The 72,089-nt window shown below is 36.3% G+C and overlaps 3 protein-coding genes, 1 long non-coding RNA gene and 1 other non-coding gene across 6 annotated transcripts; 4 read left to right on the top strand and 1 right to left on the bottom strand.

Annotated features, from left to right (window-relative positions):
- Window positions 1-18,548: 18,548 nt before the first annotated feature.
- LOC130718528 (uncharacterized) lies at window positions 18,549-18,922 on the bottom strand. The gene is made up of 3 exons (XR_009012706.1): window positions 18,850-18,922; window positions 18,698-18,761; window positions 18,549-18,611 (listed from the first exon to the last, which is right to left on the bottom strand). It is a non-coding gene; the product is annotated as an uncharacterized LOC130718528 (long non-coding RNA).
- Window positions 18,923-24,310: 5,388 nt separating this feature from the next.
- On the top strand, window positions 24,311-24,417 carry LOC130721724 (small nucleolar RNA R71). The gene has a single exon (XR_009013644.1). It is a non-coding gene; the product is annotated as a small nucleolar RNA R71 (small nucleolar RNA).
- Window positions 24,418-43,558: 19,141 nt separating this feature from the next.
- Window positions 43,559-44,361, top strand: LOC130719211 (homeobox-leucine zipper protein ROC1-like). Its single transcript, XM_057569843.1, has 2 exons — window positions 43,559-44,118; window positions 44,235-44,361. The coding sequence occupies exons 1-2, from the start codon at window positions 43,559-43,561 to the stop codon at window positions 44,359-44,361; spliced, it is 687 nt and encodes a 228-aa protein (XP_057425826.1).
- A 763-nt stretch (window positions 44,362-45,124) lies between these two features.
- On the top strand, window positions 45,125-48,412 carry LOC130719102 (homeobox-leucine zipper protein PROTODERMAL FACTOR 2-like). The gene is made up of 9 exons (XM_057569745.1): window positions 45,125-45,318; window positions 45,421-45,867; window positions 45,952-46,053; window positions 46,208-46,408; window positions 46,510-46,684; window positions 46,781-47,061; window positions 47,412-47,507; window positions 47,602-47,973; window positions 48,137-48,412. Exons 1-8 carry the CDS (start codon window positions 45,136-45,138, stop codon window positions 47,962-47,964), a joined length of 1,848 nt encoding a protein of 615 aa, XP_057425728.1. The 5' UTR covers window positions 45,125-45,135; the 3' UTR covers window positions 47,965-47,973; window positions 48,137-48,412.
- A 2,853-nt stretch (window positions 48,413-51,265) lies between these two features.
- Window positions 51,266-55,596, top strand: LOC130721561 (uncharacterized). Of its 2 annotated transcripts, XM_057572363.1 has the most exons (6): window positions 51,266-51,422; window positions 52,722-52,827; window positions 53,749-54,387; window positions 54,496-54,630; window positions 54,735-55,028; window positions 55,126-55,596. In XM_057572363.1, the coding sequence occupies exons 2-5, from the start codon at window positions 52,825-52,827 to the stop codon at window positions 54,870-54,872; spliced, it is 915 nt and encodes a 304-aa protein (XP_057428346.1). In that variant the 5' UTR covers window positions 51,266-51,422; window positions 52,722-52,824; the 3' UTR covers window positions 54,873-55,028; window positions 55,126-55,596. The 2 variants fall into 2 exon arrangements, with proteins under 2 accessions (XP_057428346.1, XP_057428345.1); XM_057572362.1 differs by lacking the exons at window positions 51,266-51,422; window positions 52,722-52,827 and having other exon boundaries at window positions 52,834-54,387.
- Window positions 55,597-72,089: the final 16,493 nt, after the last annotated feature.

Below are 72,089 nucleotides of genomic sequence, written 5' to 3'. Positions count from 1 at the left end.
ATTTATTTTAGATATAAGAAATCATAAATTTGTAAGTTTTTTTTTACTGATTGTTAGTTTTTGTCTTTTTTTAGTTGCTTTTTTTTTTATCCTTGGTCTTTTTTTTATAAATGTTTGATTGATGGTTTTTTAATATTTATTGAATACTTTATTACAGAGAGTTGAAGTAACATATAAGTGCTAAAAATAAACACTGAAAGTTTTTTGTTCAATTGGAATAATTACATTGAGAATAAAACTGAGAACGTATCGTTCACATTTCCTATAAAAATATTTTATTCATATAACATTGCTAAAAACTTCTTTAGAATTTGCATTTGAAGTACTATGAGAATTGTTGCCATCACTATCGCAAATGAGGATTTTTAATCCTTTACTATGTGTGATGTTGGTAAATCCGCAAGTGTACGAAATCCATCCGGTTTTAAATTATCGAACCACAGAGATTGTGAGTGACTAAATTCAGTTTAAGCTTTGAGTTTGAAGGTTGGTTTTATTGAGGCAAACATATGTCGAAGTAGTAATAAGGAAAAAGAAAATATAAATTCAGAAATGAAACAGAAAATGAAAAGAAAGAGTGATTTACTTTGGGTTCTTGCTCAACTAATCAATTCAAGCACATCATTCTAAGCACATGTTCTCATAAATCTCTCCTTGATGTTATAGCCTAAGCAACTACCTATCGATGCCTCGCATAGATAATTCTTTCAAACCAAAAGATAAGCCCAATTCCTTGTGTACTTAAACATTTGTTTGAAGCATAAAGATTATAAAGTTTAGGCCAACAAACTCCAACCCTTCCTCTATTCCTAGTAGCAAGTATAGAAGAGGTAATCCCATAACAAGTCCCTAATCTATAACAAACTTCCGTTCTATTATAGAAAATCATAAAGCTAGCACATGTTCTAACTTGAAACATAAAGCATGGATATGGGATTCAAGGAAAGAAGAAGAACATGTGGGAAAGAACTTAAGATTATAACTCAAATATGAAAAGTCTTACAAAGAAAACCAAAGTAAAAGAAGAGAGATTCTAAGAACCTTGAACACAAGCTTGGAAGCCTTCTCTCACTCTCCTAGATGATCCTCTCCCTCTGAATTTTACAAAGTATCCAAGATTCCAAAAGAAAATGACTAAAATCCTATTTATAGGCAAAAATCACGAGTTTGGGCTGTTCCGGGCGCTCAGGCGCCAATTTAGAGCGCCTGATCGCCAATTCATGCTGAAAATATGGCCCCTGGAAGGTAATTGGCGCCTAGGCGCCAATTCCAATTTCTGGAACAGGGCAACTGGCGCCTAGGCGCTAATGGAGCATGCCTAGGCGCTCAGACTCGTTGGAAAGTCCCTTGATCTTCATTTTAACTCCTCTTTATGCCTCTTTAAGCCTCCCTTCAATTCACCAAGCTTCTTGACCTTCCTTCTTCTTCAGTTTCAGACCTGATTACTCTCATCAAAGCTCAAGGAAAAATATCAAGAATACCAACCATTTAATTGCACAAGAGACTCAAAACTAATGACAATTAACAAAAGACTCAAAACTATACTAAAAAGCAACTAAAACCCTTATAAAACTACAAAATTACTAAACTAATGCAAATGCACAAATAAAAGTTAAAATGCATGAGAATGCATGAAACACTACATGAGACATAAGAAAAAGACTCAAAACTAACAAAGAAAAACCCTAAAAACATCATATAAACCCGGGTCATCATGTGACTCTTGAGAATGCTACATATAGTTGGTCATGTAAAAACACTGATTTTGGCAAATATAACCCCCACCTTATTTAATGATTGTCCTTGATTTTTGTTTAATGTCAATGATAACTTATAACCCATGAATTTAAATGATTCACATTTTATAGCCACACTATATTTATTGAAGGCATTTTATTTTTATAACTCATGTCTCTTTACTATCGCTTATCCACTTGTAAGCGTGAATCAAATTTCCATTTTTGTTTGGGATTCCATGACTCATAAAGACTTATCAATTTATGATTTGATTAATGAGTTCATTACCTTTTTTATTTTTTTCTACGATTACCTTTTGCAATATTAACATTATAGAATCATCTATTTGTTTCGTTTATGACTGCTCATTGTTGCCACACATCGTGGTTTAATTATGGGAATGAGAGCTAAAGCTGTAGAAGCTATGACTTCTGGTTCATGAAGGTTTTCGTGTGGTTCATGTTGAGTCTGATTGTCTCTCCATTATCAAGAAAGTGCTTAATACTGAGAGCCCAAACATCTACTTGAGGATAGTAGTGTGGGAGATCATTCGCCTTGCATCTCTATTCTCGTCTATTTCCTTTGCACATGTGTTAAGGGATGCAAATAAAGTTTCACATAATGTGGGCAAATTTATTTAAGAATTGTAAAAATAATATATGTAATTTAATATTATATAATCTCTAAAATTATATTAAACTTCATTTCTAAAAAATAACTAAAATCTTAATTTACTCAAGTGCAAAATGTTTATTCCTGTGGAACATATTTCCACTCCTAAGTTATTATTATTTTTTAAATAAATATTGATAAGTGTTTTAAAATAACAATATAAAATTACATATAATAATATTTTTTATTATAACAATTCAAATGTTAAAACTATTTTCATAGTATGTTTTTAATATGAAAGAACAATGGAGCAAATTGAAAATACATGAATATAATTTTGAACAGTTAATGTATGTAGGTGAAGGTAATGTGACTACCACATTTGACTCTTACTATGAGAATGAACCTCCTCCTTTTTCAATATATCGAGATAGGAGCCATAAAGAAGCTTCGGTGTTACATTGATCCAGAAATTTCTGATTCACAATTTTAATTGATATCTAAACACTAAAAAATATTTATACTAGAAAAGGGAAGAAAGTAGCACTTTAATGTTACAGAAAAAGACTCTAAATGTAAAATTGGAACACACAATTTCATTACACCCCTTGAGATTTCTATAAATTGGTAAACAGATTGTATAAATTGGGCAATGCAAAAAACTAACTCTTGTGAAACATGAGTATAGAGTAGTGATTGAAAACAACCCACTGCTCGTAACCCACCACCAAACATTCCCATTGCGTTCTTAGTTGATCTTATTTGTTTCATCATACTCTTCAATCCACACATGCCACCTATTTGCTTTAGCATCTATGGAGGGAGGACTTTGCTCATGTGCTACCAAAAAAGAAGGTTAACTACCAAGTTAAAGCTTGACCTATCTATCAAAAGCATATGACCTGCACCTATCTATCAAAAGCATATGATATGCACCAGATTCACGTCATCATATATAATGTTGTTAGAAATGAGGGTTGTTTCCAATAACTTTGATGAAATTTTTTTAAGGGAACGACAAAAGTAGACATTTCAATGCCTACCTATGATTGACCACTCTTTTGTTTAATGTACATACTCTTTAGTGGACTTCTCAATTACCCTGTAAAGACTGCATAAAAAATATTACAATACCATTTAGAATCCTCGTCAAATATATAACACAGAATTTGAGGACATGAACACAGGAGTCTGAAACCCATAAAATTATTCAAAGTCTGAATGCTAATGCCTAGTGATTGCATAACAAATAATGATGACCCTTAAACACAGTTAATGCTTCTTAATGCATAATAACTCATGAGTCATGACCATTCATTTTTGTAACTTGAAACCTTTATTTTCTAATTTAAAGTGACTTTATGATTTTTCTCTAGGAAGATGAATCACAACTAAAACTTTTGTTATGCTTTCCCAAAAGTTTGAAACTTGGTTCGAACAACAATATCCTTATGAACACATAACACATAAATTAGAGAAAACTGAAATAAGAGAATAAAGCACTCTCAAAGAATTTGTATTTTCCACTATTGCTGGAGAAATATGACAAAAAGAGTCAATCTCCCTTCATAATCAATGGCTACAATGCAAAAACTGTAACCAAGATATATGTTCTCAGAAATATGACAAAAATAGTCAATCTCCCTTCATAATGAATGGCTATAATGCAAAAACCGTAACCAAGATATATGTTCTCAGTTGTAAGAAATATGATTCCACTCCTAAGAATAACACTGATTAATTGGAAACATACAGAAAGTGAACCAAATCAGAAACCTATGTTCTCATTATTCCCTATTGTTTTTAATCCCAATCACAATAATCCAAGCTGGTTTTGTTTTTCAATCAAGGAAGAAAAACTAATTATTCACATGCAAATCATTCTCCAAAACCACGGACTAAAAAGTAATTCTGAGAACAATTTCCTCAAGCGCATATATGAAGAATGAAGCAAATTGATGAACTGAGTGAGGGGTTGAAGCACTCACCTACGGGATAGACAGAATAAAGGAGCAAGGGAAAGAACCAAAGTCTTTAACTAATATACCAAATTCAGCAAAATTCATAACAACAATAAAAGGTGCACCGCACACTACTAAAATCATCATTCTTAATGTTTTAATTTGCCTAGGAAAGCATAAAGAAAACCCCAAGTCCCAATGTCTACTACATACATGGATTACAGGTAAAATGGGGATTATTAAGGCCCCAACGGAAGAGAATATAGCAGGTATAAGCTAACACACAAAGGCTGATACATCAACTTATGAGTAGTTCAAGAAAAAGCTGAAAATGGTTATCCTATATATATCTAAGAACCTTTTTAATTGAGTCCACAAAAGCTAAAAAAGTAACCGAAGAATAGTAGCTCTTGAAAACCAAGTTAAAGTTTCATGAGTCTATATTCCTGATCATATGCCATTAACAATGGGAAGCTTGCAAATCCTTATTCCAAAGTCAATCATGCAATGCAGATAAAGAAATGCAAGACGAAAATACAAATGCAGAAGAGGAGGGTGGTTAGTAGGGAGGGATTTGCAAGTCATTTTAAAAACATAATACCATACAATTTCTCATGTATATTAATAACAAATCAACAATAAGTCCACAAACTGTCATCTATAAGAATAGTTGAGAAGAGAATGAGAAAGAGAGATGAGTGGCTAAACTCCAATTTCTCGCAAGTCCTTTGGCCAATTATGTAACAATTTTCCACCCAATTTCTTTTATCAGATATAATTATAAAAAATAGGAGCAAATGAGAGTTAGAATCTCCAGCAAGGTCATAAAATACACTATTGAAGAGCTTACATCTGGGCTTGGACCTCAAACTCATTTTAAACCCCAAAAACTGTGACCAAAGACAAAAACCAAAGAGAAACATTAATGGTGTTGAATATCAAAAGTGAAGAAACAAAAGGCTGAATGAAAAGGCAAAAAAGACAAAAACAAAAAATATAGAATCAAAATTTGCAAACAATGAAAAAGTAACATACAATCTGTTTCTAATTCAAAGTCCATTGAATGCATGCCTCTTGTCCAAGTCAAAGCCCAACGTGTCCCAAGTGCTTCTGCAATCTTTGGCTCATAAACACATTGTTGCAGCTAAGTCGCTGCTGCAATAAAATGCCCTCCTGGTCTCTATGTATCGCACCATAGCCAGTTCCAACCCCATCACAAATAGATGCATAAAAAATAAATCTCTTGCATCCATAACCATCTTATCCATCCCGTCTTCACTCTTGTGGTGTGCTCAATCTTGATCCACCATCAGGGACATCCAGATATCAACATTGGAGGTGAAGTTCCAGTTCTCCTTCCCTCATTTTCTGGATATCAGCATCGTAGTTGCTCCAACTATTGCTCCCCTCTTCCTCAATTTTTTCATAAGTATGGCTTCTAAGAAAGTTTCTTTTGACCAGAGTCAGAGCCTGTCATTTAAACACTTAGAAAACAACGTTAGAGTACCATAGTTTTTCATACACAATAGTTAACATGTAATCATCAAAACATAGAGTTGTACTACATGACCAAATCTTGGTCTTAGAGTAAGCGAAAGAGGAACATAAGAAGATGAGGAGATATAGAGACCCCAAACCCTAAAAGGGTGTAAAATGGAACTCACTGATAAAGAAGATGAAAGCCAAGATGTGAAGGGTGGATGAATCATTCGATTTAAGATTGAGGAAGTCATAAACAGAAGCGAAAGAAACGGAACGCATGTGACTAATGAGCGAATGCGAACGTAAATTTTAGAGAGTCGAAATGATACTTTTAGGGAGTGTAGCAGCCGATCATATGAAAACAAAGGTAATGGAAGGATAGCTTGCAATGGAATCAATGGTTTAGATTGAATCTGGGTGAAATAAATTACACATTTACTAAAATATCCATGCCCAACTTTCATTGGTTTTGAAATTAATTGTTGAATGACAGGTTTGCCCCCAAGGCTGCACAAACTCTTCATTTATTATTATTATTATTATTATTATTAGTATTATTATAGATATATAACATATAACAAATTGATAAGTCAAACAATTTAATAACTAATACAATTAATAATACAAAGAGTCATTCATTAGTAATTAGTATTATCATTAATGTTTGTTACACCAAATTGAATGCAAATACAATGCTAGCAGGTATTTAAAGATGAGGCAGATGAGGAGTGAAGATACTAACATTTACTTCAACACTTGTCTTTGAGAAGAAAGTGAATGTGATGGTGTTCTTAACCTATGTAACTTTCATGCAATTGTCTCTGCTGATAAATCACATAACCCCAAAACAACTCATCTTGTCCCATAATTCTTAGTACCTCACGTCTAATTACCCGGATTTCCCTTGGAAGGTCTTTGGGTTTGTGGAGGACTGCTTGTCTGATTCTCCCTTGGAAGGTCTTTTCTTCTCTCTTCCTTTGTGTTTGTTTTGCTGGATGAGTTTTTTGGCTTCTCCCCTTTGGTGCTTTGCCTTCTTCTAGAGAAGGTTTCTGTAGCCTTGAATTTCTCTTTAATATAATTTTTCTATTTTTTTTAAAGAATAATTACCTTGTATCCCACAAACTGTTTTAACCTAGGTTCTACCTTCGAAAACCTCATATCTTGTTATTTTGTCTAAGAAATTTATTTTCTTAAAGGTCATTTTCTATTTTTTCTTTGTATGTTGCATTTGTGTAATTTTAGTAAACTCTTTATATCTTTGGATTAATGCATACCTTTATATTTAACACACTTTTCAGTTACTTGATTTCATTATAAGAAAAATATTGGTCTGCTTGGTAGTATGGCCTTGAACTCAAACACTTAGTATTACATTGAACGTTAAACTACATTTTGTTAGCCCAATATCAATGGTTTTGATTACTAAGCCTATCTGTGTATTGGCTTTTTCTAAATCATCATTTGTTATTTTGTCAACGAAGAAATAAAAACGTTAACCCTTTACGCAATCCAATGTAATAAATAAGTTTATTGTTATATGCACAATTTAAGGGGATGTATTAATATTTTGGACCCCCACGCAAAATTCAAGGGGACCCTTATTGTTATCAATATTGGTTAGTTTGATTGAAGAATTTCACAACAACAAAAATTTTACAGCAGTGTTGCTCTGATCAATTATGCGCTTTTGAAGGGGAGTCGGCGATTTAAGAAGGAATTCAGGTGAAATCTTCATTTCTTTAATGCCTTCATGTTTTCTTCTTCTTATAAACATTTGTATACAAGATTTTGAATGATAAGAACAAGAATTTTAATAGACTAAGAAAACTAACACTTTATTAAAAAAAATTGAAATTCTGGAACAACGGTTATTACCTTCACTTTAATCTTATTTTCACCCACAATTTTTTCTTATCTCTTACTTCTTTTCATATCACTTTACATATTATTTCTCTCTGTTCGCTCTTTTATTCTTATATTTCTTAACTATGTGGGTGGAATTGAGAAGTTAACAATTTTTTTTAAATAATCTATAAGATGTGAGAGAACTTTTCTTTCTTTCTTTCTTGTTCTAAAACATTATGTATATGTAACTTTTTTCTTGTTCTTATGTTAGAAATGGTGTAGTAGTCTCCTCGAATTAATGTCTGCTACAAATCATGAATGGAACTAATAATTATAGAAGTCAGTTTATTTATTTCAAATTTGGAAAATAAATGATTTTAAATGAGTACTTTTTCAATTATATAAGTTTTTACATTCACGTATATGTCTAGCCATTTAATAAAAATAAAAATAAAATAATTTTCAAACTGCTTACCCATCAACCTATACTAATTTTCATTTTATGTTGTTTAAGTTTTTGCTCCATCTGATTGATTATAGTATTTTATTTTGTTTAAATATTTGAATATGAGAAATTGAGAAGTATAATAGTCAAATAATTACTTCAATCAATAATATAAAGAGTCATTAATTAGTAATAAGTATTGTCAATAATATTTGTTACAACAAAATGAAATGCAAAGTCAATGCTTGCAAGTAATGAAAGATGAGGCTGATGATGAGTTAAGGAACTAAGATTCATTTCAAAACTTGTCTATGAGAAGAAAGTGGGTATGATTGTGTTCTCGCTCTCTGTAGCATTCATACAATCGCCTCTGCTCATAAATCACAAAACCCTAGAACAATTCATCTTGTTCCATAATCCTTCGTACTCTTAAGTTTAATTATTTGGTGCACCACAAATGGTTTTAACTCAAGTCTAACCTTCTTCAATCCTCAAATACTGTGACTTTGTCTGGGAAATTGCTTGTTCCAATGGATACTTTCCTTTGTGTTAATACGTACATACATTTTTAATACACCCTCTTTTACTTACAATTAATGCATATATTTAATTTTAAAACACTCTTTAGTTACTTGAAGCCATGGTCTGGCCTTGAACTTACTCACTTATTGTCGAGTAAATGTTACAATCCTTTTTGTTAGATCAATTTTAAAGTTTCTAATTAGTAAGCCAATATGTGTGTTGTCTTTTTCTAAATTATTATTTGTCATTTTGTCAAAGAAACTATAACAAGAATGAGCTAAAGTTAGAAGTTTACTCAGCTCCACGCTACCCTGTGTATTAAATATTTTTATTGTTATTCGTATCATTTAAGGAAATGCATTAATATTTTAAACCACCACATATAATTTAAGAGACCCTTATAGTTATAAATATTGGTGAGTGTGACTGTAGAATTTCACACAACAAGAATTTACAACAGTATTGTTCTGATCAGTTCAGTGTTTTTGAAGTGGAGACAGCGGTCTGAGAAGGAATTCAGGTGAGTTTTTTTTTCTTCATGTTTTGTCTTCTTATAAACATTTACATACAAGATTGAAACTTGAAAAAACAGAAACATGAATTTGAATGGACTGAGAAACTAACTCTTTTATAAAAGATTTCAAATTAGTTCATTTTCACTTATTTAATTTTCTGCCTTCACGTATCATGTCACCATTTAATATAAATATAAAATAAAATAAATTAAGAGATTGCGCACCCTTATGTCTTGGTATGTGTTTTCACTTCCGTTGAGGTTTTTCTACTACATGTTTTGGCAGATTAGAGAATAAACTATTTTCTTAAAGCACAAGGGCACAATGGAAAGAATGTTGAACTTTGAAACTCAACAAGTCAATCATAACGTGTCATCATCCCAGCAAAAACCATTGACCTCATCATATGGTGACAATAATAAAGATGGTGAACAATCTGCAGTGGTAGCTATCCAGAATGTGGGAGAAGCTCCCCCTACTTCCGGTGAAAACGCCACCCAAGTCCAAGGCCAAAATCATAACGTGTCATCATCCCAGCAAAAACCATTGACATCATCATATGGTGACAATAATAAAGATGGTGAACAATCTGCAGCGGTAGCTATCCAGAATGTGGAAGAAGCTCCTCCTACTTCCGGTGAAAACGCCACCCAAGTCCAAGGCCAAAATCATAACGTGTCATCATCCCAGCAAAAACCATTGACCTCATCATATGGTGACAATAATAAAGATGGTGAACAATCTGCAGCGGTAGCTATCCAGAATGTGGAAGAAGCTCCTCCTACTTCCGGTGATAACGCCACCCAAGTCCAAGGCCCAAATCATAACGTGTCATCATCCCAGCAAAAACCATTGACCTCAATATATGGTGACAATAATAAAGATGGTGAACAATCTGCAGCGGTAGCTATCCAGAATGTGGAAGAAGCTCCTCCTACTTCCGGTGATAACGCCACCCAAGTCCAAGGCCCAAATCAACGGCTCAAAATAAATCATCATACCCGCCATACACAACACCAGATAGAAGTGATGGAAAAGTGGGGCTCCAATGCATCCATTTTTTTTCTTCTTCTTATCTAATAGGACATACATGTTTTCTTACTTCTCTTTGCTAATAACTCAACATATTGTTTTTGAACTCTGGTCTTATTAGCTTCTTCAAGGAGTACCATCACCCAAATGAAGAGCAGAGAAGAGAGCTTGGCAATTCGCTCGGGTTAAATTCCACACAAGTAAAATTTTGGTTCCAAAATAAGCGCAGCCAGATGAAGGTAAAGTAATAACCTCTATAATCTTCTACAATAGTTGCATTAAACTTTAAATCAATGTCAATGTGGGTTTTTATCCCTAATTCACTTTCTTTTCCATATTGTTTTCACTCAATTTTCTTTTATCTTTTTCCTTATCTTACTAGTCATCCATAATATTTCACTTCTATTTCCTTTATTTTTATATGTGATTTTTTATACATTAACACTCAATTTATTTTTCATATCATTTACAATCATTTTGCTTTCTTATATCTCTTTTTTTTCAATCAAACACTTATCATTTCTTCTCATTTTTTCTCTTATGCTTTTGTCCTTCTCTAAGTATAGCAAGATTTGTTGTGTGAATAGATGTTTTCCAAAAATTTGCTTGACTTTTCTTAAGTAAACAATGTTTATTTTTACAATCGTGATTCATAAACTACCAATAGTAACAACACCCTACATACTTCAAATTCTCTCTCACTCTATCTCCCCCCATCACATTAAATTATATATCATATATTTATTTTATCTTCATTTCCCACTCTTTTCTATTTAGATGTCCACATGAAAAGTGTGTGTTCACAAAACATAATAATAATAATAATTTTTAAAGACCCTAATTATACTTCCTCATTCCATTCATATCGTTTTTTAGTATAAATTTATAACCCCTCCTAGATCATTTCATCTATTTTTCTTTATTTTCTTTTCTACGAGTGAAAACATCCAATGATGTTGTATATCCTTATATTTTTTCCAAAAGGACCATTAAGTTGCCTTATCATGTAGGCTATGTTGGAACGTCATAATAATACTATTTTGATTGCTGAGAATGACAAGCTTCGCATTGAGACTCTAAAGTACAAAGAGGCATTGAATAATCCGAAGTGCGCTAGTCATAGAGGCCAACCTTATGTTGGTACAATGTCCTTTGAAAAGCAGCAGTTGATGATCGAGAATGCTAGACTGAAAGAAGATGTATGCACCACAACTTTTATCTCTAATAAATTTTTTTTTTATCTCATTTCTTCTTCTTTTTTGAACTAATCTAAAGTCATTTTTTTTCTTTATTTTACATTTAGCTTGAAAAGATAGCAAAAATTGCAGAAAATCTTGCCAAGTCGTCCTTCTCTAACCTGCCACCATCGTCGCCGCCTCAAACATCAATGCCTTTGCACTCTCTTGATGTTGTTAGCTATATTCCGCAATCAAGCATGGTAGAACAAGTTCATGGTGGTAGCAGTGAGCCTCAAATGTCAACTATCAACTCTACTTTTACAGAATCTGAGAAAACTTGCATTGTTAAGCTTGCGGTTGGAGCAATGGAGGAATTTACCAAGATGGCTCATGTTGGAGCGCCTTTATGGATCCCTACATTCCACACTGAGATTCTAAATCAACAAGAATATGTTAGGGCTTTCCCTGCGTTACTTGGTCCAAAACCCTTAGGGTTTAGATCTGAAGCTTCAAGGGAAACTATGATTGTTATCATGAATCCAAGTACCCTCATTGAGATACTTATGAATGTGGTGAGTGATGTTAATATAATGTTCCCAAAGATTAATTTTCACATTTAAATATATATTTACCATTTTGTTGACAATTATTTTCAGAATCAATGGTCAGCTATGTTTCACAGTATTGTTACAAGTGCAACAACAACTGAAATCCTATCAATTGGAGTTCCAGGAAACTATGATGGAGCCTTGATAGCGGTATGCAAAGTTCTTCCATTTTTCCCCATCCTCACATATCATGAGAACTGATTAATAGCGTGTTTCAATGTATTTATCTTTTTTCATCATCAATTTCAATTGATTCTGAATTATGAACTTTTTAAACATGGTGGCATTTCACATATGTTTTTAGATCTCAGCAAAGTTTCAAGTGTTGTCACATCTTGTGCCAACTCGTGACAACTATTTCTTAAGATATTGTAAGCTTCACCCTGATGGGGCATGGGCGGTGGTTGATATTTCGTTGGACTATATGCGACCTGTTGCTACCTCAAAATGCAGAAGGCGACCCTCTGGTTGTATGATTCAAGAATTGACAAATGGTTTCTCAAAGGTGTTATTTAAAATGGAACTAATTCATCAATTAATTGTCCACCACATTCATGGTTCATAATTGATATTCAAGTATTGAAGCCTATTATTTTTTTCTTCAGGTTACATGGATTGAGCATGTAGAAGTTGAAGACAACGTGGTGCATGATCTCTTCAAAAATCTAGTAAATTCTGGTTTTGCCTTTGGAGCTAGACGGTGGATAGAAACTTTAGAAAGACAGTGCAAACGTATTGCTTGCACAATAACATCAAACATACCACCAGATAACCATAGCGGTATATATCTTTCACTATTAAAATCTTGTTAGATCAAAGTTTTATAAAGTCTTTCACCTAATTGTGAATTACATTACTTTTATGCATATGATATAGGTATAACTCCTGAAGGAAGAAAAAGCTTGATGAAATTTGCAGAGAAAATTATGCAAAGCTATTGCAACTATGTTGGTGCTTCCCCACCACCACCATATATTTGGACAGTCCACACAACACCACCAACTGCTGCTAATAATGTGAGAGTCATGACCAGAAACCACACTGACGCATTAGGGGCAATTATCGGTCTCTTTATTAGTGTTGCAACTTCTTTCTTGCTTCCGGTTCCTTCCAAGAGCCTCTTTGATTTTCTTCAAAATGTGAACTCAAGAAACCAGGTATATACAATATTTCAACTAATTCTTACCTAATAGCAGTAGTAATATAAATATATATTTGCTATGAATTCACACATTAGAGTGTGGAGTCTCACCTTGATTAAAAATGAGTAAAGTGAAAACATTATGTGACATGTATATCCAACATTTAAAATTTTGGGTAAAAATGTAATGTCTTGTTTGTTATATTGATGATGGTTTCCATGGCCCATTAAAACTTTTGGGGCTCTCACTATCCACTTAGCCAGCTTAGAAAGTTGCAGTAATTGTTGATTCCATAGTGGTTGATTATTGACCTTAAATTTGTTACTACACTTTATCAATTAAAGTTTTTTTTTTTTGAATTTGCAGTGGGATATCCAGACCAACGGTTTTGTAGTTCAAGAACTGGCACACATAACGTATGGCCATGCTCCTAGTGACTTCGTCTCTTTACTTCAGGCCAATGTAAGTTGGTGATTTCGTTTAGAATTTGGTACATCTAAGATATATCTTATAAAAATAGATAACCTAACAACATTTTTGGTAAATGATATTGTAGTGTGCAAATTCCAGCAAAAAAACCAAGACCATAGTTCAAGAGGTTTGCACTGACTCTACAGGATCATACTTGGTGTATGCTCCTATTGAAATTGATACCTTGAATTTAATCTTGAGTGGCTGCAATCCAGATTATGGTACCATACAACCCTCTGGCTTTGCCATTCTTCCTGATGGGCTTGGGCTGAGTGGTGGGTCTGTAACTGATGTTGCATCTGGAGGGTGTTTATGCACATTTGCATATCACACATTGATTGAAGGAAATATAACAGAGCTGCCTCCTGACATGGTAACCTATTTGTGCAATTTTATGAAGTGCACAATTGAAAGAATCCAAGCTGCAATGATGCGTGTGAGCACCTGATTGCAAAAAGTAAGCAAATTAAACATTTTATATTAATTAGAATTAATTTACACAATACTTAAGGAGCAATTAATGATATGTACTGGCTTGAAGTTTAACTAAAAATTATTTTTATGCTAAATTGAATCTTCAGAGGAATATTTTTTAATAAAGGGTCTTAAACTTTATGTAGTTAGTAGACAAAGATGTGAAGAATTCACAACATGAATGGTGTCACCTGCATTAGTGTTCAGAAGTAGAGAAGAAAGTCAATGAACTCACATAAGGAAGCATCATAGATTCGAGCATTAACTTTTTCCAATGAAGAAGACAAGAGTTGGAACATGCTTGATTTATACATCAATGTTTTAGCTTCTACTTAATTGTTGAATAGATATTATATTGGTTTTTGAGGCTTGAAGAAACTTTCTCCAAGTTCCTTTTAATGTTGAGTTCAGAAGTTGTAAACTTTGAGCATTTGGGTTTTCTTTTTAAACTTTATTAAATTTGGTGTGTTTTACTAATTTTCCTTTTTAACTTCTCAAATTTTTTAGTACTCCTTTTGTGTTGAGTTTATCGTTTACAACATCAATTGTACACATAGATATCTTTACCTACACGTAATTTTTTTAAGAAAGATAATTTTAATGAAATTTGAATTTGGAAAACAATGTGAATCTACTATAGATTTTATACTAATTTTTTGTTTTATTGATGGTGATGATAGGAATATAAAAATGGAAAGTTTTTATAAAGAAATAGTATTAACTTTTTATATGTGATCATAATTATCTCTTCCAATGCATTACACGACAACTTTAGATAGATTCAGTTACTGTTTACAATGCATACAAGTGTTTTGTGATGATTCAACTTTGTGATGGCTTCTTAATGTTTCTTTGGCTATCTAAAGGTGATGTATGTGAAGATGCAGTTTTAAGAGTGATGGAAAATAATTAAAAGATATGGCTCTATTTCTATTAAGTATAGATAAAAACTTACTTTGAGTTGTTATGTAACTGAACATCTTGTAATAGGTGAAATATCTCTCATCTATCAATATAAATGAATTTTTATTAGGTTTATAAATTTTTTAATTTAATAAAAGTATATCATCTTAAACTAAAAAAATACTTACATGTAATTGAAATTTGAAACACAAACTATTTTGTATGATAAAATATTTTTTTTTTTGAAAATGAAATGTATATTATTAATATAGGCACTTGAGCCAATAGCAACTCACAGCGAGAATCAAGTACAATCTGAACTGAACTCGAACGACCTATGAACAAGCTGGTCCGAGCAAAATAACTCTCCACCATCCTACAGAATGACATCAAACGAAATCCCAAGATAGAGCCTCATTAAAACCTTACTAGGCAAAACCCAGTGGGAAAAAGCCTAACAAGGAAAAAGAGTACTACAATCCTGCGATAGTCATTCTGTACCGGAATTCAATTATATTACATCCATTAGCTCACTGTGTAAAATCAAAGACTCAAAACATAAACGTCCACCAGCAGCGGAAACACCAACAGGTTAATCTCCAGGTATCCATTATGACATCAACCTTATTAACCAGCAACAACAGCGGTAAAAACCTTCCATTTTCGCACCTGCAGCAACCAGCAGTAGCTCTTTATTTTAACAGCAACAACACCTGTATTATGACAGCAGCATCATATTTAAAATGACAGCAACAGCAAGCATCAACACCAGCACTCAATAACAGCTTCAGCAACAGCATATCAGTACAACAGCAAACACAGGCACATCAACAGCAACCAAAGTCTCTGTTTGTACATAACAACACTCGCAACAGGCACCAGCAACCATAACAGACATACCTCAGCACATTAAAATTCCACAACAGTAACAGCAGCAGCTATGCACAGCAACATTCACCCCTAACTTTCAACCAGACCACCATAAATTAAAAGGCACCAAAACCCCAATCAGCACAACAAGGCCTGGATTTAATTCACCAATGCAAATGCAAAGCCACAGCAGCTCAACAAAACAACGCCAACAACTTAAACTCATAATAGAAACAGCAGCAAAACTCCATTGCACTAAATCCACAGCAAGCGAGGCAGTCACAGTAGCTTTTAAGCATTAAAACATCATCCAACAGCAGAACAATATATATAGACAAGGCTATCGGTTATATATAATTGTAAGCATCTTGTCAAGCATCCTTCCCTTGACCAAAAATAGTTATAGTCCACGCACAGCAAGCAACCTTTGCAAGACAAAATACCTATCCATACTCCTCAACTCAAAATTCAATAAAATTTCACGAGTAGCCTAGATGGTCATTCAATATAGACCTGCAAAACCCTCAACAGATTAGTCACAAAAACACCAGAAAATCAATCAAATTCAGATATCCTTCCACCACAAAGTCATCATTTCTCCCGCTGCATGAACAGCTGGAACACTACGTAGGAATGATATTAAAGATTGTTTTAGTTAAAAGTTATAAATATTATTTTACTCATTTTTTTAACTTGCTTGCCATTAGTGGGGGGATTGTAGGATATAATGACATGCAATTTTAAATATCAGTTTCAAATTTATCGAACAAAATTAAGGGAGTTAAGTAAATCCAACTTCTTTTGTGGTTAATGTGCATTATTGTGTATTTGGTTTTTATAATTTTAATGCCTTAAACTACAATGGACTATCCTTTGATGGTAAAGACCAGACGTTGGAGGAGTAAAAAACAGATTCCAACAATTTCTATAAGTATAAAATGGCAGTAGAACAGATGGGCTTAATAGGAATAGAATGTGGATGCGAGAAAACAAACAAATATCCTCCTCTCTTTGTTAATTCTGAGCATTGTTGCAGAGACTCCAACACATTTAGGTGCTGAGTGCACAATACCTTGCGTGTGGCTGTGTTAACCTTGGGTAGCAAACCTGGTAATGAATTGCACCAGAGGTCTGCCAGAATTTTTGCTTTCAAGGCAGTAGTTCGTACAAGGCGCAACTATCTTCCTAATATTTCCAACAATATTAGGAATCGCTTGGTACTCTCTGTGTGATGTTTGGGGTGCCAGAGGATGTGCTGGTCATTTATTTCTTGAGCGCTGACAGTAGGTGCGGTCTATTTTGCTCTCATTTTGGCGGTGGCTGCGGTCGTTTGGGGTGGTCTGGCTTCTTCTTTTGAAGTGTGTTCCTCAGTTCTAGCAGTGTAGGTTGTAGGGGTTTTCGTGGGTGTGGCTAGTCTTTCTTCTCCGAGCCACTTTTCTAGGGGTGGTGGCTGCTTCAGTGCCTTGGTGTGGCAGTGAGGATCCATGGGGTGGTTTTCACTGGATCCCGCTGGGTTTGAGGCGCTTGGTGTTTTTGCGGTTGCTCGTTGGTTTCCAATCCAATTTCACTTTGTATTATCTTCTAGTAGTATAAAAAGATGAGAAAAAAAACATTAAAAGACAGAAGAAAAAAGGGAAGCAGGTCACATGTGATCAGGAGGGGAATTAAAGTAAAGGAAAGGAACAAAGTAAGCCACTTGCAGTGGCGGTTTGCAGAACAGAGAGGCAGAGGATAGGGAGCCGAAATTTTTGAACGAAAATTGCAGACAGTACTGATTTTGCAGACTTTGATTAAATGCTCAGCAAATTGCCCATCACCATGACTAAGCAGCTTGCAAGCAGTACTTTGAGTCTATAAAAGGTGAATCAAAACAGAGGAGGGGGTGGGGGAAGAAAAAGGAAAAAGAGAAAACTGGTGAAAAAACACAGAGGACATACACATTGGATTGATGATCACACCTTTTGATCATTGATCCCCAGTAGTGTGAAAATAGCAAGGACACAAGAGAGAGCAAAATTCTGGAATAAAGTAGAGAGAAAGGGCATGAATTCAAAATTATATTTCTTCAATCAAGTAAGTTTCCTCATTCTTCTTCTCTGCCTCTGTGTTCATTTTCTGCTGTCATAAATAAGTTCAATACAAAACAGAAATAGAAAGATGAATCAGCCTTCTCTGGAACCACACTTTCACCTCACGGTTCTTCCCTCTTCTTCTCCCTGCCTCGATCTTTTTCTCTGCATCTCTCCCCTGTTTCTTCTTTTCTTTCTCCTCTGCGGTTCCCCTCTTTCCTGAGTTGTGTACGTATGCGTGAGTTAAGTGTGTGTATGTAACGTGTTGTTGTGTGTGTGTGGAGATTAGAATTAGGTTAACATGTTATGTGTTGGGCATGTTAGTGTCTGAGTTAATTGTACGGTGTGTTGGGTTGATATGTTTAGTATAGTAGTGTTCTTTACCCGTGCGTTGCACGGCGATTAAATTTATTGTAAAGATAAATTAGTAGTAATGTATTTTAACTTAGTTTAGACTTTTTTCAGTATGTATAAAAGATATGGAACCGAACATATGTTACAAACATGTAGATGAATTGACCACAGTAAATATATTTATTTGATGAGGTTGTAGATACCTCACAGTGTCAACACTTGAATAGTAATAAAACCACGTTTTTAAGTAATGCATTACATGGAAATTGAAATAAGATAAACATAACAATGACAGCAACATGAACCCTTATTCGATATTGTAGTTCATGATTAATGATAAAGACTTCATAACCGAGCTTGTTGTCAATCAAGCATATTTGTGCTATAGAACCTAGAAAGGAAGAAAAAATTATTAGTGTAATAATCAGTAACTAATACAAATATAAACTGTGTATAATTTGAAAGTGGTAAACTAACCTTATAGAAAAGTCATTACACCTTCAAATTAGATGATCAATAAATTGCTTGATATCTTTTTATGCTGTAAAACAATAAAGAGAATAACCATATCAGTTTTCCTATTTCAACCATTTAAATTGAAATTAATTGTAAGATAAATAAACACTTACATGTCAAATATTATCGAAGACTTCTTGATACACTACATTGTGTGTAGTGTTAGATACAACTCCTTCATCATCTATGATGAGCATCTTCAACCCTTTTCTAGATTTAACTCTAGAAAGTGCGACATATAGCTGCCCGTGAGCAAAGACAGGCCTTGCCAAATACAGTCCAACATGAGATAAAGAAAATTTCAAAATTATGAATTTATGAAAATTTAGGGTATGGTAAACATGGAAATTCCTTAAGTGACCTTCCATTGCCTTGCAATATTTTTTCAATCTCAATCATACATAAGTTCTGTAATTCTTCATCCTCTATACGAAGATCTGAAGGAAATTAAATGAAATAAGGCAAATAAATAAAATTATAAAATTAAATTAAATGAGAAATATTGATTTTTTTTTTCATTTTGAGAAAGAAAATACATTTACATAACTTTAATTTTTCCTTCTAATCACACTCACCATATTTTGATAATGTCAAATTATGATTATTTTTATAAAATGGTAGTAGTTTTAATGCGATACTCATGTGAAAAAGTATTTTTATAAAAACTTGACACATTTATTTAGATAATAGAAGCTCTGATATAGTTTTTTTTGATATTTTTTTTAACGTGCAACAAATAATAGTGAGTTTGGTAGGGAAATCTTTGTTTTTTTTTATTGGGAAAACTAATTATAGGTTAATTTGAGTATAAGAAAAAAGTATCTCCATAAAAATTAGAAAATAGATATGGTATGTAATTTCTACATTTTAGCATGTGTAAAAATTATGATAGTACATTTCTTAGATTGCTGCATAATTTTCTAAATACGGTAAATACTATTTGGTTTACTTAACATATGGAAAGAAATAGTAATAGCAGTGGACTATTATACATGTCAAAAAATAAATGCATACTAATTCTTAAGGGATAAAAAAGAAAATATTACTAATTATGGCCAAAAAATTAATATTGATGAAATACCTGGAATGTTGAGTGCTTTTTTTTGTCATATAAAATCTCATCACTTAAAAGAGTCCAAGACTTTCTCCAAACTTCTTGTGGCCTGGAAATCAAGTTTGTCATCAACATTCTGGTAAATAATTTCCTTAGCTGAGATCCGGAACCAAGTTCACTTGCAATTGAAATTCCATCAACATACTCCCGGTCATCCTCCAGTAATCCCATCGCTTCGCATGCATCGCGGAATGTGGGATAAACAACACCCTTTACAGTTCTTATGCTTTTTAAACTGTCACAACCTTTTTGCCTATTTAATAAAACACGCACGTAGTAATTTTCTCCCATTCCAGGAGCAATAAATTGCAATCGACCAAGAGAAATGCCTCTTTTCCTAGGAAGCCATATTGTTGATTTTTTGTTGTACACAAACTTGGAAGGAAATTCTGCATATGTGAGATTTCTCCCCTCTTGGTACTTCTTGTTGGCATCCATCCATGCCAAGAATTGAGTGCCCTTTTTAGTTGAGTTTTCCTTCACAACTTCCAAATCGTCATTCTCTTTGAATAAAACACTTTGTTGGTTTGGAAGATGAAATCCTAATCTCAACATTGGAGGCCATCTATCATGAATATCATATTCGAATGTTCTCCACGCGGCTTCACATGGAGTAAGGTACCTGCATTTAATTTCAGGAGTTAAAAAATTCAAATGATATTAATCATAAACTCATTATATGGTAGCTGCATTTTGTAAGATCAAGTTTTGATCGAGTAGTACAACTCTATGTTTTGATGATTACAAGTTAACATTTTAGTATGAACAATTATGGTACTCTAACGTGTTTTTCTGAGTGTGCTATTTACAGGCTCTGACCTCAATATTATCTCACACAAATCAGAAGCACTGTGCTTAAAGAGTGACCCAAGCAACGCTTTCGCAATATCTATGTTCAATCTGAACAGTAGAAATGCTTTAGAAGATCTGAAGCCAAACAAGCTCTGATATGGACTCACTCACTTAAAGTTCTGAAGATCCAGACGTTCTGACAACCCAGACACTCTGAAGGTTCAGATGTTCTGATGGTGTAGAAGACTCTGAAGATCCAGAAGCTGAAAAGTGGAGACTCTGAAGTCCAGAAGCAAAATGGCTCTGAAGACCAAGTACTTCGCTCTGAGTTCAGAATCAGAAGATACAATGGTCAGAGGATCCATGCTTCCCTCTGACTTTGATCAACGAGCTTCACAAGTTCCAACACGAAGCAATCTTCTGATCAGAAGTCAAACAAGGTTTAAGGTCAAGTCACTATCCAAAGTACAAAAGCAGATGTACTATCCTGACGACCTAACCTAACATTCTCAGCCACAGCAGAAGCTGGAAATTCCAGACCTGCCCTCCAACGGTGGCATTCCCATGCAGCGTTCAAACCCTAATCCTTGGAGTATAAATAGAGGCTGAAGATTGAAAGACGCGGTTGGAAGAATCTCATACGCGCAAGCTATATTCAAACTTTCTAAGCATTCTTTCATCTTGAATTCATTGTGTTTACTATAAGCTTTTTAGAAGCAATCTCTTTGTAAACATTCTTTCTTAAACAGTTGTTTAGTTACCTTTAGGAGATCAAGGTTGATCGGATCCTAGAGAAGACTAAGAGAGTGAATCTTAGTGTGAGCTAAGTCAGTGTATTGTTAGTCACTTGTAGGTTTCAAGTGCAGTTGTAACAATTACCTGATTAGTGGATTGCCTTCATTCTAAGAAGGAAAAAATCACCTTAACGGGTGGACTGGACTAGCTTGAGTGATTCATCAAGTGAACCAGGATAAAATCCTTGTGTGCTTTTCTATCTCTTATCTTAAGCACTTTATTTGTTCTCGAAAGATTTGCCAAAATCTTTAAGGTGGAAGTTTTATTCTGAAAACGTTATTCAAACCCCCCATTTCTACCGTTTTTCATACCTTCACATTTTAGGTACCTGCTAATAATGTACTTGTTTTCAAAAAAATTTACCGTTTTAAACTTAAATATTCACTCCTTAGTTGACGTGTTCCTTTTATTTTTAAATTATGTTTTTTTATCAAGTAAAACCAACCACACATATTTCTACTAATGGAAAAAAATCAATACTGTTCGTTTTCATTCTTAAAATAGGAATTTACATTTGACAAACATTTAAGACATCACCATAAATGGAATGATTTTTTGATATTAAAGTGAAAATAAATTGACTCCTTAAAATCCACAAATTAAGGAACTAGTCTGTATAAATTCTTCTTAGACATTAAATTATTATTCTTTCTTAATGACTAAATATAAGAAAGGAAAAATCAGAGTCTTAATGAATAAAATGAAATTACCATTTTTTTCCAGTACATTAGCTTACGAAATTTAATGTTTTCATCTTAAAATGGTTTTAAACACTGACTTAATTTTTTTCACGCACACTTATTGGAGGAACTTATGCATTCAATGCAAGAATAAACAAAAAATACCTCAATTAATTTCTAGAGTAAAACATATTTGTGACTCGGAAAATTACCTGCAATCATAATATTGTTTGATTTCATCTTGTTGTTAAGATTTGTCAGCACTGGTACCACCATCGGATATCTGAACATTGACTCTATCAGGCCCTTTGTTATATTTTATAGCATTCGACTTATTGCAGTACTCAACATTGATGTGTCCTTGATAGCGCATAAGCAAGACCGGGTTATAAGAAACAACAAAACCATTATCGAGAGGAACTCCTTTCTTCAAAATTGTAATCCCAGTTCTTCTTATTTTATAAATTGAATAACCATTATCATCAACTGTTGTGAAATTTTGAAATTTTTTTGAAAAGTGTTTAGAACACTTTCCATCGACCATGCAAACTGACTTAGGGTCAACAACACCACATGGACCATGCATCATGTATGACGATACTGCCTTGTATAAATTTGGATAAATTTTAGGATTAGGAAGCTCTGCAGAAACATGTTTGTCTATATCCTCAATTTTTTTAATTTTGTGTTGAGGTTGAAGCCACAAAAGTATGTGTGGGGGGCAGCTTCTTCTATGAGAGGATTAAAAAGAACCTTTGTAGCTCCATAAACATTTTGGAGACTTGTCTTATCTGTAACATAAAACTTATGAATGTTTTCAAAAAAATTGTCACTGCACTTTAATTATTTGACACCAGATGAAACTTTAAAATACCTTTAAAGGGCTTTACTTTGACACAACTCACAACAACAACAGCATTGGTTGCATCAACAGATTCAAGACAACCAACGACCTCATCAACATACTTTCCAAAAAAGGCGCATTCAACCTGAGCCCTATTAAGACGCATGAGAAATTATATAACCGTAAAAGCTTAATAATTAAAGATGTATAAAATTTGAATAAGCTTTGAACATTGGGTGTACCCATCTTGGTCAAGTTCAATAGTAATTCTTTTCTGCCTCCCACCATCTTTTTCGAATTCTTGTTCAGCACTTGCACCAGTGAGAATTCCAATCACATATGCAAAATCATAGAAACATTAATCCAAAACCCAGAACAGTAATTTAAAAATCAAAAGGAACAAAAAGAGTATATACCAATAAGAAAATACGTATCAAGATCCTTGAACATTATATCAGATATTGGCACAAAATTGTACGGGCTTAAGTTGATGGCCTTGTTGGGAACCAAGCGCACAGATGTATGAATATCAAAGTTGATCTTGAATGGATGTGAGGTTGGTCGGAAATCACGACCGCTTTCACCAACACCAAAGAACGAAATCTGATATACACATCCTTCACTTAGCAAAGATTTGAATCGGTATATCAGAGTCTTCCTAACCGAAGCATGAATCTTAACACCCTGAAATTCAATAAAAGGAGAACATAAGCGATTTATAGTATAAGCAAAAGAACGTAAAACATAGTGTTTATGTGAAAAAGTGATTTACCTTGTCATCCATAAGAATCATTGTAAGATCAAGTTTTGATCTAGTAGTACAACTCTATGTTTTGATGATTACAAGTTAACTATTAAGTATGAACAATTATGGTACTCTAACGTTGTTTTCTGAGTGTTCAAATGACAGGCCAAGTATTTGGACAAGAGGTTCATGATTTGAGGATGGAACTATGCTTCCTTGAGCTATAGCTTTGGCTTCATTGCTCTCAGCATTGACAGTACACAAGTTACTAACATGAGGTCCACCACAAGACTTGCACTCCACACAAGTCATTCTTGCACCAATAGCCTTGGTCTCCTTAATATGCATTCGAATCTCCGCCACTTGTTTGGTGAGTTGCTTGTTGGAGGCCAAGAGCTTGTCATAAGCTTCCACTTCAAACTTACTCCTTCGGGTTTGGCGATCATTTTCAGAGTTCATGGCTCTCGCTGCCATCTTTTCTATTAAGTCATACCCCGCTTGTGGGGGAAGAGCATCGAACTCCCCATTTAAAGTCGCATCTAGGCCAAACCTCCAAGAGTATTGTAGACCATCATAAAATGTTGCAACCAATTCAGCTTGGGTGAGATTATGTTGAGGGAATTTCCTCAAGAGCTTCTTGAAGCGCTCCCAAGCTTCATAGAGATTCTCTTCAGCGGCTTGCACAAAAGTCATGATGTCTTTTTTTAATTTCCTCAAAAGGGCTCTTGGGAAGAACCTTGATGTAAATTTTTCTGCCAAGTCCTCCCAAGTAGTGATACTTCCTTGAGGTTGTGAATTCAGCCATTCCTCAGCGGTGTCCTTCAAAGAAAATGGAAACAAGCTCAACCGAATTGCATCCGCCGGAACATTGTTCACCCGGTAAGTGTTGCAATTCCGGATGAACCTCTCCATGTGAGCATGTGGATCTTCCAAAGTACCTCAACCATATTGGTTTTAGCTCACCAAGTTGATGAATGCCGGTCTCAACTTAAAGTTCCCCACTCCTTCGGGGATGACGATACTCCCGGGATAGTCGAAACTCATGGAGCCCGAAGTGAGTTCCCGAAGACATCGGTTGGCATTCTCAACTTCTTGTTCACGCATTCGGAGGGTGATCCCCTCCTGGATTCTGGCCTCAATATGGGCTTGCATCTCCTCCTCCGTCATTCGGCCACCCATGGTGGTGTCTCTTGTGAGACAAACCTGAAAGTGTGACACTAAAACAGAGAAAGATTAGTAGCACCAATTCTAGACAAAGATAAAAACAAAAAAAAAAAAACCACAAACTAAAAAATTAAACCAAAAACCACAAACAATTCCCCGGCAACGGCGCCAAAAACTCTTTGGTCAATCTGCAAGTGTACAGAATCTACCCGGTTTTAATTTATCGAACCACAGAGAATTGGTGTGGCAATTCAGTTTAAGCCTCGAGTTCACGGTAAGAAAGCAAGTAAAATTCAGTTTTAAGGTTGATTGTTTAGGTGACTAATTAACAAGCAATTGAAATATAAGTGTGTGAGAACAATGGTGAGCATGCCTTGGGTTCTTGCTTGACTAATTCAGTTCTAATCAACCTATTCTATCCACAAAACTCTGAGTCTCTCCTTGATGTTCTAGCCTAATCAATCATCTATCGATGCCTGGCATAGACAATCCTCTCAAGCCAAAAGATAGGCACAATTCCTTGATAACCTAAACATTTGCTAAAGGCATTAAGCATGCAATTCAGGCCAACAAACCCCAACCCTTCCTCTATTCCTCGTAGCAAGTATAGAAGAGGTAATCCCACAACAAGTCCCTAATCTATAACAAACTTCCGTTCTATTATAGAAAAGCATAAAGCTAGCACATGTTCTAACTTGAAACATAAAGCATGGATATGGGATTCAAGGGTTTACTCAGAGGAATCATGAATAGAAATAGGAATTAAGATTAAAACATCATAAGTCTTACAAAGAACCCAAAGTAAAAGGGGTTTAGCCAAACATGGCTATGAAACCCATACAAGAAGATAAAGATGAAACCTGAAACATAGGGCTTAGAGAAAGCTCCTCAAGCTCCAGAACTCAAACCCTCTCTTCTAACTTATGAAAATATGATAAAATCACAAAAGGTTCAAAGAGAAATGTCTAAAAACCAATTTATAGGCAAAATAGTCGAGTCTGGGCGCTCAGGCGCCAATTCAGAGCGCCTGAGCGCCAATTCCAGCCCAGAAACATGCTCTCTGGAGGTGTCTGGCGCCTAGGCGCCAATTCCCAGTGCCTAGGCGCTCCAAGCTCGCTGGAAAGACTTTTTAACTTCTTTGTAACTCCTCTTCAAGCCTCTTTAACCCCTCCTTCAATTCCATGCTTCTTGGCCTTCCTTCTCCTTCAGTTTCTGATCTGAAAACAAAACCAAAAAGCCAAGGAAAATATTCAGAAGCTCAAAGAGCCCATTAGTACAAGAGATCCTTCAATTAACACAATAAAACCATGCAAGTCCTAAACTTACTTAAAATGCATGAAAGGTCCCTATAAAACTATGAAATTACCAAAACCAAGTAAAAACACAAATAAAGATAAAAATGCATGAAACACTACATGAGACTCAACAAAAAGACTCAAAACAAACTAAGAAATGACCCTAAAAACACTACTAAACTAGGGTCATCACCAAGACTCTGGACCTATCTCACAAAATATCATTTGTGTGCTTTCCTTATCTCTTATCTCTGCACTCTTATCTTTGGTGTTCGAAGAGATTTATTTAAATCTCAAGTGGGTTGAGTTTTTAGTTGTAAAACGCTATTCAAACCCCCCTTTCTGTCGTTTTTCATACCTTCAATTGATATCAGAGCGCAAGTTCTGATTACCACACCTAACAGTGTTCAGTGATCCGGGCCGGTGTGAAAAGCTAAAATGGCTGCCACCATTGAAACGCAAAAAGATGTCTACAGTGCAAAGCCTCCTATGTTTGATGGGCAAAGATTTGAATACTGGAAAGACAGGATTGAAAGCTTCTTTCTGGGCTTTGATGCAGATCTCTGGGATATAATAGTGGGTGGCTACGAGCGTCCAGTTGATGCTGATGGCAAGAAGATCTCAAGATCAGAGATGTCTGCAAAACAAAAGAAGCTTTACTCACTACATCATAAAGCTAGAACTATTCTTATAAGTGCTATCTCTTACGAAGAATATCAAAAGATCACAGATCGTGAGTATGCTAAGGGTATCTTTGATTCATTAAAGATGACCCATGAAGGAAACAAGAAGGTGAAGGAATCAAAGGCGTTGGCCTTAATCAGAAAGTATGAATCCTTCCAAATGGGGTCCAGTGAATCCATTGAGGACATGTTCTCCAGATTTCAGCTACTCATTGCTGAAATTAGACCTCTCAACAAGAGCTACACAACAGCTGATCATGTCATGAGAATTCTGAGAGGCCTTCCTGAAAGCTGGATGCCTCTGATAACCTCTTTGGAGCTTACAAGAGATGTTGATCAGATGAGTCTGGAAGAACTCATAGCACACTGAAGTGTCATGAACTAAAACGTTCTGAACATCGGGATCAGAAGAAGAAGTCTATAGCCTTGAAATCCAAATCTGAAAAGGCTAAAGCTCTCCAAGCAGAAGAAGAAGAATCTGAAGAAGCCTCTGAAGATTCTGATGAGGATGAGCTGACTCTGATCTCCAGAAGGCTTAACCGCATCTGGAAGCACATGCAGAGCAAGTACAAAGGCTCTGGAAAGTATAAAGGAAAGAATGAATCTTCCTCTGGTCAGAAGAAGTCTTCATCAAAGGAAGTCACATGCTTTGAATGCAAAGAATCAGGGCACTACAAGAGTGATTGTCCCAAGCTGAAAAAGGACAAGAAGCCAAAGAAGCATTTCAAAGCTAAGAAAGGCCTCATGGTGACTTTCAATGAATCAGAGTCAGAGGATGTTGACTCTGATGGAGAAGTTGTTGAAGGACTCATGGCTATTGTCAAGAACAAAGAAGCAGAGTCAAAAGAAGCAACTAATTCTGAATCAGCATCAGAGGAAGATCCAGACTCTGACGATGAAAATGAGGTATTCGCTTCCTTCTCAACCTCTGAACTTAAATGTGCTTTGTCTGATATCATAGATAAATATAACTCTCTCTTGACTAAGCATAAAAGGTTGAAAAAGGAATTAACTGTTGTTTATGGAACTTCTACTGAACATGAGAAAATTATTTCTGAACTGAAAGAAAATAATCATGCTTTAGTTAACTCTAACTCTGTGCTTAAAAACCAAATTATCAAGTTAGAAGAAGTTGTTGCATGTGATGCCTCTGATATAAAGAATGAATCTAAATATGAAAAATCCTCTCAAAGATTCCTAGCTAAAAGCGTAGATAGGAGCTTGATGGCTTCAATGATCTATGTCGTTAGCAGAAATGGGATGAGTGGCATTGGCTATTCTGGACCAAGTAGAAATGAGCCTCCTATGTCTAAGGCCAAACCTCTACATGAACAGTTTGTACCCTCTGGTGCCATTTTGCCTGAATCATTGCCTGCTAAAATTGCTAAATCCTCTCGTAAAAAGGAAACTCCTTCTATGCTTAAATATCATGCTCAAATTCCTTTACATTATCATGTTGAGAAACCCAAGGTCATCAGAACCTCTGGGGTAACTAACAAGAAAGGACCCAGAAAATGGGTACCTAAGGACAAGATTATCTATGTTGCAGATATCCTTGATCGCTCCATTGAAACACCAGTCATGGTATCTGGACAGTGGATGCTCGCGTCACATGACGGGAGAAAGGCGTATGTTCCAAGAGCTAAAACTTAAGCCTGGAGGCGAAGTTGGCTTTGGAGGAAATGAGAAGGGTAAAATTGTTGGTTCTGGTACTATTGGTATTGATAATAGTACATGCATTGATAATGTTCTGTTAGTAGATGGATTAAATCACAACTTATTGTCTATAAGCCAATTAGCTGACAAGGGTTATGATATTATCTTCAATCAAAAGTCCTGCAGGGCTGTAAGTCAGATCGATGGCTCTGTTCTGTTTAACAGCAAGAGGAGGAACAACACTTATAAGATCAGATTATCTGAGTTGGAAACTCAGAAAGTAAAGTGCCTTCTTTCTGTTAATGAAGAGCAATGGGTATGGCATAGACGGTTAGGGCATGCCAGTATGAGAAAGATTTCTCGGCTGTGTAAGCTTGACCTTGTCAGGGGCTTACCCACTCTGAAGTTCTCTTCAGATGCTCTTTGTGAAGCATGTCAGAAAGGCAAATTTACAAAAGTCCCTTTCAAGGCTAAGAATGTTGTTTCCACCTCAAGGTCGTTGGAACTTCTGCATATCGACCTATTTGGACCAGTGAAAACTGAGTCTATAGGTGGCAAGAGATATGGGATGGTCATTGTTGACGACTATAGCCGCTGGACATGGGTAAAATTTCTATCCCGCAAGGATGAGTCTCATTCTGTGTTCTCTACCTTTATTGCCCAAGTGCAAAACGAGAAGGCTTGTAGGATTATGCGTGTCAAAAGTGATCATGGTGGAGAGTTTGAGAATGACAAGTTTGAGAGTCTGTTTGATTCCTATGGAATTGCACATGATTTCTCTTGTCCTAGAACTCCTCAACAAAATGGGGTTGTTGAGAGGAAGAACATAACTCTTCAGGAGATGGCTAGAACCATGCTTCAAGAAACTGACATGGCAAAGCACTTTTGGGCAGAGGCAGTAAACACAGCATGTTACATTCAGAACAGAATCTCTGTGAGACCAATTCTGAATAAGACTCCTTATGAATTGTGGAAGAAAGTAAAACCCAACATTTCTGATTTTCATCTTTTTGGTTACGTTCGCTATGCTCTGAATGCTAAGGATAGATTACATAAGTTTGATTCTAAATCTTCTAAATGTCTATTACTTGGTTACTCTGAACGATCTAAAGGTTTTAGAATTTATAATATTGATGCTAAAACTATTGAAGAATCTATTCATGTTAGATTTGATGACAAGCTTGACACTGATAAGTCAAAGCTAGTTGAAAAGTTTGCAGATATGAGTATTAATATTTCTGACAAAGGCAAAGCTCCAGAGGAAGCTGGGCCAGAGGAAGACTCTCCGGAGGAAGTTGATCCCTCTGATTCACAGCCTCAAAGGAAGAGCAGAATTGTTACCTCTCACCCTAAAGAGTTGATTATGGGAAACAAAGATGAACCAGTCAGAACCAGATCAGCATTCAGACCCTCTGAAGAGACTCTACTTAGTCTGAAGGGATTGGTATCCCTAATTGAACCAAAATCAATTGATGAAGCTCTTCAAGACAAAGACTGGATTTTGGCAATGGAAGAAGAACTGAATCAATTCTCCAAGAATGATGTTTGGAACCTTGTCAAGAAACCTCAAGGCGCTCACATCATTGGAACCAAATGGGTATTCAGAAACAAGCTGAATGAAAAAGGAGATGTAGTCAGAAACAAAGCAAGGCTAGTTGCTTAAGGCTACAGTCAGCAAGAAGGAATAGATTATACTGAAACATTTGCTCCAGTAGCAAGATTGGAAGCAATCAGACTTCTGATCTCCTTCTCAGTGAATCACAACATAATTCTTCATCAGATGGATGTTAAGAGTGCCTTCCTGAATGGATACATCTCAGAGGAAGTATATGTGCACCAACCTCCTGGTTTTGAAGATGAGAAGAACCCTGACCATGTTTTCAAATTGAAGAAATCTCTCTATGGTCTGAAGCAAGCTCCCAGAGCATTGTATGAGAGACTCAGCTCATTCCTTATGGAAAATGAGTTTGTAAGGGGTAAAGTAGATACAACTCTCTTTTGCAAAACTTACAAAGATGACATCTTAATTGTGCAAATTTATGTTGATGATATTATATTTGGATTTGCTAATCCATCTCTTTGCAAAGAATTTTCTGAGATGATGCAGGCTGAATTTGAAATGAGTATGATGGGAGAACTCAAGTACTTTCTGGGAATACAAGTTGATCAAAAACCAGAAGCTACTTACATCCATCAGAGCAAGTATACAAAGGAACTTCTGAAGAAGTTCAATATGACAGAATCAATAATTGTTAAGACTCCTATGCATCCTACATGCATTCTGGAAAAAGAAGATGCTAGTGGAAAAGTTTGTCCGAAGCTCTATCGAGGAATGATAGGTTCACTTCTATACTTAACTGCATCTAGGCCAGATATTCTGTTTAGTGTACACTTATGTGCTCGATTCCAATCAGATCCTAGAGAAACTCACTTAACTGCTGTTAAGAGAATTCTAAGATATCTGAAAGGTACCACTAACCTTGGCTTGATGTATAAGAAAACATCAGAGTATAAGCTTTCAGGTTATTGTGATGCTGATTATGCTGGAGATAGAACTGAAAGAAAGAGTACTTCTGGAAATTTCAATTTCTGGGAAGTAACTTAGTCTCATGGGCAAGTAAGAGGCAGTCTACTATTGCATTATCCACTGCAGAGGCAGAATATATCTCAGCAGCTATTTGCAGCACTCAGATGCTCTGGATGAAACATCAGCTAGAGGATTATCAAATTCTTGAGAGCAACATTCCAATTTATTGTGATAACACTGCTGCAATCTCACTTAGTAAGAATCCAATCTTACACTCAAGGGCAAAACACATTGAGGTAAAGTATCACTTTATTAGAGATTATGTTCAAAAGGGCGTGCTTCTTCTGAAGTTTGTTGATACTGACCATCAATGGGCAGATATCTTTACAAAGCCCTTAGCAGAGGATAGATTTAAATTTATACTGAAAAATCTGAATATGGACTTTTGTCCAGTATGAAGATGAATCAGAACCTCTGACTATGATGCTTCCTCATCAGAAGATGTCTAGTTCAGAAGGTTACTCAGTCAGAAGTTAAGTACCCATTGGTGCTTACTCTGAGACGAGACAGTAAGCGTGTGTCAGTTACTATGATACATTGTTCCTTGTGCCTGTGCTGACAGTCTGTTGTAATGAGTGTTGATGTGCTTTTTCTCCACCGTGTGATTTGTGTATTAACTGTTCATAATGATGTTCTTAATTTTCAACCATTGATTTTACTTTTGCTTTTACAATCAACAACGGTTACTTTCTAAAACCACTACGCACACACGATCTCCATCTTTCACGTCTTTTGCTTCTCTCTCCTGTTTACAAAACCCTCATCCTCTTCGATTCTCTCTCGCTTTCACTCATCTCTCTTCTACCCAAACCTCCTACCTTCAACAATGGCGAATTCTGAAAGAGCTGACTCCGGTGAAAGGTCTGATTCCGCCGATGGAAGAGTATTTCCAAGAATGGTTGTGGGTCTTCCAACAGGGCAAGTGGGTCCTGTTCCGCGTTCTAGATCGAATGAGGGTGCTCAACCACAAGTCCAAGATGCAGAAGATGTTGTTCCCCTATATCAGAGAAGATGTGCAGTTACCTGCGTCTTCCCTCCAGAAGATCTCCAAGTTCTTGCTGAATGGAGATTTGACCTAGACAACATTGCTGACAATGGAGTTGATCTTCGTCCTGAAGCTCAAGATCAAGGTTGGGAAGGGTATTTCCAAAGACTCCATGGTCTAGTTTATGATAAACTCATGAAGGAATTCTGGAAGCACGGTGACTGCAATGAGCATCAAGTGGTGTCATTTGTTCTAGGAAAAAGGATTATCATTTTTGAGAAGTCATTTGTAAGGCTTCTGGGTGCAGAGACAAGCAAAGGCTACAGATTCCAGCTTCAAGAATCAAAAGTCAAACCAAAAACCAAAGAGGCGGTCAACATGGCTCTTTATTCTACATGGAAGCCAGGGAAAAATGACTGTAAAACCAAGGATCTTCATCCTGAATTGAGAATCTGGCACAAGATTCTGCTAAACTGCATAAATCAAAGGCCTAAGGGAAGCTCTCCAGATTATATCAACTTCACTCAGAAGGTGTTGCTCTTCTTCATCAAGGAGCACCGTAAAGTCTGCCTGCCCTACTTTCTCTTCTCCTATCTGAAGGAGTGCATCAAGAAGTCAAGAACCACTGCTTCACCCAAGTCTGCAATCAAATACATACCTTTTGGCAGATTACTTTCTGACTTCTTCATTGAGAGCAAACTGATAAAGGATCTGCAAAGATTAGGATGCACTGAAGACTTGACAACAATTACTGGGGACGTCTTCACTCCTACTTTCATGAAGAGAATGGGTCTGATAGAAACAAAGGCTGAAGTCAAAGTTGCTGATGCAAGACCAAGAAGAAGAACCCATCTGAAGGACTACCCCCTCTGGTCCAAGGCTGATGACCCAGAGGCAATCAGAATCTACCTTAATGACTTGAGACGGCAAGGCTTTGAGATTGATGTGGATGAATTCTTCAGGAATCCTCCAGATCCTCCTGACTTTGAATCTCCCAGGAAGAGGAAGACCAAGAGAAAGCAAGTTGAAGCCCCTGAGGAGAATGATCCCTCTGATGATGATGATGATGATGAACCACCGCCTCAGAAGAAGGCCAAGAAGGTCAGGATTATGACTCAAGTCACTCATCTGCAACCAACTCATGAGCTTGCTAGAACTGCACCTTCTACCAGAGTCACAAGATCTGCAGCTAGAGCTTCAAGTAAGTTTGTTGTTCTTTCAGATGATGATCTAAATTTGCTTGATGCAATTCATGATGAAACCAATCCTGAACCCACACTAATCAATCAACCAACTTCTCATCCTTCACCCCCTATGGCCTCATTCTTCCAACCTTCCATTGAGGAAGAACCCCTCTGGAAAATGCTCCTAGCTAACACCTCTGCTTCAACCTCACCCATTATTCTTCCATACAATCCTCAACCCTCTGAACCAATAATTTCTGAGACACAAGTTCAAGAGATGCCAAACCCTGAGAAATCCAACTCTGAGCCTCAACCCTCTGATCACTCAGATGCGGAACACTCTGAAAGAGAAGATCTCTCTCCTTGTCCCACTATTTCCAATCGTACCAATGTACTTTTTTCTTCTCCTTCCAACAAATCTGAAGCTTCTCGCCGATTCTTTCAACTTGTCAGAGAAAGAGTTTCAGAAAATCCTGAACATTTTCTAAATGTTCCAAGTCCAAACCGCTCCTCTGGACCCAGGCCAGAACCTCAAGTTGCTCTAGAGTTCCCAATCCAAGCGGTCCCTCTGGCTTCAATGCCTCCTCCACCTCCTCCTCCTCATTCTCCTCTTCTAGAGAATGATGAATCAGTCTCAAATCATTCCCCAGACAAATCATCAAACCCTGAGACTGAAACCTCTCATCAAAACCCTGAGACCAACATATCTGCACATCAGACTCTGCAGATTGGTTCTCATTCTGAGCTTGCAAGTAGCAATAACTCTTCAACACCTGCACCAAACCTCTCTCTTGTTCCCTACACCTACTCTGGACCAACCACCCTCCTTGATTGCATCAACTCATTTAATCATGAAGCATCTTTAAGGGTTCGTAATGTGCATGGTCGCACTGATCTAAGTGAGCATCCAGACACGGTTGTTGAAGACTGGGATCGTTTGTGTTCTTGGATGGTTGACCAAGTTCCAGTGATGGTTGGGTTTTTAAATGCTGAAAAAGATAAGTGTGTTGAAGCTGCAAATCAACGCCTCAGAAGAAGAAAAGCTCTGAATGAACGGCTGAGGAGAGAACAACTCTATACTGTTATTGAAGAAACTAGAAAGAAGAAAGAACAAGAAGAAGAAGTTGCACGGATTGAGGCAGAGCAACGTGAAGCTGCAAGGTTACAAGCTCTGGAACAAGCAACAAAATTACAAGCTGAAGCTGAGGCACTCAGAAATCAAGCACTTAGAATTGTTCCAGTTACTGATGTTGCCTCCACATTTGCTCAAGTTCCTCACTCTGATCAAGCTACAACGTCTGCTCAACCTTAGTCAGATTCAAGGATTGATATCATTGAACAAAGGCTTGACTCTCATGAAGTTCTTCTTCAGAGTTTGAAAGAAATGTGCACAGAGCTGCTTCGGAGGACACCTAAACCCTAGTTTTAGGAACTCTCTTCTCTTCTGTTTTTATCTGTGTTGATTTACTTTCTTCGTGAATTTTTTTTTTCCTCGTTTATTTTCTTGAACTAAGTTTCTTTATCTATGTTATGGTTATTCTCTTATCGTTTTCATTATGTGTTGCATAATACTTGTTCATCATAAAATCTCTTTCACACATACTCATTAACCAACAAACAAACTTTTTTATTCATTAATAAGAAATTGCATACAAAGCATTGCTACATTAAAAGGGAGGATTCTTCCTCATTTCTCTACACTGCCTATACATCGCCGCTTTCTCAAGCTCCAGACGATGCTGCCTATGCTCTAAAAGGACTAAGCTCTGGCGCAGCTCCTGCCTTTCAGGACCCTCCGCCACCGTCTCCAGAGCCGCCTCTGTTGCTCTGATTTCCTCATATAGTTCCAGCTCCTTCTGGAAGCAAAACTGCATTTCTTTCATGAATCTGAGGAAGCGTCTGAGGATGTTGTCCATTTCTGGACTGAGGCTCATGCCTAATAGCCGGTTTGTCAGGGTATAGACGCTCGGTTCCTCTGGATGGCGTACATTGATGAAGAGATTTTCATCAAAGGCTTTCTTCCTCAACTGCTCGATGCATGCTATGACGGATGCCATTGCAATTTTAAGTTCAAGTGAAAATGAGATGTGAAGACTGATCTGGTTTCACAGCTATTTATAAGCTAAGTTCAGTCTACAGAAGTTAATGCTGAAGCAGTTTCTCGAGGATTATTTATTGGTAATAGAAGTTTACCTTCACTCCTTGGCCGGTGGTAAACGTTAAACCTCTTCATTCACTCTTCTGCATATGCATTAATTAAATACGTTTTCATTAATTTTTTACTTTATTTTCTCCATCTTTTCTAAACTTAGACCTTCTCTAAGGGGGAGTACCTTGTACTTCAAGCTAAGTTTTCCACACCCCATGCTTTTTGCTTATGACAAAAAGGGGGAGTATAACCCAGTTTTTTATGTGTAAGCTATGCTAGTGTGATTTCTTTTTCCTTTTGGAGAACTTAAGAGTTCCACTTTTATCACCATAGATGTGTCACTGGGCAAATACAAGGAATATATTTTCACTTCCTCTGAAGTGATACTAGTTGACTCTGATATCTTCACTCTGCACATGACTCTGAATACTTATGCGCTCTGATTATTTCATCTCATCTATGTCATATATTCTTACTCTGAACTCTTGTATTATTTAGCTTAGAATCTAGATATTACTAATATTTTCATTAAGTCCTAGATTCAGGGGGAGCTAAGCTCAGAATCAAGTTGTGACTTGGATTCAGAATGAGCAACATAAACCATTCACCTCAGGATAAGTTTATCTCTATTCTCTAAACTCTGAGTGAATTCAGTTTATTGTTTAAGAATTATTCATCAAAATATTTGGTTTTGTCATCATCAAAAAGGGGGAGATTGTAAGATCAAGTTTTGATCTAGTAGTACAACTCTATGTTTTGATGATTACAAGTTAACTATTAAGTATGAACAATTATGGTACTCTAACGTTGTTTTCTGAGTGTTCAAATGACAGGCCAAGATTCTGGTTCTACTTCACATATTTCAGAAGCACAATGTTCAAAGAGTAACCTCTGCAACGCTTTCGCACGTACTATGTTCAATCTGAATAGTAGATCAAGCTTCAGAAGATCTGAAGATCATAAAGCTCTGATATGGATTCAGCTCACTAAAAGCTCTGAAGGATCAGACGCTCTGAAGGACTAGACGCTCTGAAGGATCAGACACTCTGAAGGATCAGAAGCTGAGTAGTGAAGATTCTGAAGTCCAAGAGTAAGCTGGCTCTGAAGACCAAGTATTTCTCCTCTGAGTCCTGAAGCAGAAGGTACAAAGGTCAGAGGATCCAAGCTTCCCTCTGACTCTGATCATCAAGCTTCACAAGTTCCAAGATGAAGCGTCACTCTGATCAGAAGTCAACAAGGATAAAGGTCGTGTCGCTATCCAAAGTTCAAAAGAAATTGTATCATTCCTGATGACCCTACCTAACTGATTCAGCCACAGCAGAAACTGGAAATCCCAGATCTTCCCTCCAACGGTAGCATTTCCATGCAACGTTCAAACCCTAATCCTTGGAGTATAAAAAGAGGCTGAAGATTGAAAGATGCCGCCTAAGAAACTTATTCACGCGCAAAAAATATTTCAAATCTTCTTTGCAATCTTTTTTCAATAGAACTAAGTGTGTTTACTATTAGCTTTCCAAGAAGCATTTATTTGTAAACCCAAAACCTTCAAACAGTTGTTTGTTTTGCCTTTAGGAGATCAAGGTTGATCGGATCCTAGAGAAGACTAAGAGAGTGAATCTTAGTGATAGCTAAGTCAGTGTATTGTTAGTCACTTTGAAGGTAGCAAGTGCAGTTGTAACAAAACTCTGATTAGTTGCCTTCATTCTAAGAAGGAAGAAATCACCTTAGCGGGTGGACTGGATTAGCTTGAGGGATTTATCAAGTGAACCAGGATAAAATCATTTGTGTGCTTTCCTTATCTCTTATCTTTGCACTTTTATCCTTTGTGATTGAAGAGATTTATTTAAATCTCAAGTGGGTTGAGTTTTTAGTTTTAAAACGCTATTCAAACCCCTTTTCTATCGTTTTTCATACCTTCAAGTGTTGATTACAAAGGTTTATTTATCAGGCCATGTTGGCCATTGTTCTTCACTTTTAGATTTTAAAGGTTTTTTCTTAGGTCTTAGTCAGTATTCTCGGGGATTTCGCCTTGTTTCTTGCTTAAAGACACACTTAGCTCTCATGCTTCGAGCTCGGTGTCTTGTGGACTTGTGGACTGGGCGAGGCCCCAGGGTCCCTCGCCCAGGAAACCTGAACTTGGGCGGGGAACGCACCATGATCTTGGGCCTCCCTTCCTGAGGCCCAACTGGCCCACTTGGGTAAGTTAGAGGCGCCAAAGCCCAACGCCACCTCTATAAATAGGATGGAAATACCAATTGTAAAGGACTCTAAGCTCATTCGGAATAATAATAGCATTGAAATTCAGTTACATTTTCTCTCTCTAAGCGGTTAGAGCTTCTCTCTCTAAGCATCTCATCATCTTCCTCATACTTTGGGGTACTACCTTCCCTCTCTATGTTCCAGCACGGAACAAGTCATGACCATTCATTTTTGTAACTTGAAACCTTTATTTTCTAATTTAAAGTGACTTTATGATTTTTCTCTAGGAAGATGAATCACAACTAAAACTTTTGTTATGCTTTCCCAAAAGTTTGAAACTTGGTTCGAACAACAATATCCTTATGAACACATAACACATAAATTAGAGAAAACTGAAATAAGAGAATAAAGCACTCTCAAAGAATTTTTATTTTCCACTATTGCTGGAGAAATATGACAAAAAGAGTCAATCTCCCTTTATAATCAATGACAACAATGCAAAAACTGTAACCAAGATATATGTTCTCAGAAATATGACAAAAAAAGTCAATCTCCCTTCATAATGAATGGCTATAATGCAAAAACTGTAACCAAGATATATGTTCTCAGTTGTAAGAAATATGATCCCACTCCTAAGAATAGCACTGATTAGTTGGAAACATACAGAAAGTGAACCAAATCAGAAACCTATGTTCTCATTATTCCTTATTGTTTTTAATCCCAATCACAATAATCCAAGCTGGTTTTGTTTTTCAATCAAGGAAGAAAAACTAATTATTCACATGCAAATCATTCTCCAAAACCACGGACTAAAAAGTAATTCTGAGAACAATTTCCTCAAGCGCATATATGAAGAATGAAGCAAATTGATGAACTGAGTGAGGGGTTGAAGCACTCACCTACGGGATAGACAGAATAAAGGAGCAAGGGAAAGAACCAAAGTCTTTAACTAATATACCAAATTCAGCAAAATTCATAACAACAATAAAAGGTGCACCGCACACTACTAAAATCATCATTCTTAATGTTTTAATTTGCCTAGGAAAGCATAAAGAAAACCCCAAGTCCCAATGTCTACTACATACATGGATTACAGGTAAAATGGGGATTATTAAGGCCCCAACGGAAGAGAATATAGCAGGTATAAGCTAACACACAAAGGCTGATACATCAACTTATGAGTAGTTCAAGAAAAAGCTGAAAATGGTTATCCTATATATATCTAAGAACCTTTTTAATTGAGTCCACAAAAGCTAAAAAAGTAACCGAAGAATAGTAGCTCTTGAAAACCAAGTTAAAGTTTCATGAGTCTATATTCCTGATCATATGCCATTAACAATGGGAAGCTTGCAAATCCTTATTCCAAAGTCAATCATGCAATGCAGATAAAGAAATGCAAGACGAAAATACAAATGCAGAAGAGGAGGGTGGTTAGTAGGGAGGGATTTGCAAGTCATTTTAAAAACATAATACCATACAATTTCTCATGTATATTAATAACAAATCAACAATAAGTCCACAAACTGTCATCTATAAGAATAGTTGAGAAGAGAATGAGAAAGAGAGATGAGTGGCTAAACTCCAATTTCTCGCAAGTCCTTTGGCCAATTATGTAACAATTTTCCACCCAATTTCTTTTATCAGATATAATTATAAAAAATAGGAGCAAATGAGAGTTAGAATCTCCAGCAAGGTCATAAAATACACTATTGAAGAGCTTACATCTGGGCTTGGACCTCAAACTCATTTTAAACCCCAAAAACTGTGACCAAAGACAAAAACCAAAGAGAAACATTAATGGTGTTGAATATCAAAAGTGAAGAAACAAAAGGCTGAATGAAAAGGCAAAAAAGACAAAAACAAAAAATATAGAATCAAAATTTGCAAACAATGAAAAAGTAACATACAATCTGTTTCTAATTCAAAGTCCATTGAATGCATGCCTCTTGTCCAAGTCAAAGCCCAACGTGTCCCAAGTGCTTCTGCAATCTTTGGCTCATAAACACATTGTTGCAGCTAAGTCGCTGCTGCAATAAAATGCCCTCCTGGTCTCTATGTATCGCACCATAGCCAGTTCCAACCCCATCACAAATAGATGCATAAAAAATAAATCTCTTGCATCCATAACCATCTTATCCATCCCGTCTTCACTCTTGTGGTGTGCTCAATCTTGATCCACCATCAGGGACATCCAGATATCAACATTGGAGGTGAAGTTCCAGTTCTCCTTCCCTCATTTTCTGGATATCAGCATCGTAGTTGCTCCAACTATTGCTCCCCTCTTCCTCAATTTTTTCATAAGTATGGCTTCTAAGAAAGTTTCTTTTGACCAGAGTCAGAGCCTGTCATTTAAACACTTAGAAAACAACGTTAGAGTACCATAGTTTTTCATACACAATAGTTAACATGTAATCATCAAAACATAGAGTTGTACTACATGACCAAATCTTGGTCTTAGAGTAAGCGAAAGAGGAACATAAGAAGATGAGGAGATATAGAGACCCCAAACCCTAAAAGGGTGTAAAATGGAACTCACTGATAAAGAAGATGAAAGCCAAGATGTGAAGGGTGGATGAATCATTCGATTTAAGATTGAGGAAGTCATAAACAGAAGCGAAAGAAACGGAACGCATGTGACTAATGAGCGAATGCGAACGTAAATTTTAGAGAGTCGAAATGATACTTTTAGGGAGTGTAGCAGCCGATCATATGAAAACAAAGGCAATGGAAGGATAGCTTGCAATGGAATCAATGGTTTAGATTGAATCTGGGTGAAATAAATTACACATTTACTAAAATATCCATGCCCAGCTTTCATTGGTTTTGAAATTAATTGTTGAATGACAGATTTACCCCCAAGGCTGCACAAACTCTTCCTTTATGTATATTATATTAGTATTATTATAGATATATAACATATAACAATCTGATAAGTCAAACAATTTAATAACTAATACAATTAATAATACAAAGAGTCATTCATTAGTAATTAGTATTATCATTAATGTTTGTTATACCAAATTGAATGCAAATACAATGCTAGCATGTATTTAAAGATGAGGCAGATGAGGAGTTAAGATACTAACATTTACTTCAACACTTGTCTTTGAGAAGAAAGTGAATGTGTTGGTGTTCTTAACCTATGTAGCTTTCATGCAATTGCCTCTGCTGATAAATCACATAACCCCAAAACAACTCATCATGTCCCATAATTCTTAGTACCTCACGTATAATTACCCGGTTTTCCCTTGGAAGGTCTTCGAGTTTGTGGAGGACTGCTTGTCTGATTCTCCCTTGGAAGGTCTTTTTTCCCCTCTTCCTTTGTGTTTGTTTTGCTGGATAAGTTTTTTGGCTGCTCCCCTTTGGTGCTTTGCCTTCTTCTAGAGAAGGTTTCTGTAGTCTTGAATTTCTCTTTAATATAATTTTTCTGTTTTTTTTTAAGAATAATGACCTTGTATCCCACAAACAGTTTTAACCTAGGTTCTACCTTCGAAAACCTCAAATCTTGTTATTTTGTCTAAGAAATTTATTTTCTTAAAGGTCATTTTCTATTTTTTCTTTGTATGTTGCATCTGTGTAATTTTAGTAAACTCTTTATATCTTTGGATTAATGCATACCTTTATATTTAACACACTTTTCAGTTACTTGATTTCATTATAAGAAAAATATTGGTCTGCTTGGTAGTATGGCCTTGAACTCAAACACTTAGTATCACATTGAACATTAAAGTACATTTTGTTAGCCCAATATCAATGGTTTTGATTACTAAGCCTATCTGTGTATTGGCTTTTTCTAAATCATTATTTGTTATTTTGTCAACGAAGAAATAACAACGTTAACCCTTTACGCAATCCAATGTAATAAATAATTTTATTGTTATATGCACAATTTAAGGGGATGTATTAATATTTTGGACCCCCACGCAAAATTCAAGGGGACTCTTATTGTTATAAATATTGGTTAGTTTGATTGAAGAATTTCACAACAACAAAAATTTTACAGCAGTGTTGCTCTGATCAGTTATGCGCTTTTGAAGGGGAGTCGGCGATTTAAGAAGGAATTCAGGTGAGATCTTCATTTCTTTAATGCCTTCATGTTTTCTTCTTCTTATAAACATTTGTATACAAGATTTTGAATGATAAGAACAGGAGTTTTAATAGACTAAGAAAACTAACACTTTATTAAAGAATTTTGAAATTCTGGAACAACGGTTATTACCTTCACTTTAATCTTATTTTCACCCACAATTTTTTTCTTATCTCTTACTTCTTTTCATATCACTTTACATATTATTTCTCTCTGTTCGCTCTTTTATTCTTATATTTCTTAACTATGTGGGTGGAATTGAGAAGTTAACAATTTTTTTTAAATAATCTATAAGATGTGAGAGAACTTTCTTTCTTTCTTTCTTGTTTTAAAACATTATGTATATGTAACTTTTTTCTTGTTCTTATATTAGAAATGGTGTAGTAGTCTCCTCGAATTAATGTCTGCTACAAATCATGAATGGAAGTAATAATTATAGAAGTCGATTTATTTATTTCAAATTTGGAAAATAAATGATTTTAAATGAGTACTTTTTCAATTATATAAGTTTTTACCTTCACGTATATGTCTAGCCATTTAATAAAAATAAAAATAAAATAATTTTCAAACTGCTTACCCATCAAACTATACTTATTTTAATTTTATGTTGTTTAATTTTTTGCTCCATCTGATTGATTATAGTATTTTATTTTGTTTAAATATTTGAATATGAGAAATTGAGAAGTATAATAATTAAATAATTACTTCAATCAATAATATAAAGAGTCATTAATTAGTAATAAGTATTGTCAATAATATTTGTTACAACAAAATGAAATGCAAAGTCAATGCTTGCAAGTAATGAAAGATGAGGCTGATGATGAGTTAAGGAACTAAGATTCATTTCAAAACTTGTCTATGAGAAGAAAGTGGGTATGATTGTGTTCTCGCTCTCTGTAGCATTCATACAATCGCCTCTGCTCATAAATAACAAAACCCTAGAACAACTCATCTTGTTCCATTATCCTTCGTACTCTTAAGTTTAATTATTTGGTGCACCACAAATGGTTTTAACTCAAGTCTAACCTTCTTCAATCTTCAAATACTGTGACTTTGTCTGGAAAATTGCTTGTTCCAATGGATACTTTCCTTTGTGTTAATACGTACATACATTTTTAATACACCCTCTTTTAGTTACAATTAATGCATATATTTAATTTTAAAACACTCTTTAGTTACTTGAAGCCATAGTCTGGCCTTGAACTTACTCACTTATTGTCGAGTAAATGTTACAATCCTTTTTGTTAGATCAATTTTAAAGTTTCTAATTAGTAAGCCAATATGTGTGTTGTCTTTTTCTAAATTATCATTTGTCATTTTGTCAAAGAAACTATAACAAGAATGAGCTAAAGTTAGAAGTTTACTCAGCCTCCACGCAATCCTATGTATTAAATATTTTTATTGTTATTCGTATCATTTAAGGAAATGCATTAATATTTTAAACCACCACATATAATTTAAGAGACCCTTATAGTTATAAATATTGGTGAGTGTGACTGCAGAATTTCACACAACAAGAATTTACAACAGTATTGTTCTGATCAGTTCAGTGTTTTTGAAGTGGAGACAACGGTCTGAGAAAGAATTTAGGTGAGTTTTTTTTTCTTCATGTTTTGTCTTCTTATAAACATTTGCATGCAAGATTGAAACTTGAAAAATAGAAACATGAATTTGAATGAACTGAGAAACTAACTATTTTATAAAAGAATCCAAATTAGTTCCTTTTCACTTATTTAATTATCTGTCTTCACGTATCATGTCACCATTTAATATAAATATAAAATAAAATAATTTTTGAGACTGCGTACCCTTATGTCTTGGCAGATTAGAGAATAAACTATTTTTTTAAAGCACAAGGGCACAATGGAAAGAATGTTGAACATTGAAGTTCAACAAGTCAATCATAACGTGTCATCATCCCAACAAAAACCATTGACGTCATCATATGGTGACAATAATAAAGATGGTGAACAATCTGCAGCGGTAGCTATCCAGAATGTGGAAGAAGCTCCTCCTACTTCCGGTGATAACGCCACCCAAGTCCAAGGCCAAAATCATAACGTGTCATCATCCCAGCCAAAACCATTGACCTCATCAAATGGTGACAATAATAAAGATGGTGAACAATCTGCAGCGGTAGCTATCCAGAATGTGGAAGAAGCTCCTCCTACTTCCGGTGATAACGCTACCCAAGTCCAAGGCCCAAATCATAACGTGTCATCATCCCAGCAAAAACCATTGACCTCAACATATGGTGACAATAATAAAGATGGTGAACAATCTGCAGCGGTAGCTATCCAGAATGTGGAAGAAGCTCCTCCTACTTCCGGTGATAACGCCACCCAAGTCCAAGGCCCAAATCAACGGCTCAAAATAAATCATCATACCCGCCATACACAACACCAGATAGAAGTGATGGAAAAGTGGGGCTCCAATGCATCCCCTTTTTTTCTTCTTCTTATCTAATAGGACATACATGTTTTCTTACTTCTCTTTACTAATAACTCAACATATTGTTTTTGAACTCTGGTCTTATTAGCTTCTTCAAGGAGTACCATCACCCAAATGAAGAGCAGAGAAGAGAGCTTGGCAATTCGCTCGGGTTAAATTCCACACAAGTAAAATTTTGGTTCCAAAATAAGCGCAGCCAGATGAAGGTAAAGTAATAACATCTATAATCTTCTACAATAGTTGCATTAAACTTTAAATCAATGTCAATGTGGGTTTTTATCCCTAATTCACTTTCTTTTCCATATTGTTTTCACTCAATTTTCTTTTATCTTTTTCCTTATCTTACTTGTCATCCATAATATTTCACTTCTATTTCCTTTATTTTTATCTATATCAATGTGATTTTTTATACATTAACACTCAATTTATTTTGCATATCATTTACAGCCATTTTGCTTTCTTATATCTCTTTTTTGTTCAATCAAACACTTATCATTTCTCCTCATTTTTTCTCTTATGCTTTTGTCTTTCTCTAAGGATAGCTAGATTTGTGGTGTGAATAGATGTTTTCCAAAAATTTGCTTGACTTTTCTTAAGTAAACATTGTTTATTTTTACAATCGTGATTCATAAACTACCAACAGTAACAACACCCTACATACTTCAAATTCTCTCTCTCTCTCTCTCTCTCTCTCTCTCTCTCTCTCTCTCTCCCCCCCCATCACAGCAAATTATATATCATATATTTATCTTATCTTCCTTTCCCACTCTTCTCTATTTAGATGTCCACATGAAAAGTGTGTGTTCACAAAACCGAATAATAATAATAATTTTTAAAGACCCTAATTATACTTCCTCATTCCATTCATATCGTTTTTTAGTATAAATTTATAACCCCTCCTAGATCGTTTCCTCTATTTTTCTTTATTTTCTTTTCTACGAGTGAAAACATCCAATGATGTTGTATATCCTTATATTTTTTCCAAAAAGATGGAACGTCATAATAATACTATTTTGATTGCTGAGAATGAGAAGCTTCGCATTGAGACTCTAAAGTACAAAGAGGCATTGAATAATCCGAAGTGCGCTAGTCATAGAGGCCAACCTTATGTTGGTACAATGTCCTTTGAAAAGCAGCAGTTGATGATCGAGAATGCTAGACTGAAAGAAGATGTATGCACCACAACTTTTATCTCTAATAAAATTTTTTTATCTCATTTCTTCTTCTTTTTTGAATTAATCTAAAGTCATTTTTTTTCTTTATTTTACATTTAGCTTGAAAAGATAGCAAAAATTGCAAAAAATCTTGCCAAGTCGTCCTTCTCTAACCTGCCACCATCGTCGCCGCTTCACACATCAATGCCTTCGCACTCTCTTGATGTTGTTAGCTATATTCCGCAATCAAGCATGGTAGAACAAGTTCATGGTGGTAGCAATGAGCCTCAAATGTCAACTATCAACTCTACTTTTACAGAATCTGAGAAAACTTGCATTGTTAAGCTTGCGGTTGGAGCAATGGAGGAATTTACCAAGATGGCTCATGTTGGAGCGCCTTTATGGATCCCTACATTCCACACTGAGATTCTAAATCAACAAGAATATGTTAGGGTTTTCCCTGCGTTACTTGGTCCGAAACCCTTAGGGTTTAGATCTGAAGCTTCAAGGGAAACTATGATTGTTATCATGAATCCAAGTACCCTCATTGAGATACTTATGAATGTGGTGAGTGATGTTAATATAATGTTCCCAAAGATTAATTTTCACATTTAAATATATATTTACCATTTTGTTGACAATTATTTTCAGAATCAATGGTCAGCTATGTTTCACAGTATTGTTTCAAGTGCAACAACAACTGAAATCCTATCAATTGGAGTGCCAGGAAACTATGATGGAGCCTTGATAGTGGTATGCAAAGTTTTTCCACTTTTCCCCATCCTCACATATCATGAGAACTGATTAATAGCGTGTTTCAATGTATTTCTCTTTTCTCATCATCAATTTCAATTGATTCTGAATTATGAAATTTTTAAACATGGTGGCATTTCACATATGTTTTTAGATCTCGGCAAAGTTTCAAGTGTTGTCACATCTTGTGCCAACTCGTGACAACTATTTCTTAAGATATTGTAAGCTTCACCCTGATGGGGCATGGGCGGTGGTTGATATTTCGTTGGACTATATGCGACCTGTTGCTACCTCAAAATGCAGAAGGCGACCCTCTGGTTGTATGATTCAAGAATTGACAAATGGTTTCTCAAAGGTGTTATTTAAAATGGAACTAATTCATCAATTAATTGTCCACCACATTCATGGTTCATAATTGATATTCAAGTATTGAAGCTAACTATTTTTTTTCTTCAGGTTACATGGATTGAGCATGTAGAAGTTGAAGACAACGTGGTGCATGATCTCTTCATAAATCTAGTAAATTCTGGTTTTGCCTTTGGAGCTAGACGGTGGATAGAAACTTTAGAAAGACAGTGCAAACGTATTGCTTGCACAATAACATCAAACATACCACCAGATAACTATAGTGGTATATATCTTTCACTATTAAAATCTTGTTAGATCAAAGTTTTATAAAGTCTTTCACTTAATTGTGAATTACATTAGTTTTATGCATATGATATAGGTATAACTCCTGAAGGAAGAAAAAGCTTGATGAAATTTGCAGAAAAAATTATGCAAAGCTATTGCAACTATGTTGGTGCTTCCCCACCACCACCATATATTTGGACAGTCCACACAACACCACCAACTGGTGCTAATGATGTGAGAGTCATGACCAGAAACCACACTGACGCATCAGGCGCAATTATCGGTCTCTTTATTAGTGTTGCAACTTCTTTCTCGCTTCCGGTTCCTTCCAAGAGCCTCTTTGATTTTCTTCAAAATGTGACCTCAAGAAACCAGGTATATACAATATTTCAACTAATTCTTACCTAATAGCAGTAGTAATATAAATATATATTTGCTATGAATTCACACATTGGAGTGTGGAGTCTCACCTTGATTAAAAATGAGTAAAGTGAAAACATTATGTGACATGTATATCCAACATTTAAAATTTTGGGTAAAATGTAATGTCTTGTTTGTTATATTGATGATGATTTCCATGGCCCATTAAAACTTTTGAGGCTCTCACTATCCACTTAGCCAGCTTAGAAAGTTGCAGTAATTGTTGATTCCATAGTGGTTGATTATTGACCTTAATTTTGTTACTACAGTTTATCAATTAAAGTTATTTTTTTTTGAATTTGCAGTGGGATATCCAGACCAACGGTTTTGTAGTTCAAGAACTGGCACACATAACGAATGGCCATGCTCCTAGTGACTTCGTCTCTTTACTTAAGGCCAATGTAAGTTGGTGATTTCGTTTAGCATTTGGTACATCTAAGATATATCTTATAAAAATAGATAACCTAACAACATTTTTGGTAAATGATATTGTAGTGTGCAAATTCCAGCGAAAAAACCAAGATCATAGTTCAAGAGGTTTGCACTGACTCTACAGGATCATACATGGTGTATGCTCCTATTGAAATTGATACCCTGAATTTAGTCTTGAGTGGCTGCAATCCAGATTATGGTACCATACAGCCCTCTGGCTTTGCCATTCTTCCTGATGGGCTTGGGCTGAGTGGTGGGTCTGTAACTGATGTTGCATCTGGAGGGTGTTTATGCACATTTGCATATCACACATTGATTGAAGGAAATATAACAGAGTTTCCTCCTGACATGGTAACCTATTTGTGCAATTTTATGAAGTGCACAATTGAAAGAATCCAAGCTGCAATGATGCGTGTGAGCACCTGATTGCAAAAAGTAAGCAAATTAAACATTTTATATTAATTAGAATTAATTTACACAATACTTAAGGAGCAATTAATGATATGTACTGGCTTGAAGTTTAACTAAAATTTATTTTTATGCTAAATTGAATCTTCAGAGGAATATTTTTTAATAAAGGGTCTTAAACTTTATGCAGTTAGTAGACAAAGATGTGAAGAATTCACAACATGAATGGTGTCACCTGCATTAGTGTTCAGAAGCAGAGAAGAAAGTCAATGAACTCACAAAAAGAAGCATCATAGATTCGAGCATTAACTTTTTCCAATGAAGAAGACAAGAGTTGGAACATGCTTGATTTATACATCAATGTTTTAGCTTCTACTTAATTATTGAATAAATATTATATTGGTTTTTGAGGCTTGAAGAAACTTTCTCCAAGTTCCTTTTAATGTTGAGTTCATAAGTTGTAAACTTTGAGCATTTGGGTTTTCTTTTTAAACTTTACTATATTTGGTGTGTTTCACTAATTTTCCTTTTTAACTTCTCAAATTTTTTAGTACTCCTTTTGTGTTGAGTTTATCGTTTGCAACATCAATTGTACACATAGATATCTTAACCTACACGTAATTTTTTTAAGAAAGATAATTTTAATGAAATTTGAATTTGGAAAACAATGTGAATCTACTATAGATTTTATACTAATTTTTTGTTTTATTGATGGTGATGATAAGAATATAAAAATGAAAAGTTTCTATAAAGAAATAGTATTAACTTTTTTTATGTGATCATAATTATCTCTTCCAATGCATTACACGATAACTTTAGATAGATTTAGTTACTCCCTCCGTTCCAAAACTATTGTAGTTTTAACTTTTTTATTTTGTTCTAAAACCATTGTTATTTTACATATCCAAAGCACTTTATCTCATTCTCTTCCATTCATGCCCTCATTTAATATTACATCACCCAAGTATCACCTCTTAATTCCACCAATCACAATTCTCACCAATTAGTTGACCAATGATTTTCATTCTCTCTCTTTCATATAACTTATATTAAATAAGGGCGTTTCAGTCAAATTATAACATCAATTAATGAATTCTTAATCTTTATGCTTAACCTTTAAACTACAATAGTTTTGGAACGGAGGGAATACTATTTACAATGCATACAAGTGTTTTGTGATGATTCAACTTTGTGATGGCTTCTTAATCTTTCTTTGGCTATCTAAAGGTGATGTCTGTGAAGATGCAGTTTTAAGAGTGATGGAAAATAATTAAAAGATACGGCTCTATTTCGATTTAAGTATAGATAAAAACTTACTTTGTGTTGTTATGTAACTGAACATCTTGTAATAGGTGAAATATCTCTCATCTATCAATATAAATGAATTTTTATTAGGTTTATAAATTTTTTAATTTAATAAAAGTATATCATCTTAAACTAAAAAAATACTTACATGTAATTGAAATTTGAAACACTAAAACTATTTTGTATGATAAAATATTAAGGAATGATATTACAGATTGTTTTAGTTAAAAGTTATAAATATTATTTTACTCGTTTTTTTAACTTGCTTGTCATTAGTGGGGGATTGTAGGATATAATGACATGCAATTTTAAATATCAGTTTCAAATTTATCGAACAAAATTAAGGGAGTTAAGTAAATCCAACTTCTTTTGTGGTTAATGTGCATTATTGTGTATTTGGTTTTATAATTTTAATGCCTTAAACTACGATGGACTATCCTTTGATGGTAAAGACCAGACGTTGGAGGAGTAAAAAACGGATTCCAACAATTTCTATAAGTATAAAATGGCAGTAGAACAGATGGGCATAATAGGAATAGAATGTGGATGAGAGAAAACAAACAAATATTCTCCTCTCTTTGTTAATTCTGAGCATTGTTGTAGAGACTCCAACACATTTAGGTGTTGAGTGCACAGTACCTTGCGTGTGGCCGTGCCGCTGTGTTAACCTTGGGTAGCAAACCTGGTAATGAATTGCACTGGAGGTCTGTCAGAATTTTTGCTTTCAAGGCAGTAGTTCGTACAAGGCGCAACTATCTTCCTAATATTTCCAACAATATTAGGAATCGCTTGGTACTCTCTCTGTGATGTTTGGGGTGTTAGAATTTTGGGTCACAAATGTAACTTTTAATTGTGTTAGGGCCATTATTTAATTAGCCAAAACTAAAGTGGTCTATTTAATATTGATCTTATGGCTAAGGGCATATGTGTTATGAAAAGGTATTGTGCGGATACCATAAGGCAATATTCTAATTTGATGAGGGGCCAAATTAGAAATATTGAAAACAGAATTGTAACTGATGCAGTTACTTATAGGGTTATGGTCCCCAATTGTAGACACAACAACGTAACAACGTAAAAAGTTTCTCCTCATCCCCATCAGAGGAGAACATCAGGAAACCCTAAGGGTGATCTACAATTGGAAGATCACAACCCCAGATCCTTCAGCGATTCCCATGGCTCATTCAGGTACGCTTCCGCTCTAGATCTTCATCATGTTTTTCGGGTATGGGTTAATCAAGTGTGGTTTAGGATTATGCTCCTATTTTCTATATGGGTAGAAAAGCATGTGGTTAGGAACAAATCCTTATTTATTAGAAAAACTACATGGGGTGCCAGAGGATGTGCTGGTCATTTATTTCTTGAGCGCTGACAGTAGGTGCGGTCTATTTTGCTCTCATTTTGGCGGTGGCTGCGGTCGTTTGGGGTGGTCTGACTTCTTCTTTTGAAGTGTGTTCCTCAGTTCTAGCAGTGTAGGTTGTAGGGGTTTTCGTGGGTGTGGCTAGTCTTTCTTCTCCGAGCCACTTTTCTAGGGGTGGTGGCTGCTTCAGTGCCTTGGTGTGGCAGTGAGGATCCATGGGGTGGTTTTCACTGGATCCCGCTGGGTTTGAGGCGCTTGGTGTTTTTGCGGTTGCTCGTTGGTTTCCAATCCAATTTCACTTTGTATTATCTTCTAGTAGTATAAAAAGATGAGAAAAAAAACATTAAAAGACAGAAGAAAAAAGGGAAGCAGGTCACATGTGATCAGCAGGGGAATTAAAGTAAAGGAAAGGAACAAAGTAAGCCACTTGCAGTGGCGGTTTGCAGAACAGAGAGGCAGAGGATAGGGAGCCGAAATTTTTGAACGAAAATTGCAGACAGTACTGATTTTGCAGACTTTGATTAAATGCTCAGCAAATTGCCCATCACCATGACTAAGCAGCTTGCAAGCAGTACTTTGAGTCTATAAAAGGTGAATCAAAACAGAGGAGGGGGTGGGGGAAGAAAAAGGAAAAAGAGAAAACTGGTGAAAAAACACAGAGGACATACACATTGGATTGATGATCACACCTTTTGATCATTGATCCCCAGTAGTGAGAAAATAGCAAGGAAAAGATACACAAGAAAGAGCAAAATTCTGGAATAAAGTAGAGAGAAAGGGCAGGAATTCAAAATTATATTTCTTCAATCAAGTAAGTTTCTTCATTCTTCTTCTCTGCCTCTGTGTTCATTTTCTGCTGTCATAAATAAGTTCAATACAAAACAGAAATCGAAAGATGAATCAGCCTTCTCTGGAACCACACTTTCACCTCACGGTTCTTCCCTCTTCTTCTCCCTGCCTCGATCTTTTTCTCTGCATCTCTCCCCTGTTTCTTCTTTTCTTTCTCCTCTACGGTTCCCCTCTTTCCTGAGTTGTGTACGTATGCGTGAGTTAAGTGTGTGTATGTAACGTGTTGTGTGTGTGTGTGGAGATTAGAATTAGGTTAACATGTTGGCGAAGGAAGGCTAGGGTGGACCACTTACCTAGGTGGTGCAACTTGCACCAACTTGCACCAGCAGTTTAGGCCACAGAAAATTAGGAAAAAATAATCAGAAACTCAAAAATAAATGAGTGGTTGTGAATAACCTAAGATAAGTTACCATTATATCCCTTCCCATAATACCATTATATCCCTTCCCCATATTACCATTATATCCCTTTGTATTTTTTATCTTTTGCATTATTACCCTTATACGATCCACCTCATCCCTTCTGCAACTCATTTTTCTTCATCGAGCAACTCCGATCGCCCTCCGTCTGCAACTCTGCAACTCCGATCGAATCGCTTTGCAACTCCGATTCCTCTCCGCCGTCTTCTGTCGTCCCTACGGCCTCCACCCGTCGTTGGCTCCAAACCTGGTTAGTTACTCCTTTTTCGATTTGCATTTCAAACCCTAGTTACTGTAGTTCTACACAAGAGAATCAGCATGCACCTTCACTTGTCTTCTTCTAGTCTAGTGTTCTATCTCATAGTAGGCTTGTGTAGTTATGGAATTTTATGCTAGAAATTAAGAATTTGTCATGTTTAGGTCAACATCTTTTTCTTTTTCCTCATAGTCAATTTTGATACCCACAATCTACTCACGAACTTCTCCCTATGATTGATTTTGGCTCATAAACTTATTATATTCATCATGACAAGTGATGGATTAATTGTGAAACTCTAGCTGAAACTCTATGGGTGAACTCTATGATTTGTCCTTAGCTCACTGATAGAATTTGTAACCTCTTTTGGACTACTTTTAACATTGTTTTCCATTGTTTTTATTCTTCTATTGTGTTAAACTACAGTAGTAGATTTATTATCATCCAAGATCCAATGTTAAGTTTTCCAAGTTTACTATACTATCATGTATCATGTGTCTGTTTTGTTTGTGTTTTATGACCATAGTTATATGTAGTCTTTTGCATGTTTTTATTCTTTTCCTTGCTTGGGCCCCCCTCTTTGTAGGTTTGCACTGCTTTGATCATTCTGAGGATTGCTACTTTTTTCACTTGCTTTCTTCCTTGCTTGGCTGCTTGGCTTACCATTTGGGACCATTTGTCTGAACTTAATGGTTTGCCCTGAATTACTGCCTATTTATCGGTTCTGTAGTATTAAGTTATGTCTTCTTACTAACTGAATTTCTGGTGAATAATGTCAATGGTAGAACTGGTACCAAATATATATATATATATATATATATATATATGGATCACACATAGCAATTTTGTGTAATCATTGACATACATATCTATGATGCAACAAACTAGATTATGAAGCTGAAGCTGAACTTGGACTTCTGCCAGCACTTTGAAAATCATCTGTACTGTAACTACTCACTCGTAGGTTCTACATATATTTACCAAACAGACTCACAAATGACAAAATTAGTGCATTCCTTCTCGATTTAGGTAACTCAGGCTATCCATATTATAACCATCTTACCCCAGCTTCAATAGTTCTGCAGGGACTGAAATGTAATAAATAAATAGTTGGTTAGTTGACAGCTGCTGCCAGCTGTAGGCAGTTAGAAGTAGTTAACAGTTGCAAGTGTGCAACTGTGTAGTATAAAAGGGGCAGTAGCTTGCAATTGAAGCGATCTCCTTAGAGTTTACATACTGGTTTTGGAACCAGAGAGATGTTTGGGAGCTCTAGGAAACCCTAGTTTCAGTGTTCTTCCCCAATTTCATTGTAATTCCCTGAATCCCTAGTTGAAGTTACAAATTGAACTACTGAATTGTAATCTCAGTTTCAGATCAATAACACTCACTGGAATCACCAGTGTTATCAATAATTAACTCAAGTCGGTTTTCCACTCAAGTTAGTTAAGCAGTTAGCATACAACTGAATACTGTTTGTTTGTTGGCTTGTACGTAGGATAAGTTGTTGACCTTCTTGTTTGAGTTAACACCTAATTAGTTCACTATCTCCATGGTAACTATGTGTATGATTATTCCATTTTCTAGTAATTATGACTTTGCCTTATTTTTCCCAGACACGTGTTCGGCACCGATGTTATCCAGATCCTCTTTTGGAAGTGAACAGAGAACTCACAGAACGTCAAAGGTCGAAAATACGGCAGACCCCATTTAAATGGCTAATGCAAATTCCTGAACATCTACAAATCAACGGGAGTTTGCTAAAAGAATTAACCATTCGGTGGGAGGAGCAGAGTTTGGCTTTTGTAATACAAAATAAGCTAGTGCCATTTACTCCCGTAGATGTCTGCTTAGCACTTGGCCTACACATATTAGGGGAAAATGTGAGTTTACAATCTGATACAGAGGTTAAGGGTCACTGTTATACTAAAAAGTTGTTTGAAGGAAAGAAAATCACTTCATTAACCATCTATGACCAACTTCAAAAGTACAAGGCTGATGAACATGTTGATGACTTCTGTCGGCTATATGTGCTTCTTAGTTTTGCTTTATTCTATTTGCCTAACACAAAACATACTGTCCCTGATGCCCTAGTGAGGATTTTAGATTCTGAAGTACATTCCCTTCATAAATATAGTTGGGGTGTTCTTGTGTACGATGTTTTGGTTGATAGCTTGAACTCTATGGCCATAGGGTTGAAGGAGGCAACAATTTCTCATCAGATAAATATCATAGGTTGTGCAGCAGTATTACAGGTACAAATCTCCTACGAAAATAAGATTTTAATTTGTACATTGTGTATATTTTTCTAGGGTTTAGCTTCTTTAGTATCGTTATTATATCGTGTTTTTTTAAACATTTAGATCTGGGCACTGGAACACTTGGTATTGTCACCAAAGATATCCGCTGCCACTCTAAATACATTTCCTCGAGTTCTGGGCTGGAATCCCCTTGTGACGCGGCAGATGAATTTGTCCAAACTGTTTAAAACTTGTTGTGTAAGAAAGTTTAGGATTTTGTTGAAGCTTTCCCTTTATAGTTTATACTGTCATCTAAGAATTTTAAATTCCAGTAGTTTCATGTTGCTTTTCCACATTGATAGGTATATGAAGAAGTGGTTGTAGCAAATGAAGACCTTCATGATGATATTTTAAGGGAAGCCCTGGAGAAGGCACCTAGTGGGTTTTGCCATTGGTGTCCAACCTTTGTTAAGTCGAAAAAAGAGCAAACGAGAACATGAATTTTTAAATGCACAGCTTAGGTTATTAGAGGATAGGATATCATTCCTTGAGAATTGAGATAGAAGCACCTCCTTTGCTTGAATGGAAAACCACTACCTCAACAAAGATGGGCGATGAAAGTTTCCACTATGAAAATTCTAATACAGAGTGTCCAGGTGTGTTGAATGTATCTCATGCATGAATCATGATTGAAAATGTCAACAATCATTTCGGAAATAGTTCATTGATTATTCCAATATCTTCATGTATCAGATTTAGCTGAATGTGTTACTATACCCCATGTTCATGAACCCGATGATGATGATGATGCTATGCATGAGGAACACCATGAGGAAACGCATGTTGATGAACCCGATGATGATGATGATATGCATGAGGAACGCCATGAGGAACCGCGTTCAAACATGTACACACGGCTTAAAGACCAACCCAGGAGACGCGTGGAAAGTTCTATATCGCACACACCGTGGACCACATTTAAGAAGAACAAAAAGAGGAATCACCCGTAGGGATGTTTAAAACTATGTCAATTTTGGAAAAGTTTCTGGTTCATAGGCAGTGGCTTTAATGACATGATTGACAGAAGCATGTCCTGCTTATGCAATTTTCTTTGAAGTTCCAGTAGCTTGCTGATCATAGGTAGAATCCTTTTGTACTGATCAGCTGTGAACAAATCAATTTGTAAGTACTTGTAGCTGATTACAAAGTCATGAGTCGTAATTAATTTCATTATTAATTCTATTAACGTAACTTTAACAATTTAAGTCTATTTTTATTGGACTATAGTTGCTATGAACATGGAGTTAATCATAACTTGGTGTAGATTGAGAAAAATAATGATAATTAGTAATAATTTGTTGTTATTGCTTTTCATTCAATGATCACTTTTGCGTGTGTCGTGAATCATATGTATGTTGTGTAAACTGATTCTTTTTGAATTAAAGGAAACTAAGGCGAAGAAGTAGAAGGTAACAAGCTTTATTAAAAAGATGGAGAATTATCTTATCCAAATTTTAAATAGTCAAGATTCAGTAAAACAATTATCTATTGTGGCTGCTTTTTACCTTGGGGAAACCTCTGTTGGGCACCGGTTACTTTTGCAGGTTATGTGGTTACCGCAACAGAATTGAAGATATTTCTTGTGAATTAAAGGTGAATGGAGGGAAAAGAAATTATTGTGGTCTATTTTTATAGGACTATTGTTGCTTTGAACATGGAATTAATCATAACTTGGAGAAAATTAATGATAATAATAATAATTTATTCTTACTGCTTTTCATTCGTCGATCACTTTTGCGCGTGTCGTGAATTATATGTATTTTGTGTAAACTGATTCTTTTTGAATTAAAGAAAACTAAGGCGAAGAAGTAGAAGGTAACAAGCTTTATTAAAAAGATGGAGAATTATCTTATCCAAATTTTAAACAGTCAAGATTCAGTAAAATAATTATCTATTATGGCAACAAAAAAATATTGTCTGATTTCTACTGGTGAATAGGGCAACAATCTTTGGTTAATCCGTCACTTATTAGATTACCCGTGAACTATGAACATTGGAAGGGGATAAATTAGATTACTCTCTTTCTTGATTTTCCATCCTCTTCTAAGCTTCTGAGTTCGATCCCTCTGTTGCATTCCGGCGCTCTCTACTCCGGCGCACATACTTCGGCCGCTTTCAATTTCTTCGTTGTCTCCCTGCAAGGTAAGCCCTTTACTTTGTCAACCTACTATTTTGATTTTCATTTTGGGTATGTATCAATTTGAATTTCGTTTCATGTTACTTTGCAACTGTCAAGTTTGTGTTTCAAACTGTTGGCCCTTGATAGTGATTATGTTGGCCCTTGATAGTGGAGATCTTGGATTTGGGTTCGGATTAGGCTCATAGGGTTTGAGAAATCGTTATTTTGAGTGGTGTACACTGCCGTTAATTTCTATCCAGTATGTGTAATTTATCAAGCTGTCGAGTGTCCTGAAGATTGCGTGCTGGTGTTGTTTGTTTGGATAGTGTCTTAGTGCTTTTGTCTATGTGTATGTGTATTTGACAGGTCTTTGTTTGTTTCACTGTGTTGGCCGTGGACCTTTAGTGTGGTTGTGGGCATTTGTTACTTTGCTAGTCTGGGAATGATTTGTTAGGTTCTGATTGGGGCTTTAGTAATTGAAGTGTTCCAGTGTGTATATATCCTTATTCCACCATTTATTGATTACACTCTATTCTGATTTGTGTACATATAGCTAATCCAGTTGAAATCTTAATGTTTTATCTGAATTATTTACTACTTATTACCTATTTTGGTTTCAATGAAGTTTTAGGTACTACATCTATATATCATGGCACAAGGCACATTGTCAAGCCTCCCAGAAGAACCGAATAACTTTATCCTTATCCACCACCCCGACCCGGTAAGCATATAGCTCTCATAAGGCCATCAAGTTTAAGCTTTATAAACTCTCCTATAGAAGTGCAATATCTATGAAATAAATATCTGTTGGACAATTTATTTTTCTTTGTTTCCGGGCATGACTATTGCATACATCTTTTGTTGGACTTTGCCGTGCTTCCTAGGTGGTTTGTTAGGGATAACCCTGTTATCAGGCCATACCAGAATTCTCTCCTCACTGATCCGGCGAACAACACATTTTCAGACGGTCTTAGAACAGTGGACGGAGAAAAGGGAATAGAAGGTTTTCAAGAAATCTGTCAAGCGCACAATATTAATGGAACTGTTAGGGTCCATTACACGTACATTAGGGGGAGCCAGTTCAACATTCGGATTTTCCTTGATGAATACACTGAGGTAGAATATATAGTCCAAGAGGAGGATTCTGATGATGATTACATAGTCCAAGAGGAGAACATAGTCCAAGAGGAGGAGGATTCTAATGATGTAGAGGAGCTTTCTTGGTTGAGTTATATCACTGATAGCTCACGTTAGCGCTTCATTGATAGGTCACTTGTAGATTATATATGTTCGTTCTTCGATTTTATTTTGTGTTGTGTGTTAAGTTTGTAAGATTGTGTTGTAAACTTTCATCACTCATGAGCCTAAGGGCATGCCACATATATTCAAAACAATGACTGTATTTTCAGATTTCTGTGGTGCCCGCAACTTTTTTATGGGTAGCGTACAGGAATTGTGTGGACCAATAACATTATTTCATTTGTTTTGATTTTTTTAAATCCGGAATAATAGCAATAGCCTTTCGTAAATCATGAATTTACCCCCTAACTCCATTTATTTATAAGTTGGTCCCTTAGCTAAGGTAAAAGAAAACAAAAGCTAAGTTAAAAAGATCTTGGAGGTAATTTACATTCTGGGTTCATGAAAGATTAGATTAGGGTTCATGAGATAGGTTTTGTTCCTGAAGTCACCTAGATTGATTTCCTGATTTCATTTCATCTATTTGAACTGTCGTCTTCGGTAGCCTTTGGTTTCTGTGATTTCGAGGGTTTCACAAGTGATTCTTCTTCGATTATGCGTTCACTGATGAATTTGGTTGTGCTCGTCTGTGTCGCTATAAGATTTTGATACGGGTGTTTCGATTTGTACACTACTCTATTGAGCAGGAATCGAAGTTGTCTGTGGACATTTGCGGCTACCTGAACTGGTATGATTTTTAATAATTTTTACCCTAAGTATGGTTTTATTAGGTAGCAATGTCTTGAATCGTCGGTTTTGATTTTATTTCAGAGTTGGGAAAATGAATGATTCTTCAGGAGATAATTGGCTTAATCCGTTTGATGATGAGCTTTATATCATCGATGAGGATGATAGTCTGAATTCTAGCCCTACCAATGGTTTGAAGCAAGGTGTGAATGAAGGGGATAATGATGGGGAAAATTTTGTGGATGTCGATGAGATGTTTGAAACTGGAAATGACAGTCAAAAAAACTATGATGTAGAAGTTAAAGTCATGAAAATGAATACTGAATTGTCTGCAGACGACATTAGAGGGACGAATTTCTCTTCTGAGGAGGAAGCATTTGAATTCTATTCTAAATATGCTCGTAAACCATTTATAACAACTACATACAAATTTGTCCATTGACGCAGTCAATTGCTATACGGTTCGATTAGATCCTAACCTAAAAAAATTATGTATAAAGACCCCGTGCATACGTCGGGTCACAATCCTAGTAAGAGAACTATTATTGTATTCTTTCAAAACTCATTTTTTTATTGGTGGAAAGAGGTTTTCAAGATATGGAATATTAATATGGAGAGAGAAGTAGATGACATTAATTGAATTGATATACTTTTAAATGAGGGTAATTTAGGAAAAAAGATAGGAATTTATCATTGTTAACTAATTCTAACCACTTTTCTTAATCCTAGAGAATTAGGTAAAAGTAACTTATAATAGGGGACGAAGAAAGTACATTTAATGTTTCCTTAACTAGCCACACTAGTTAGTACATAATGTAAAACACAAGAACAATTTTTTTCCCTAAAAACAAAAAACAAAAGTAGCTTCTCCTTCAACACAAACAAAAGTCAGCTTTTACTTCCCACCTATTACCATCTAGGTATCCTAGGAAACACCGGTGTCCTACCATCTGCAAAAACTTTTGTTATTCTCTTTGCCGAGATTGCTGGACTCCAGTCCATGCAAGGTAAGATTACTACTATTCATCACCGATAACTTCGTCTTTACTACATATTATGCTTCAGAATCAAATCTATGGTCCCTTCGATGACCTAGTTAATATCTTGCATCAGAACTTCCTTCCCCGTTATTGTAGATTCCAAATCTTCCTTATTTCTTCCTTTTTAGCTGTCATCATAATTACAAGGTGAAAGTTCCCAATTGGCATGCTAGGCGGAGGCACATGGGTGACTCCTTAATGTTCCTTTGTTGATTCGTTATTATTAGATGGTTGTTGGATTTGCTGTGGGTTTTTTTATAACGATGTGGGACTTACTACATTGAATCACCCTTGAAAACAATACCTAATCTGACTGGTGAATCTGAATATTGAATACAAAGAAAATAACTATCCTCAAAACAGTATACCTAATATGAAGAGAGTGCCAGATTTTCTTGCAGCTACCTTCACCTTGTAAAATGCATAATTGGAATCAAATACAAAATTCAGTCCTTTCAATAATACTTAACATGTTTCATAACAAATAAGCCCATTGAATGAATAAGCCCATTGAATGTCTGAGTAGGATGTCTTCCCATTCCGAAGCTCTGGGGAGCGTTATCATGTCCATCAAGCAAGAAGCAAAGAGCATCTTAGAGGTCATAACATTCATCTTCAGTGAGTATGCATTTCAAGGAATGCACCAAAAAACCGCCTGCTTGCATTGTATATGACAGCAATGTGGGTTCAGGTACTTTTGTCTCGGTGGATTGTTGTACATAGAAGGAAACAAATAAAGTACTAATTTGATCTTGCAATCAACCTCTCAAAAGGAAACTATTCTCAAAGTAAATGATCAGTGGAAAACATAGTTCGTACTTAACACCTAAAATTATGGTTGTTTTTAATTTGATCTTGCAATCAACCTCTCAACAGAATTTGATCAGTAGGTTGTTTTTAATGCCAATATCTATACCCAGTCAAATTATGGTTCAACTTGAAACCGTTCAACTTTCATTCTCTCTTTTGATTAGGTAAATATCTTATGATCTATTAGGAAATTATCTAACCTAAATTAGCACCAATTGCCTGTTTGCTATACTTAGTGGAAAACCTCATTTCAATCACTGTCAGTAAAGTGATTAATGGTGAATCAAAAGAAGAGAGTAATAGGACTAACCCGTTGTCAACATCATCATAGTCCTCATCGTCCATGGTGAATTACAAAGTTCTGGGTTCTGGCCATCACCATACCCTTATTTCGGAGGCCATGTGAGAACCTGAGAGTGAGAACATCTGAGAGTGAGAACCTGACATTGAAGACTTCATCGAAGTACACCATAGTCTTCATCGGAGGCGGCATCGAACCTGAGAGTAAGAATTGGAGATGGGAAGATAGGGTAAAGGAGGAGGGGAACCTGAGAGTGAGAGTCTTCATCGGAGTCGACCATACTCTTCATCGGAGTCATGGTGAGAACCTGAGAGTGAGAACACCTGAGAGTGAGAACCTGACATTGAAGACTTCATCGGAGTACACCATAGTCTTCATCGGAGGCGGCATCGAACCTGAGAGTAAGAATTGGAGATGGGAAGAGAGGGTAAAGGAGGAGGGGTATAATGGTAATGTTAGGAGAGAGGCTAAACACAAGGGGATAATGGTAATATGGGGTAGGGATATAATGGTATTATGGATGAGGGATATAAATAAAACTTTATTTATTTGACAGGATAAAATGGTAACTTACCATGTTAATTTTCAGCCACCCAAAATAGTTAGACTTTAGAATTATTTTTTCCATATTTAATTGTGGCCAGTAATTGATTTTGAAAGGTAGTGTAACTTACACTACCCAAGTCACTGGTCCACCGTAGTTTTTTCCTAACATGTTATGTGTTGGGCCTAACGTGTGTTAGTGTGTGAGTTAATTGTATGGTGTGTTGGGCTGATATGTTTAGTATATGTGTGTGTTAATTATATATTTGTTCTAAATATTTTCTTGTTTAGTTCTTGTAAATGTGTGTTTAGTTTCAAAAACCAAAAATCCAAAAACATAAAAAATCTTAAGAAAACGCAAAAAGCATTTTTTTTCGTAAAAACCAAAAAATCAAGATAAAAATCTCTTTTTTAATTAATTTAAATCATGTTAGAACTACGTAGCCTTGATGTCTCCTTACAGAGAATACGTATGCCGGGATTTAATTCCCGACAGGCACTAAAAAATAAAAATAAAACTTAGGGTTCCATGTAAATAATCATTTTCTCTCATTTGTATATATTATTAAATCATAGGATATCAAAATTTAAATATTCTTTTTGGGGTAAAATTAATATCATTAAAGTTATTTAATTTTGCACAATCAATCAGAGGTAACCGTTTTACGGACGTCGTGGGGTGCTAATACCTTCCCATACGTAAATGACTACCGAGTTCAGAACTCTGACGCAGACCAGATTTTCTCTTTATTTCAAGGGTTCCAATTTCCCTTAATAAATTGGTGGCGACTCTTCTGAATTTAAAACTTTTTATGTGTCGTTCCGCCGCGACCCAGTTGCGACATTAGGTTTTGCAGGTGTTATGCTTGTTGGGTTCTTGATTGTTGTGGGTGGGTTTTTGCCGGCATGTTTGTGCGGCCTTGGTTACTGTACCTTTGTTGAGAGGGGTTGGATCTCAACACCTTTTAGACCTATATATTTGATCTTTCTAAAAAAATATTTCCAACAATATATTACTCTTAAATAAATGAATACTAAAAAATAATTGAAATATGAAACTACTTTTCTAGATAAAATTGTTAATAGATGGTTATATTGTTTATTTTAGTTAATTGAAAACATTTTAAATTATTTTTTTATTATTGATTATATTTTTTAAGAAAAAATATAAACTTGTATATTATTAATGATAGTGTAAGTCGTTAATCATGTGTTCCACAAAAATGAAAAGTAATTTACTTCCATTACAGATTATTAATAATAAATTTAATTAATAAATTATCTATTTAGTTTAAAATATTAAAAAATTCCTCTTTTAACCAAAAAAAAGTTTAAAATATTAAAAATATCATTGTTGATAATATAAGTATTAAAATTAATTAATATATTATAAGTTAACATATGTTAAATTTATTAATAAATTCAATGTGTTATTTAAAAAAAAAATATATGAGAACAACCCTCTCATGTATAAGGGAAAACAACTTAACTCCAAACACCGCAAACAACAACAAACCCCACCAAAAAGAATAGACTGAAATATGTGCTTTATTAAAACTTTACTAGGAAAACCCTATGAAAGTCCTAGTGAGGAAAAAGAGTACACATTTTTAAGCCTTAAATAAGATAAACAAGACCACACATTAAACATTCCAAGCAATACACCAAGAACCCGTCACCAAAAACACCCACAAAACCACTCATGTCTTCACATCCATTTTGCATACGTGGATGACCGTTGTCCCCAAGCCAACGTGGCTCTGAAAACTCCTTTGTCAAACCTTTGTGCCAAAAAAAATTGATGACCGTTGACTCCCAAGCATTATGACTTTTTTTATTAAAAAATCCGGTCCACCCTAACAATTTATCAGTCAACTCTGTATAATTAGCAAAGTCCCATTTTGTCCAAAACACTCTAGTCATTGCTTTATTCCTATTGCCCACATAAAGTTTCAAACTATGTATATCAATATTTTCAAATTCTGGAATTTCCAAGATTTCCTCCTGATTATACCCAGATTGTAATAAATCATGTATCTCACCTACCAAATCAGCATTAATAACGCATTCTTCCCTGCCCCATGCTCCTCATCAATCATGACCTCCTCACCACAATCGTAACTGTTCCCGACGTTTAAACCTCCCACAAAATAGGGTACATGATTCACGTCACTATTATTTGAAATTTCCCCCCTGTGTTTGAACTTCCTTCTGATGACTGAGCATGGTAATGTTAATATATTCCTTCCTTCACCAGACCTCCTTGCATACACACAAAATGAAACTGCACCTCCGGCACCCCACCGGCTCCGCCGCCTGAACCGGATCATGCCCTCCAAATGCGTCGACAAACTGCCCCTCCTCCAAACTCGCCGTCCCCTCCTTTTCCTTCTCACCAAGGTCTTCATCCCAATCATCTTCATCAACCTCAAACCCCATCCAACTTGTACTCCTAACCGGTGTTGTTGGCATCACTGGAACACACCCATAATCAAAGCACACGTTATCCTTCTTGTTGAGTTTTGGCTCATTAGAAAGAGAAAAAATCAGAAAGATTTGTTTCAGATTTGTTTCTGTTTTATTTTGGGTTAAAATCTTTAGTTTATTAGGATTTGATTTAATGGGGATTGTAAAAGGTTTTAAGGGATTGTTATAGGATTTATTAGGATTTTATTGTAAAATAGAATCCACTATAAATAGGATAACAATGTAACTCTAAAACACAAGAGACACAAGAGGCACTAGTGCAATTGAGAGAAATTGCAATTGCTGAGTGATTGTATTCAGGTTCGAATCAATAAACGGAACTATAGCTGCTCTATAGTCGCAGAGGTAGGCAATTTGGCTGAACTGCGTGAACAAAGCTTTGTGTGTTTCTCTCTACTCTGATCTGTATTCGTGTTGCTGTTCTAACAATTGGTATCAGATGACGACTAACCCCGGAGGTGCGAAGTTTGAAGTGACACGGTTCGATGGAACCGGCAATTTCGGACTATGGCAAAGGAGGGTTAAGGATCTGTTGGCTCAGCAAAGTTTACAGAAGGCGTTGCGCGATGAGAAACCGGCGGACATCGCAACTGTTGATTGGAACGAGATGAAGGAGAAGGCTGCAGGTTTGATAAGACTTTGCGTTTCTAATGACGTGATGAATCATATCCTGGATCACACAACTCCGAAGGATGTCTGGGATAAATTGGAAAGTCTTTACATGTCCAAGACACTCATGAACAAGTTGTTTGCGAAGCAGCGTCTCTACAGCCTGAAGATGCAGGAAGGAGGCGATTTGCAGGCTCATGTCTACGCTTTCAACAACATCCTTGCCGATCTAACACGGCTTGGTGTGACAGTGGACGATGAGGATAAGGCTATTATTTTGCTGTGCTCTTTACCAGGCTCTTATGATCACTTGGTGACCACTCTCACCTACGGGAAGGACTCAATCACGTTGGATTCTATTTCTTCAACACTTTTGCAACACGCACAACGTCGCCAGAGTGTCGAAGAAGGTGGAGGAAGTTCAGGTGAAGGTCTGTTTGTGAAGGGAGGTCAAGATCGCGGAAGAGGCAAAGGTAAAGCAGTGGATTCTGGAAAGAAGAAGAGATCTAAGTCCAAGGACAGAAAAACAGCAGAATGTTATAGTTGCAAGCAAATTGGGCATTGGAAGAGGGACTGTCCAAACAAGTCAGGCAAGTCAGGCAGCAGCAGCAGTTCAGCAAATGTAGTTCAGTCTGATGGTTCTTGCAGTGAGGAGGATTTGCTTTGTGTTTCATCTGTAAAGTGCACTGATGCATGGGTTCTTGATTCTGGATGCTCCTATCATATGACGCCGCACCGGGAGTGGTTCAACTCATTTAAATCAGGTGATTTTGGTTATGTCTATTTAGGTGATGATAAACCTTGTATCATCAAGGGAATGGGACAAGTTCAAATTGCTTTGGATGATGGTGGCGTGCGCATGTTGAGTCAGGTGCGTTATGTTCCAGAGGTGACGAAGAACTTGATTTCTCTAGGAACTCTTCATGAGAATGGGTATTCATTCAAGTCTGAGGAAAATAGAGACATCTTAAGGGTTAGCAAGGGTGCAATGACAGTGATGAGAGCAAAGAGGACTGCAGGCAACATTTATAAGTTGTTGGGGAGCACAGTTATGGGTGATGTGGCATCTGTTGAAACTGATGATGATGCAACCAAACTGTGGCACATGCGCTTGGGTCATCTCAGTGAACGTGGGATGATGGAACTACATAAGAGGAATCTGCTGAAGGGTGTTCGCAGTTGCACAATTGGATTGTGCAAGGATTGTGTTCTTGGGAAACAGTGTAGAGTTCGTTTCAAGACCGGACAACACAAGACCAAGGGAATCTTAGACTATGTCCATTCTGATGTCTGGGGGCCTACAAAAAAGCCCTCCGTTGGAGGTTTCAGGTATTTTGTTACATTTACTGATGATTTTTCTCGTAAGGTCTGGGTTTATTTTCTGAAATATAAATCTGAAGTCTTTGCCAAGTTCAAATTGTGGAAGGCAGAGGTTGAGAATCAGACAGGGAGAAAAATAAAGTATTTGCGGTCTGATAATGGAACTGAATACACTGACAAGAACTTCATGCATTTCTGTGAGGAGAATGGAATTCAGAGGCACTTTTCTGTGAGGAAGACACCACAGCAGAATGGTGTTGCAGGGAGGATGAACAGGACTCTGACAGAGAAGGCAAGGTGCCTTCGGTTGAATGCTGGTCTTTCAAAAGGTTTCTGGGCAGCAGCAATCAATATGGCGTGCTATCTAGTCAACAGGTCACCACGAGCTTCTTTGGATGGAAAAGTTGCAGAGGAGGTGTGGACAGGTAACCCCATTGATCTCAGTAATTTGAGGATTTTTGGGTGTCCAGCATATGTGCATATTTCCAGTGAGGATCGGTCTAAACTTGACCCAAAGTCAAAACAGTGCACCTTTATTGGCTATAATAAAGGTGTGAAGGGGTACAAGTTGTGGGATCCAGTCAAGAAGAAGGTGGTTGTCAGCAGAGATGTTGTATTTGATGAGTAGTCAATGTTGAAACAGTCAGATGTGACGGTTGTGCCAGATACTGAGGTAGAAAATTCCAGTCAGGACAAGATTCAGGTGGACATTGAGGAGACACCAGTGAGTCCTAGGCAGATTGTAGCCCAACAGCAGAGTGAACCAAGCTCAGATTCAGGTGGAGTACAAGACTATACACTTGTGCGTGATAGGGAGCCCCGTCGTATTACACCTCCAGTGAGATATGGGTTTGAAGACTTAGCAGCATATGCCCTTCTTACCAGCTCAGGAGACCCCTCTACTTATCATAAGGCTATGGCTAGCGAGGAGAAAGATAAGTGGATGGGTGCAATGGTGGAGGAGATGGAGTCCTTGAAAAAGAATGAGACATGGGATCTTGTTCAGTTGCCACATGGAAAGAGAGCTATTGGTTGCAAGTGGGTGTACAAGAAAAAACCAGCAGTAACAGAAAAAGAAGGGGAAAAGTTCAAGGCTCGCCTAGTTGCAAAAGGGTATTCACAGCAGAAGGGGATTGATTATGATGAGATTTTCAGTCCGGTGGTTAGACACACTTCTATCAGGGTAGTATTAGCTTTGGTAGCCAGCAGGGATATGCACTTAGAGCAGATGGATGTGAAAACAGCTTTCCTCCATGGTAATCTAGAGGAGCAAATCTACATGGAGCAGCCAGAGGGATTCAGTGAAATTGGAGATGGCAGACTTGTTTGCAAATTGAAGAGGTCTTTGTATGGCTTGAAGCAGTCTCCAAGGCAGTGGTACAAGCGCTTTAATTCATACATGCTCCGGATTGGCTATAGAAGGTGTGACTATGATTGTTGTGTTTATGTGATGAGCCTTGATGATGGCTCTTTTATTTTCCTGTTACTTTATGTTGATGATATGCTGATTGCTGCCAACCATTTACATGATGTAAATGAGTTGAAGACCAAGTTGGGTAAGGAGTTTGACATGAAGGATCTGGGTGCTGCAAAGAAGATTCTTGGGATGGAAATTCACAGGGACAGAGGCGCTAAGAAATAATGGTTGTCTTAGAAGAGCTATGTTGAAGGTGTTTTGAGCAGATTTGACATGAGCAAGGCAAATCCTGTGAGTACTCCATTGGCGAATCATTTTAAGCTTTCTTTGGAACAATGTCCGAAGACAGACTCAGAGATTGAAGGTATGTCTAAGATTCCTTATGCCAGTGCAGTTGGTTGTTTGATGTATGCTATGGTTTGCACTAGACCGGATTTGGCACAAGCAGTTAGTCAAGTGTGCAAGTTCATGTCCAAGCCAGGGAAGCAGCATTGGGAAGCAGTCAAGTGGATCCTAAGGTACTTGAAGGGTACAGCGGATCGCGGTATCATGTTCAGCAGGGAGCAAGGTATTGTTCCATCAGTTGTGGGATATGTGGACTCTGACTATGCAGGTGATCTAGATGATAGAAGGTCTACAACAGGATATGTCTTTACTCTTGCAGGGGGACCTATATGTTGGAAGTCATCAGTTCAATCCATAGTAGCTATGTCTACAACTGAGGCAGAATACATGGCAGTAGCTGAAGCTGCCAAGGAAGCATTGTGGCTTACAGAGTTAGTGAAAGAGTTGGGTGTTGAGCAAGGTGGAGTTCAGTTGCATTGTGATAGTCAGAGTGCTATCTATTTGGCGAACAATCAGGTGTATCATGCTAGAACCAAGCATATTGATGTGAGGTTCCACAAGATCAGGGAGTTGTTGGCGTCCAGACAGATATTACTTCAGAAGGTTCACACATCAGAGAATGCAGCAGACATGTTGACCAAGCCAGTCACCAGTGACAAGTTTAAGCATTGCTTGAACTTGTTGCATGTTCTCCAATGTTAAGCAGAGGAGGCTCACAATCCCAGAAATCAGAATCCGGAAACTAAAGCAGCAGATCTTCATAGGGGGAGTCCGGAATTCGCCAAGGTGGAGATTGTTGAGTTTTGGCTCATTAGAAAGAGAAAAAATCAGAAAGATTTGTTTCAGATTTGTTTCTGTTTTATTTTGGGTTAAAATCTTTAGTTTATTAGGATTTGATTTAATGGGGATTGTAAAAGGTTTTAAGGGATTGTTATAGGATTTATTAGGATTTTATTGTAAAATAGAATCCACTATAAATAGGATAACAATGTAACTCTAAAACACAAGAGACACAAGAGGCACTAGTGCAATTGAGAGAAATTGCAATTGCTGAGTGATTGTATTCAGGTTCGAATCAATAAACGGAACTATAGCTGCTCTATAGTCGCAGAGGTAGGCAATTTGGCTGAACTGCGTGAACAAAGCTTTGTGTGTTTCTCTCTACTCTGATCTGTATTCGTGTTGCTGTTCTAACACTTCTCAATCAAAATTGCTCGTGACTGCCTTTGCACCTCGACTGACATGGCGAAAGGATGCAAAAGAGGATGCGAAGTTTCCACTAGAATTCTTGCAAAATCCAATCGATGCTTCAACGTTGTACACTCATCCACACTTAAGAAATGGTTTTTGCTTAAGATTTGGAGCAAGTGCAACCTTGGGAGGAATCAGAGCAAGCTGATATCACTCAGGGAGGAGAAGACTCTAGAGGTGAGGGCAACTTACTTTATTGGCTAATGATTTAGGTGTCGAGAATTCGACTTGCATTATTGAATATGATGGATTGAGGCTTATGCCATTATTGATTGCTGAGGCTTATGCCTATATTGACTGTGAGGCTTCGACCGTTTACAGTTGTTTCTGTCCTACTGCTTTCTAGTCTTAGGACAGGGTTATGTTTTCCAGCAAATATAAACTGTCTTATTTCTTTCTAACCTTTGGCAGGTCCGACCGAGGTTCGAGCCTTTGTTTCTTTAGGGGTCGAGACCTTCTCGGGGAATTACTTGGGTTTGTTGGGATCTTTAGACTTATAGAGTTTTGAAACGAAAGGAACCAGAACTGGATTTGCAAATTAAATTCATAATACACTAATCAAAGATAGAACGCTTTTAAATAATGATGATAATCTCTTGAAGAGGACATAGGGTTTGAAAATGAGTTTGGAAACGAGAATTGTCGGCGATCCTAGTGTTGGGAAAACCTTGTGTGCATTGACACCTTTTTCTCGATGAGCAGTTTGTTATTTGGCTATCCAAGAGATGACCCTGGGAGACTACAAAAGTTCCCAAGTACGATTTGTACTCTTTTGCTCGTTGAGCTGTGTTCGACCATCTAAAGGATGAGTTAGGTGACTCGAGAAGTCACCAAGTGCATTTGGCACTCCTTTGTTGTTGAAGCTTTGGTCAATGAGTCGACATTTACCTTCGGGTGTTTTTGAGACAATATACATAGCTAGACACGTTTCCTTGTGAGGACGATATGTTGTTTGGCTAACCATATTGCATCATTCATACGTATTAAGACTAAAGCGGTGGGACATCGGGCCTCGGTGAAACCATAACGATCTGGAGATCGGGTTTTCACATAAGAAGACCAAGAGTGGTTCTTTGGTAGCAGACAACATGGTTAAACCTGAAGGGTTAGGACCGATCTGACTACACTTAGGTGAGGTGGTAAGAGACACCCTAGCAGAATGGTTAAACACAAGCCTTGTGTTAGGACTGACTCGATGGTGCCCAGCCTGTATTTTCTGGAGCATTCTCTTAGCATAACATTGCATACTGCACCATACATTTGATATATTGGTTGAGGTGATGAGGTTTTGGTTTTTAGGTGCAAATGATAGCATGCTAAGATATATGTTTAGGAGATAACATGTTAAACCTCTATATATATATATATATATATCCCTCATTCTTCACATGTTACTTGTATTATACTTTATTTTTGTGAGTTGACCCTCGCACTCCCTTGTTTGTCTATTTGTGTTTGGGCAGTCGGTAAACTGCCAGACGATGATCTTGGACAACTAGTTCGAGACGGTACGCCACACAGGGCTCATTCGGATCGAAATGCTTGACCGGCCGGATCCTGCGGCCTGGGTGATGGAGGATCCCCTTGAGGAGGAGGAGGAGGATCCCCTTGAGAACCTCTCCTGACTTGGAGCCCAGCAGGAGCAGAGCCACTTCGGTTCGATCCGAACGATATACCTTCCACCTTTAGGCACGTAGTGCCGAAGAGCGAGTCAGGGGTCACGTCTTCTTCCCTTCACTGCACCCTTCCTCTACTAGCTACCCGTGGACCCTAGGGTGCATGTTGAGGAGAGGATTGTGAGGTCTGAGGTAGTGGACGTGGATATCGGTGCGGCCAGGGCTCAATTTCGGATTGAACGACGTGAGGTTGTGGATGTTAACACTGAGGTCATCGTCTTGGACAACTCCAACGAGGGCGACGATTATTCCAGCGAGGAGGACGAGGACTGGCACACTTGCTACAGAGAGTTGGGTTGGTAGTGTTGTAGAGTCGTAGGGTTTGACTAGCACGTGTTTGAATATTTTGGAGCAGGGTAGGTCCCCAACATCTTACTTTTTGTGTGATTCTCCTTTGATGAGAATCACATGGAGTAGTCGGACGTAGGGGGTCTGGAGGAGGCCGTTTTGGGCTGACTCTCCCACTTTTCAAAAACTTGTATTTATAACTGGACTAGTTTCACATCACTTTGGTGACTGGACTTGTACTTATTGCCTTCAGGCTTACTTTAGCACTTTGGGGGTTGTGTATATATTATGTTTACGTCATGCATGACAGGTGTTGCATACTTTGTTTTAAAAAAGAAAAGAAAATGAAAAAAATTACTTGCATATTTCCGCATTTGTTTCATTTTAGGTTATTATTGTGAGCCCTGAAAGTTGGGGTGTCACTTCCGACAAGTGTCACCCCCTCATTCTATGTCTTTCTTCATAAACTTTCTCTCTCATACTATAATTAGTAGGTAGATGATGTCATATTTATATTTTCTGATTTTTTACTAATTTAAATATTAAATAATTCCATATTTTTGAAAATAATTAATGTATTAGAATTACATTTAAGAGTTATTAATGACATTAGAATAATTAACAAAAGTCAATTGTGACTTTTTTCGGAAATAACTACTGTATTAATTTGACATTTAATGGTTTTATATGACATTAGAATAATTAATAAAAGTCAATTGTGACTTTTCTACCATTAAGATGTACGCTGACAAAGTTTTTTATAATGATTATGTTTATTTTTTATGTTCAAAATAATTGTTTTTGAATTTATATTTATATTTTATAATTTTTTAGTAATTTGAATATTAAATAATTTCATATTTTCAAAAATAATTAATGTATTAATACTGAATTTAATAGTTATTAGTGACATTAGAATAATTAATAAAAGTCAATTGTGACTTTTTTAAAATTAACTACTGTATTAATTTACAATTTAATTATTTTTAATGACAATAGAATAATTAATGATTATATTTATTTTTTTAATGTATATTTATATTTTCCAAATTTTTTTAGTAATTTAAATATTAAATAATTTCATATTTTCAAAAATATTCAATGTATTAGGATTAGAAAAAAACTTAAATAGGTGATATACGTATTTAAAAAAGAAGAAGGAGAAAGGAAATATGAAAAAGCCTGATGTATGCCGACAAAGTACTCGTATTCCATCCGTGCATGACGCAAGATCAATACTAGTTGTTTTTATGCTAGAATAATTGGCGTCATCTGTGGAGATTGGTAAAACGAATCCCTAATCGCTTGAATACACTTGCTTTTCCTGAGATTTAGTGAGGTTTTAGGGCATTTGAGACTTCGAGGCAACGCAAAGCTTCGCTAGTGCGACGGCGTGTGCCACCGCCACGTCGTTAGATCTAGAGAGACCAGGTGGTAGGGTGTACAATAGGTGCAACGTGGCCTAGTTCAGGCAGATTTGGATAATCTTATACCAGATTTGGGAGCGCAACAGCCCTTGAGACCT

The sequence above is a fragment of the Lotus japonicus genome, chromosome 5 (genome assembly GCF_012489685.1).
Source record: "Lotus japonicus ecotype B-129 chromosome 5, LjGifu_v1.2".
Classification (NCBI taxonomy): Eukaryota; Viridiplantae; Streptophyta; class Magnoliopsida; order Fabales; family Fabaceae; genus Lotus; species Lotus japonicus.
The sequence above is the reverse complement of the archived record's forward strand: the minus strand, read 5'-3'. Positions and strand labels throughout refer to the sequence as shown.

What these genes read in the sequence shown, in the direction of transcription:
- LOC130721561 (XM_057572362.1), top strand. Translation starts at nt 53,725, where the DNA reads ATGACTTTGCCTTATTTTTCCCAGACACGTGTTCGGCACCGATGTTAT. An exon ending in GTTGTGCAGCAGTATTACAG is followed by an intron (nt 54,388 to 54,495) that starts GTACAAATCTCC and finishes TTAAACATTTAG; the next exon opens with ATCTGGGCACTGGAACACTT. An exon ending in AACTGTTTAAAACTTGTTGT is followed by an intron (nt 54,631 to 54,734) that starts GTAAGAAAGTTT and finishes CCACATTGATAG; the next exon opens with GTATATGAAGAAGTGGTTGT.
- LOC130719102 (XM_057569745.1), top strand. Translation starts at nt 45,136, where the DNA reads ATGGAACGTCATAATAATACTATTTTGATTGCTGAGAATGAGAAGCTT. An exon ending in ATGATGGAGCCTTGATAGTG is followed by an intron (nt 46,054 to 46,207) that starts GTATGCAAAGTT and finishes ATATGTTTTTAG; the next exon opens with ATCTCGGCAAAGTTTCAAGT. An exon ending in TGACAAATGGTTTCTCAAAG is followed by an intron (nt 46,409 to 46,509) that starts GTGTTATTTAAA and finishes TTTTTTCTTCAG; the next exon opens with GTTACATGGATTGAGCATGT.
- LOC130719211 (XM_057569843.1), top strand. Translation starts at nt 43,559, where the DNA reads ATGGAAAGAATGTTGAACATTGAAGTTCAACAAGTCAATCATAACGTG. An exon ending in CAGATAGAAGTGATGGAAAA is followed by an intron (nt 44,119 to 44,234) that starts GTGGGGCTCCAA and finishes TGGTCTTATTAG; the next exon opens with CTTCTTCAAGGAGTACCATC.